At 41.6% G+C, this 61,185-nt stretch overlaps 2 protein-coding genes and 1 long non-coding RNA gene across 3 annotated transcripts; all 3 read right to left on the bottom strand.

The window, feature by feature from the left end:
• Positions 1 to 84: 84 nt before the first annotated feature.
• Positions 85 to 7,082, bottom strand: LOC119661515 (protein SCO1 homolog, mitochondrial). The gene is made up of 3 exons (XM_038070891.1): positions 6,363 to 7,082; positions 391 to 593; positions 85 to 332 (listed from the first exon to the last, which is right to left on the bottom strand). Exons 1-3 carry the CDS (start codon positions 6,766 to 6,768, stop codon positions 183 to 185), a joined length of 759 nt encoding a protein of 252 aa, XP_037926819.1. The 5' UTR covers positions 6,769 to 7,082; the 3' UTR covers positions 85 to 182.
• Positions 7,083 to 14,629: 7,547 nt separating this feature from the next.
• LOC119661483 lies at positions 14,630 to 15,523 on the bottom strand. Its single transcript, XM_038070851.1, has 4 exons — positions 15,077 to 15,523; positions 14,865 to 15,018; positions 14,753 to 14,805; positions 14,630 to 14,650 (listed from the first exon to the last, which is right to left on the bottom strand). The coding sequence occupies exons 1-4, from the start codon at positions 15,227 to 15,229 to the stop codon at positions 14,630 to 14,632; spliced, it is 381 nt and encodes a 126-aa protein (XP_037926779.1). The 5' UTR covers positions 15,230 to 15,523.
• A 20,921-nt stretch (positions 15,524 to 36,444) lies between these two features.
• LOC119646731 lies at positions 36,445 to 43,308 on the bottom strand. Its single transcript, XR_005248766.1, has 3 exons — positions 43,264 to 43,308; positions 36,647 to 36,744; positions 36,445 to 36,537 (listed from the first exon to the last, which is right to left on the bottom strand). It is a non-coding gene; the product is annotated as an uncharacterized LOC119646731 (long non-coding RNA).
• Positions 43,309 to 61,185: the final 17,877 nt, after the last annotated feature.

Genomic DNA, 61,185 nt, shown 5'->3' on the forward strand with positions numbered 1-61,185 from the left:
TCTTCAGCCTATTGTTAGACTGATCGCCCCTCGAACCGGTTAAGCGGAAAGAAGTAGATATTCTAAATACATAAAATCAAAAGGTTTCAGAAATATAAGATTTGGTTAATTTTATTATACGTTTCGTATTAATTCTACTAATTTAAATTACACTAAAAAGCTTTTCTCTTGTTGAATTTGTTTTATGAAAACCATGAATTCCGCGCACCGTTCCACTTGGTAATGTTGATGAGAATTGAACTGACGATCTGATCTGCTGTCCGATTTTGACCATAGTAATCCACAAATTCACCATCTGGATTGACTAAATACATAATAATTGTATGATCAACCTGAAAAAATTAACGTTTCGTTATCATCACATTTATGATTGCACAACTTTGCATTTACAATGTAGTCATTATCTTTATCTCTAGGTCCAGCACTGAAATACACACGAAATGCTTTACAAACTTTTTGCACTTGGTCCACAGATCCTGTTAACCCTAAAAGTTTTGATGAAAATTCCTTCACATAGTTTCCAACAACCTCTGGTGTATCTCGTTGAGGGTCAACAGTAATAAAAATGGGTTGGATTTGAACTTTTGACTTTTCTGGAAGAGAAACAGTCAAAATTTTGAAAAATCAAGTTATTATATACTTTTACATATTGTCGCGAAAAAATTTATAAAAAAATAAAATCCGGATATATGCCATATTCTTAAGGAAAATGAATGCCGAATTACCCAAAAATTAGCTGACAAAACAAATAAGATGTGCCTATCTAACTACATCCGACACTCTGCTCCACAATGATGGTAATATGGTCGACACAGTAGGATCCAGAGCGGAAACCTACCTGCTCTTTGTTTATCAAATATTCTGGGTGTTCTTAATGCAGCAGCTAATATTTATTTAATGGTACCAAACAAGGCATCATACATACTATACTTAGTACAAAAATATACAACATACATTTCGGTAACCTATGCGAAATCAGACATAAAATTCTGCATTTGTTTTCTCTATTAAACTTAAGCGAGTTGAGTTGAGCTGGTATACTAAGTAGAAGTTGAATGAACAGCATTTGTTTATGGGTTCGTTAGAACTAATCTCAACAGGCAAATAGGAATGACTTTCTTGATGAAATGGTCATTGCATTTAAAAGACTAGTCTGTATTTGTAAGATAGAAGGTTGTGAGCATCTAGTGGATCGTAAAAATCTCTCAAAGCGAAAAGCGTATTTGGTGACAAATATTTTTGAACTCTTTTGCGTGCCCCTTAATGAAACCGCTTGCCTATTAACCACGAATAACACTTTGTTATATTGCAAGTTAAAAAGGATTTTGTTGTCCAAAATTACACCATGGTCTTTGATATGGTCAATTCTATTCAGTTCTACTTCGTTAAGGTAGAAAAAATTTGCTGTAATTGTATTTTTACGCGCAAAGCTTTTTACCTGGCAGTTTTTAACATTGAAATATAGATTATTCTGATGAACAGTGGTATAGTTCAAGGGATTGGAGTTTGGATTAAAGAAATCCTGCATCTGAGTGAGTTTAGATGGTACGGTACAATTTTAAATCATCAACATGGAATAGATGAGGAATGTCTGTTAAACCCGCGATAGGGATGTAATGAATATATTAAAGAGAAGACTAAACGCATTGCTAGGAGTTACAAGCAGACTACTTACTAGAAAAGAACACTGGTGCTCTGAGGTGGCGGTGAGGAAGACGGGGCAGCAACCTTGTCGACTAAACCAAGTGACCGAGGAGAACCTCACTTTGGTTTGCTGACCGTGATGCAGTAGACGAATGCTAAAAAGGCCTATTAGGGCGATTAGACTCAAATCAGCACGGGGACTCATCTGAAGTGGAAATTGCCGGTAACATGGGGTTGTGGTGACCTCCAAGCGAACAGAGACCTTTGGGCCCCGGCGTTGTGTTGCGTTTAAACACGAGTGCCGTACTCCTTAGTTCGGTAGAGATTTAGGTGTCTTGCATCCACCAGTATTAATAAACTAAGCCATGCACCCAGGATAGACTGGTACCGTTGTGCTTGCCCCGGGGCTCTGATTGTGGTCACAAAATCAATCCGTGTCTTGAGAAGACCGTGGAGTTAAGTCCACGAGATGGATACTCACGTAAGAGTAAAACTGGTTGCGGAAGTATAGTAAGAATTAATGGGCAATATATCACGTCTATGCGGATTGCTCACCGATTTAGAGTTGACAGAAGCTTTTCCATCCAACATGCATAGTTCACATGACCGGCGCCGGTGGTGAAGTTACAGAAACCTATAAACCTTTGCAATTATTGCTACGGCCTCAAAGCTAATGTTACCGCGCCACATGGCTAACCAAATTATAGAAAGAGCACCAGTAACAGTAAGGAAACTATGAAAATATTTCTTGAAATATTAGTGCTTAGAAGTTGACATATCTGGCCTGAAAATATTTTCTTCGTCAGATTGTTATGAAAGAACGTGATGTGAGTCTAGCAGAGGATTGGAAACTTGTAAAAAGAAAATTACATTAATGCTGGTATTCCAGCTATTTGTAATTCTAGCCTTTGACAACAAAACTTCCATACAGTTCGCTCATCAAAACTTCATTCCAACAAGCACTTACAAACTACTCTGGTAACCGGTCCCCTTCTTGGACTAAGCACCCAAGTTCGTTTTATGAAGAAAACGCGACTTGCGGTTTTGTCTAGTGCAGAGGCGGAAAGTTATACACATTCGCAAACACAACAGGTGCGATCAACATGTAGGAACCACTTCGGTCACGCTGCCCCCAGCACAGGGGTGAAGCATTCTCTCATGAATAGCCTATTCCATGAGCGGAACCACAAGTCGTTTTTCTATTTTGGTTCAAAGTAAATTTCATATATTCCCATGAAATACCAGGCGGGCTAAAAACTGCGTAGGATAACATAGAAAAAATTTTTTTTTATAAAATTTGATTTTATTCTTCAATACACTCGAGGGCGATACACCGATTTTAGCGATCATATCATTTTTCGATCCGCTGTCAAAGGATAGTATAGGTCGAAGGGCAAAGCATAAATTGATATCCACAATAGAGCATAAAACCTGGAAGACGCCTGCTAAACCAACACCAACAGTTCTACTACCAAACCCTATCTCAACCTCCACGTGGTCATCGTTGGAAGTTCTTTCTTAACGAAAAACTGCAGGCAGAGAAGGGTGAAGGCGAGTCTCCCTCCCATAAAAACGGGACAAATAATAACAACGGGTCCTACAGTTTGAGGTTTGGGTAGAGCCGACAATCTTTCAAGGAAAACCAACGTTACGTTAAGTTTTGTGCATTTTTTCATGGAACGTGTATGGAGTAAATGTATGCCTCAATAATAATAATAATCGTTGGCACAACAATCCATATTGGATCAGGGCCTTGAAGTGTGTTAGAGCACTTCATTCAAGACCGTGACGGTATACTACAGTAGACTGTAGGAGACAATGTGGTCAGCATTGCGCTCGCCCGAGATTATTACCCTGATTTAACTCAGGTACTCATTCACAGCTGAGTCGACTGGTATCCGACGTCAAATCACGATACAAATCCCTCTGCCACCAGCGAGATTTGAACCGCGACTTTCCGTACGACAACCTTGTGCTCTAACCACTCAGCTATCCGGACGCCTCAATAACCGCAGCTAGTAGACGTCCTGGTGAAGAAGCATCAATAAATGATCTTCACAACCACTTGAAGAACGTTATCCTAAATACACAGACATACTTGGCCCCAGTCGCAGAAGGAGTCGGAACGGCTAATTCGACGATGAATATAAGCTAGCAACGGAACGGAATAATGCTGTATACCGAGTATGTTGCATTCTCAAAGAACACGGGCACACGCAGAGATTTATCATGAACTCCGTCGAGCGGAGAAGCGACTTCACAAAGGAAAAAGGAAGCCTATGAAAACCAACAAGTTTGTGAACTCGAAAAGGACAGAGAGCAACAGCATCACGCGCGCAAGTTTTACCAACAAATCAGCAGGATGAAGCCTTATACACCTCGATGCTCATCCTGCCGAGACAAAGAGGGAAATCTGATTTCCGACAAGATGGGCATATTGGGTTGAGTACTTTGATGAACTACTGAACAACCAGAATATAGGTGAGTTGAAGGTCCCGTCAACTGAAGACGACGGACAAATATTGCCACCACCAAGCATGCAAGAAACAGTCCGTGCAATTCATCGGCTTAAAAATCATAAGTCGCCGAATTTGTTAAATATGGAATTTGTTACTAGGCCGGATAGCCCCATACGCCCAGAAAATCATTGAGCGATACCAAAGTGGGTTCACTCCAGGCAAATCAGCAACTTAGATTTTCTCAATTGCACCATCTTTTCATCAACTTCAAGGCCGCCTATGACAACACAGCGAAGGTAAAACTGGCATGGCAAAACGGCCATGAGAAAATTCAATATACCGATGAAATTGATAAGATCGACTAGGCTGACCCTGACCAATTCGGTGGGCCAGATAAATGCAGCAGGACCACTCTCGAGACCATTCAACATTATCAACGGTCTAAGACAAGGGGATGCCCTATCAGGGGTCCTCTTTAACCTGGCCTTGGAGAAAGAGATTCCCGATGAAGATATCAATACTAGAAGCACCATCCACTTCAAATCCACCTAACAGCTGGCCTACGGTCACGATATTGACATTATAGGAAGAACAACCCGGCGCGAGATCTTGGACTGCGCATTAATGAAGGCAAGACGAAGTACATGGTGGCAATGTCCACGCCAAAGAAGGAACCAACAACATCGAATTGCATTGGTCAAACCAAAATAATAAAGATATGAGAGTACAACTTTGAGACCGTTGAAAATTTCTCCTATTCAGGGACGGAAATCACAACCGATAACAGCTATGATGATGAAATCCGCGCACGGTTGTTCCCTGCCAACAGAGATTATTTCAGATCTGGAGAATACGGTGGATGGGGAAGCATTTCGAAGCCCAATTCATGCAATTTTGCCACCGTTTTCATTAATTTGTGACATGGTGCATTGCCTTGATGAAACAGTACTTCCGTTTTCTTTAAATGGGGCCGTTTTTTCCACGATTTCATCCTTCAAACCCTCCAATAACGATATGTAATAGTCGCTGTTAATGGTTTTTCCCTTCTCAAGCGAGCCGATGAATATTAAAACATGCGCATCCCAAAATACTGATGCCATAGCTTTGCCAGCCCACTGTTACGTCTTTACACGATTTGGAGTCAGTCCACCACGTGTAGTCCAATCAGATGACGATCGTTTCGATTCTGGTGTAAAAAATGGTGCCATATTTCGTCCATTGCCATATATCGACTTATAAGTTCCGATTTTTTATGGAGGGTGGATTTCAAACACTGCTCCAAATCGTCAACTCCTTATTTTTCGTCGATTGTGAGCTCGTGCGGCACCCACTTTGAACAGTGCTTCCGCATACCCAAACATTCATTCACGATATGCTCATTTATGATATATATTTAAAAAAATACAGTTGTTTTTCAAAAACTCCCTTTGCGAGTTTTGCTAGATTGCATCAAAGAAATATTTTCCGTCATTAGTGATAATAAGGCAGGGAGTCTATTTTCTTTTTAGACATTTATAACACGAATTAAAAAGTTAATATTTCAAATATACACATATATAGCGATAATGACGAAGACGAGCTTCCTGTTTTCAATGCAACTCTCTCTAAATAAGGTCTTTTCCTTGCAAGGAATTTAGCTAATCATTTTGAACTAGATCCTGATAAAGAACGAGCTGCGAAATTTCAACGATCTAAAGTTGTTAATGGCATATTAGAAGGAACATTATAATGGATTATCACGAAATCAAACACAAACTTTCATAATGGATTTTGTTTTAAGAACTGCTGGATTATCAACAATGGGAAATTGAAACAATAGAGAGATAATTTCCCAAAAGGATGAGTAAAATAATTCTAATGATAGCAGTGATATTGCAGTCGTCCGCAAACGTATACGTTTGTTGTCAGAAAGCGACGATGAATGAAGTTATTACTTGCTTATTAATTATTTTCTGATGCTATTTTCTTTTATCCAATTCATATTTTTTTTATAATATATAATGCATTCAAATGTGTAAATAAATATTCAAGTGAACTCTAACAAGAATGTTTTAATATTGTTTAATTTAAAGTTGCTGTTTTGGGTCGGGAACCAATCCACTACTTTTCCGTTTAGTTAATATCGTTGTTACACGATTTTATTGCGATATACGTTCGTGTAAAAAGAGAATTAGGTATATTATCTATTACCTAATAATCATTCATTTTCGAACAAATTCATTGAAAATACAGATTGAATGAAAGTAATTTTCAATTTACCTAATCCATCTACAGCTGTTGCCATTTTCTCAAGTTCATCAGGGCAAATATCAGGACAATGTGTAAATCCGAAGTAAATCAGCAACCATTTGCCTCTGAATTCCTCTGACTTTCTCACTTTCCCATTCGAATCAACCAATTCCCACTCGCCGCCAATCGAGGCCTTCCCCAGCATACGCCGACGTTCTTTAATCCTCGCTGCCTCCTTCGCCTGCTTCAAGTAATACATGAACGCCCCTAGCCCAGCTCCGCCAACAGCAATCACGCCCAAACTCTTCCACGATATCGGCCCTTTCCCTTTTCCAGCATCTGTCGCCTGAAATCGTATCTGATGTGCAAATTGTCTCTTGTTGCCCATGACAATTGGGACAAGCGAATTTCGCAGCCGCGCGAAATGCCGCGACATTCTTAGGAAATAGCAATTGCCGGGATTATTTCGAAAACGATTGCTACCTCGTGTCTTTAAACGAAAGTACACTATATCTTAAATAGCTTTCGAAACTACTAGGTAATTTACGAAATCCATATACAGTAACCTGTATGTTTGTCAAGTTATACTTTCAGCACTGAACGAAAAATTCATCGCTTGCCATTTCAATATGAACCAACACTGTCATCCAACCGGCTTGTCTAAAACTAAGTTATTTGACTTTGAAATTATTCGAAAGCACACGTCCAGTCGAAGCCGGCAAGGTTCGACTTTGACAACTATCATTTCGAACGTCACTCTCATTAGCCGCGTACGGCTTAGGTACTCGCAATACCACCACCGCGGTGAACGCCGTTCCATTTGCTTGTCAGCTTCTTGATTCACATTTCAAATGGCCGGGCGGGGGGTTCAAGTGGGCGTTTAACTGTCATGGGATGTTTTTAGCGAACTCAACTAAGTGAGCTTCCGAGAGATTATGATCACTTCTATGATTTCGTCTTTCCCAAAACAACATAGCACCGAGTACCCGTTCAACACTTTTTTCCACTAAGTTTGGTAATCCTAAACACATGAGAGGACTGACGTTTTCCGGGGCACCCCAATTTAACGCGCAATGATCATTTATATCCTTATATCCAAAAAAAAAACGAAATAAATGTTTTTATTCGCTCCACCACTGATTATGGAATTGACAAAAAAAAATGTTCCCTCAACAAGCCAAGTTGAAGAGGAAGTCGGTTTCTATCAATGTGTGGGCGCGAGTCACAGCATTACGGTATGCAAATCAAATACAGAGGATAATGTACTAAGCAGGTGTTTATGGTGTGGTTATGGATGTGATTTATGTTTCCCATTTCATCGAACTCGAATCCTTAATCAATTCTCGATAATTCAAATAACTTTTGCCGTAGTCTTGAAAGATGCTAATCGACAACGCGTGTATACATTATAGAATCCAATAGCTTTATTTTTAGCAATAAAATTGGGTTTAATATTTTCCTATTACATTCCGTTCCAATTCATAGTTCGGCCTTCAGTATGTCGAAAAGCGTCATCTCGTTCGGTAAAGTGTAGAAGCCGATCGCCTGAAATTAACTCATTAAAATTTAGCCTTCCGTTACATTGGCGATTCTCTGCTCTGGACACTGATCGTTTTGTAACATTCTGAACTTCATCAATGTTGTCCCAAATAGACTTTAACGCGATTTTGCATCACACTCCCATTTGAGCTGAATACAAACACGCGAACAGTCCCTCTATGCCAAACCATACATCAACCATTCACCATTTCACCGCTTACACGCAAATCATGTTCTGCTTTTCACATTCAAAATGACTTTTCTTTGGACGGAGCTAACCATTCGGTCATCTGCTGGAAAGTAAAGAAGGAACATCAACGCGAACAGTTCTTTCGCGGCAATAGTAACAGCAAATAAATAAGGAGCATATTCCATTTCCCCACGGAAATTAAGCCTAAATTCTAAGATAACCAATAATAGTGATAATAATAAACTACACAACTAGAAATAATTATGAGTAAATTTATAACGATATTCCGCATGTCCACCAGGATAATCAGAATGTGTCCCCACAGTTACCATATCATAAGTCGCTTCATTACAAGCTAAATTGTTTCTCTTATATTTAGTGCAAAATTCTTTACTCAGGATGATCCAGTCTTTGCACTTATCGCTCGTGGAACTGTTTTTCATGTGATTGACACTGTCCTCGACATGGTGCTTTCATTCTCGACAGTGAATAGAGTCGCAGTAGATTTGGTGGACGTAGTTTTTACCGCTGATATTACAGCCTCTTCATCTTGCACCGCTACCGCCTCCTTACTGCTCGCTACAAGACGCTACTGAGGAACACCTCGACGTCTGCGCCACATACGACCGCTAAAAGGGTGGCTAACGTAACGTCCACAACGGCTTTCATGTTGAGTAAAAATCTTGAATTTAGTTTTTACTGAGGCTGAAATTCCCGTTTTTTTTTTTTATTGAGATTAGACACCTTTGTTCAAAACCGTAACGGTACACCACAGGAGGCAATGTGGTCAGCAATGCGCTCGCTCGAGATTATTACCCTAATTTGACTCAGGCACTCATTCGCTTTCCCTCTGTCACCAGTGAAATTTGAAATACCACTTTCAGCTGCAAGGGCCCAGCACTCTAACCACTTGAGACACGGATTGGGAATTGGTAAGAAATCGTAAAGCCGGCATCGCCTAAGATTGGGACTTATTTGCTACTTTTCAAAGTAACGCGTAAAGTAACAAGTGCGAGACTAATTTATTTGCCAGTGCAGCACAACTTATCAGAAATAATCGTAGATTACGTACAAAAATGATGATATTTGCTTTTGCACTCGATAGAAAAAATATGTCGGCACCTACATTTGTTAATTTTTTTCCCGGGGGAAAACCACTAAAATTTTGACAAGTTTCCACGTAAAAATGTCTACGGCACACTCCGAACTTAAACATTTCTCACACTTTTCCGAATTTCGCTAAGGAATTTTCTCTACCAACAATCAGACGCCTAGACTTGCGCCCGAACTAGCCAAGAACATTTAAATTGACTCCCAAACGTATCTATAGGTGAATATTGAAATATGTACCGGAATTGAACAACTCCTTTTGCCTACAAGACAAAGCACTCTCTCCTTCACCGATGAATAATCTCATTCCCGTCCGTTTGGTGTATCATTGCAACATCGATAAAATTCCGCTACCGCACACTAATTGCAAATTTCAAATTTGAATTTTCAAATTCCAGAAAAAATGAATCGATGATTGAGTTGCGCAAAACATCAGCTTAGTAGGTAATGCGATTTTATATTACTTTTTGAAAAAGGTGATATTAAAAAGTAATATCACAAACATAATCGTTTATTACCCTAACCATACATGATGTTATATCATCAACGTCAAAGATTAACACTCGGCCCCCGATAATACCAAATATTACTTATAACTAGAATAATTTGCCCTGCCCGGATGTAATAAAGTCCGTAACGTAAAATTTATAGCAGCGCCAAATAGGTGAACGAACGGCGAATATAAAAAAGAAGAAAAAAAAAGAAAACGTTCCAAAAGAATATAAGATAAATAGTACAGTAGTTCGCATGCAAACAACAGGGAATCATGATTCTTGCGAACAAACTTTACTTCACTTAGAATTTATCTAATGTTAGGTAATGTTGTAGTGTTTGGAGACGTTGTAATCGCGCTCGGTTATTGCAATGCGATATCACACTATTGTAATATTACATACATCACTTACCCATCTTTATCTCGTACTCTTTCAGAAGGATATCTGATTTACAACTTGGAAGCAATAAATGTAAAGCATTCCATAAGCATACAATTTGGCCGCCAACCAAAAAGCAGGCATGGTCCAAGTTGAAAACCTATGTGCAGGTTACCAGTGTTGCCAGAACCTGTTTGGCAACCAATTTGCACTGGTTACAGCATGTTTTACAACATTAGTATGGTAAAACAACGACAATCGCCCACAATCCGATCTCTATTCTTCAAAAACTAAGAATTTAACACTTTAAACAGCCCCTAGACCTGCATCACGATTGGCCACTAGACTGGAATGCCGTAAGAGCGAGATTGAAAGTCCCGTATCGTTTGTTAGTTTCAGTCTGTACAGTTGCGAAGTGGTAACCAATAACAATGTTTAAGTTTTGCCTGCGAGTACGAAGTATAATCGGATTTGAATAATTTTCATTAATGTTATTTAGAACGTCGTCCTGACCGTTAGACATATACGTAGACGTATTTAAGGGTAACTCTTGTTTGGGAGATGGAGTCCCGTTAGTTTGACAATTTATAATTATATAAATAATATATATTATTCTGAATATACATATCTAGACGTGCCACGTCCTTGAACAGACACAACAATCCGAAGATGTTAAGGGATTTAATACAGTTGTTTATACAGATGTTCGGGAAAATAGAAAATTCATATTCAGATTTTTTAAGTACATTATCTCAAGAAAATTCTCACCAAATTGTATAACGATCGGAGCATTTGGCCCGATTTATAACGCGTTACCCCGCTGCTCGAGTTTGTTATGTATGGGCTTTCGCACTTTGATCGCCATATATATTGCTTGTAGATGTAGCTATTATACAAAAGAAGCTAGAGTAGCTTATAGGCTGTATCGGATTGGTGTTTCGGAGTCTGTAAACTCTGCAATCGACGAATAAGTAAAAAAGTTAACTTTTAATATGATTAATTCAGAATGGTGTTTTTTGAAAGTATCTAGTATCTAGGACACAATTACAAAAAACTACTGGTCTACCCAATGCCAAATGTTTGCCTCCTATTTATTATAATAATAGCTAGTCGTTGAACGAAAGATTTACAATTCTTTTAAAATATTTTTTTTTTAAGTGAAGCAATCAAAATTTTAACGCCTTGAAAACTAAAACCGTCAGCATTTTTTTAAAATTTTGCACTTTTAGAATCCTCTGTAAAAAGACAAGGTAACACGGTATATTAACGATACTAATTGATTTACCACGTCCACGGCAAGCCATTCCTAAAAGGAACTCTTGGTAAACAGCTGTACATCTACCATTTTTTAACTTTTTACTTAAGAAACACTTTTACAAGTATCCCAATTTTTTAGTAAACATTTACTAAATTGTCGGAAGAAAATATTATATCACCAACAACTGATTGCAACCCCTTAAGGTTCGAACTAATGTCGAGTACAGAGTCACTATGGAGTCTCAGGTTCTCCTCGTATACTAATTCGGCAGGAATCACAGTAAGTTCTTCGCGATTGGCTTACCGGAAGATGAGTAGGACGAAAGTCAGGATTTGTGACCAATCAAGGTAAGCGTCCCGTGCCACCTTTCATGCATCCCAATGCACCGCGGAGCTGAGGAGTTTTCCTAACTCCAACTAGTATACAATTATTAACTTAATCTGAGTAGATACCGATATGGAGAGTAGTTTGAGGCCTGAGCACCGTACAGAGGCAGCTCCATTTTTCCATTTGATACCCTACATGACTATATACGGTGAAACAAAATTTTGCATGTATAAACACCTTCCTTAAATACATGGTAAAAAGACATAACTTACTGAGTATGTGGGCGTTCACAGTTCCCACTTTCTCACTAAATTTCGTGGCAATCGGTATAGCCGTTTTTGAGAAAAATGAGTGTGACAGACAGACGGAGATTGACCGGATTTTAATAAGGTTTGGTTTGTAAAACAAAACCTTAAGAAGGCAGGTCAGTGATTATGATTGCTGGTACACTGAAGCGTGGAATCCTCTCTCGACAGAGGTCCTCAGCATCAGATTATGCAGAAATGTGCTTTTGTCATATCGCCTCAGGCCACCACATAAATCAGTCAATAATTGTGGGGCAATGCCTGAAACCGTGCGAGTCTCGCAAAGGGTCGATTAAGCAGAGACGTGGGAATGGTAGACCGGAGGAACACGTCTACCTCTTTCCTAACATGTTTTGTAGTTTTGCTCGACTAACCGACTAGTTGTCCGGATGTTTAAGTGCGCTAAACCTTGAGCGGCATGAAATACCTCCTTACGGAAAAGTATTGCAATGTTTCGAGCATCGACGAACCCGGCTAAGGATGCATCTTGCTGAGGAAATGTCAAAAGTACAGCTTTCACCATTTGTTGCCTGGTGGTTTCAAACGCCTGGACAGCCTCTGAGGGCCACGCAATCAAGCCGATATCATCGCTCTAAAGGTTTTGTAGTACAGAGTGGATGGATCTCTGAAAAGTTTTCACCGGAATGCACAATCCGAAAGTAATCCTAGCGAACACGAATTCGGGCGCTGCTGGAATTTGATGAAATGCCTTAACTAAGTCCAAGATCGGAAAAATACGGCAGTCTGCGATAGAGTGGGCAAATAGGATCGTTTGACCATTTAGATGTCTGTATTCGCCACAAGGTCTCATTTCGCCATTGGGTTTGGGAACCATGCGCAGTCCAACAGCTGTCTGAAAGTCTGCAAATACTCTGTCTAAGAAGTTCTTCGAACTCTTTACACGCACAAGCAAAGATAAGGAGCCAGTAGTGTGGTGGTGCTGAACATCCTGCTCAACAGGCTCCGAGAAGCTACACTGAGTAGCGATGTTGCGGTTCTAAACTGATGTCTAGCTGCCTGTAGCTATACGTGCGTACCAACGAAAAATTTGTTGCCATTAGCGTTAAGGTTTGTGGTGTTAGCCGATGATTCCGGGATGTGTGCGGAACTGAGACTTCAGTGTCTATAGCGATCAGGTAATGATTCTAACTCAACCGATCGTAAATTGTTAGACTTCGTACAATTTTTTGTCGGGAAAGTGCAGGGATTGGTATATTTCGTGGCTTTTTCTGCAAACCTTCGGTGGTATCAGCATTTTACAGCACTTGTTCAAGGCTTCGACAACCTACTGCCTGCTACCAAGTCGCCCTCCTCAGGCGGCGGATCTGGACCGTGGTCTAGTCCAATTAGCCCCGCACGGTGGCTGTTAGTCTTGTCACCGTATGGGTCTGCTGCAGCTGACCAACCTGGTTTAACGTATCATGCAGTACTTCGCTAATCATGGATCGCACGTAAACCTAATAAATTTCATCAACGGTAGTGGCGATCGTGTCCAGAGGCTCCGAATCCAGAATGCCCTGCGTGACCTCTGGAAATCCCTGCAGCCACAAAGGCTGTATCAGTGGCGCCATTCTGTGTTGGGTTTGGGGGGGACATGAAAGAGGCGTCTACATTTTATTCCGGGATATGGTCATGAGGGGTATCAAATGAAAGGGCTCGATTAGTACTTTTTGAAAACCTTGGTACTTTTCAAGTTGAGTGAAAAGTAGAGGGGTGAGGGCTTAAAATGTGACCCCCGAAAAGTGGAGCAGGTCTCGGAATCTATCAAACCGAAAAAATTCAAAAAAAAAAAGTCACAGTGACATACAAAACCTAGGTCTCAAAATACATCCCGTTCCGATATCTGCAGCAAAGTAAATAAAAGTGTATTACCATTTTTAGAAATTTTCTCGAAAACGCCCCTTAAGTTCATTCTAGAGGTATAAAATTTAGTAACAGTATAAGTGATAATAAAGGCCATGATTTCTGAAAGTTTGAACGCAATCAGTCATTAGTCATTATTAACAAAGTTATTAAAAGTTAAATTACTGCATTTAACATAAATTTATTACACTCTAAGACGTGTATGACCTCATCATCATATAAAGTAAACTTATCTGAACGGCAGGTTCCATGGGGTCATTTTCAATCTTTTTTTAGCTGTTTTTAGTTATTTCAATGTCAGTATCAATTACTGGTGACAGGCATGTGTATGTACATATATGCATGTGCTAATGGAGTTTGCGAGTAGTGTTCAGTAATTTGGATATGTGTGTACGTATGTAACATATGCTTTCGTGCATAGAGCAGACTGGAAATGCATCAACCCACTAGGAAATGGAAGTAGTTCATAATCAATTGCGGAATCGATTCTCTGGAACCAAAAAGCAGTTCTAATTTGGCTTACTTAAATGCGTTTTGCGCATTACATTTAGCATTGCGTGTCATAGGCGGTAACCAATTGATCCAGCCTCGATTACCAAGAAGCCATTCCGTAATCGGTTACTACGAATCTAGTTTATCATCGATTTCTTATTAAATAATGTAACTAGTTCGGAAATTAATTCTTCAATTCATTACAGTTGGATATAATTGCACTAGACTTCTGTGATTCGAGTATTTTAGATCGGTTTTTTAACTTTTATTATCTTCAACCATCCTTAATGAGAAAAAAATCTCTTGAAACTTCATCAAAGGAAAAGAAATGAAAATTCTATTTAACTCCACGAAAATGCAAGCTGAAAAAACAAAATTATTTCAACAAACAAAACAGTAATTAATTCATAAAACAAAATTTATTTTCTTTTTAGGCATTCTTTTTTAAAAAAGTTATTTTTTGCCCTTTTAAATGGTTGTTTGATCAGTGAAGTATAATTTTCATCACCAACTGCCCCTGAAAGGAAATAACACTTTTATAGAATAATCCAGTACTGTATTTTTCGCATCATATACCTTCAAAAATGCCGTTAATTTTTAAATACTGGCAAAATGGCAATTTGCCGTGTGTTCCATTATAATTGTACTTCAGACAAATGTCTTCGGAAATCAGTTTGCTGAAATTTTTAATTAAACCGCCAGCTTTTATCTTCATTTTAACAGTTGCAACCTAGTAATATAAGATTATAATTATAAGGATTTCTATAGAAACTAGAAAATACTCTTACATAAAAAGGAATATCCTCCTCAGATATACCGTTATTCAGTTTCTCTAATTCTTCCACCGTTTTTATCGGGAAAACAGTTGACACTTCGGTGGGCATCGTTTCATTTTTATAGATTTTATTTAGCAATACTGAATGTGATGCCAAGACGTCCATAATTGCCTGATTTTGTTTTACGATTTTTTCTGAAACAAGATAGGTCTTGTTATCCAATAAAGACCTGCAAATATAGGGAAATCTTATATTCAAATCACTTTTCTTTCACTTAACAAACTTTCTTTCCTGCACTTGTCAGAACTTCAAATATGTTATTAAAGACGACGTTTGATTGTTAACTTGCAAAGCTCTGAAAAATAATAACGCGTGAAATGTAATTATTGCATCAGAAATGTTTCTAACGGAAAATAATTTCATAACACTTCCTGCACGCGCATGCAGCATATTCTAACATCGAACTCATTACCCACTGCATTACATGTAATGTAATTTCAATGCAAAATGGAAGTAATTACTAGCGCCTAGCAATGGAATTAATTCTAGCACTAGTCACCAATGTAATCCCTTGCCACTTTTCCTTGTGGGAAGATGCGATCGATCAACTAGATGAAATGTTTGTTTATTTAAGATGAACACAATATTTACATATACCTTTGATATGTATTATACATACATGTGTAGCTTGTAGTTTGGCGAAATATGAAGGAATATTTTATATTCTTAGAATGGAAAAACGTGCATAGAGAGTTGCTCACATAAGATAAACATAAAACCTTTTACCTGAAGTGCTGAGCTTTTGATGTTCGACTTGTTGTTTTTTAAGGGTATGAAGACCGTGTTTTTCGTTTTTCATTTAGCAATGTTTTGTGAAGATCTGGATAAGGAAACAAATACAAATTTTTCGCCATTTATTTATCAATACCTTGAGCAAGCGTAATAATTTTTCCAGCCCGAGCGCATGGTTAAGTTTTGAAATAAAGAGCAACTTACACATCCATCTCCAAAAAAGGTGTTTTTCTGCTGCCACGCTAGAGACCGCTACAATCATCTTAAAGAAAAAAGTAAACGGCATTTTAACGTGCGGACTTAACCATAGTTCGCAGACTTGGATTATTCAAAAATATTGAAAGATAAATTTTTGGCGCGTTGTTAAACTTTTTGATAAATTTTGGCTTCTTTAATGAATAAAAAAACTACCAAATTCTCCGTCTTCTTTTTTTTCAACCTTCCGTCCGTTCACAAGCGGGGTCGGCTCATGGTAATCGGTTTCGCCATTTGGCTCTATCGAATGCCTGATCTGGGTGCAATCTCCAGGCTTTTAAATCCCCATCCAGTGCATCAAACCACCGTTGTTTAGGCCTGCCTTTTGGTCGTTTACCATCGACTTCGATGTTCAGACCAATCTTGGCAAGTGAATTCTCGTTGGCACGAATTGCGTGACCATACCATCGAAAACGCCTCTCTCGCAACTTTTCCACGATCAGTGCAAGCCCATAACGATCGCGGATATCCTCATTTCGGATGTGATCAAAACGTGTCACGCCACTAATCCAGCGTAACATCTTCGTCTCCATTACCGCAGGACGCCGTTGATTGTCTTTTATAGTTGGCCAACACTCATAACCATAGAGAGCGACAGGATGGACAACATGGCAATAAATTTTAGACTGGAGACGTTCGTTGATACGTCGATCACAAAGAACACCAGTTGTGGAACGCCACTTCATCCAGGTTGCGTTAACACGTGAAGTAATTTCACAACCCAGTTCTCCATTGGCTGATAGCGTTGACCCGAGGTATTTAAATCGCTCAGTTCTGGGCAGATCACTACCGCTAGCAGTGATTGTGCCTGTTTCATGGGGATCGGTCGTCAAAAATTCAGTTTTGTTTAGATTAAATCTGAGACCGTGTTACATGAGGCGATCATTTATTTTTGAACAAGTTGCTCGAGATCATTTTTGCTATCAGATGCTAGGAAAACATCATTTGCATAAAGCATTCTGTAGGGAGCTGGACGTTGGATATCCCGTGTGACGGTGTCCATAACAAGAACAAAGAGGAGTGGTGAGAGGGCACTTCCTTGATGAATACCAACAGAGATACGAAGCGGTTTTGATACACCCGCCATACTTCGAACTTTAATAATAATAATAAAAATAATCGTTGGCGCAACAGTCCATGCTGGATCAGGGCCATGAAGTGTGTTAGAGCACTTCATTCAGGACTGTAACGGTACACTAGGAGGCAATGTAGTCAGCATTGCGCTCGCCCGAGATTGTTAACCCTGATTTGACAGGTAATCATTCACAGCTGAGTCGACTGATATCCGACGTCAAATCCCGATACAAATTCCACTGCCACCAGTGAGATTTGAACCGCGACCTTCCGTATGATAGCCTCGCGCTCTAATCACTCTGCTATCCGGACACTTCGAACTTTACTTTTCGATAAAGCATACCAGATGAAATTTCTCTATTTTCTTTTCAAAGAAATTTATCAATCATTGTGGTTATAGTAAAAATATTTACATTCTTTTTTGTATTGCTGTATATCACTTTAAATGTGTACTATTGAACTTTGAGTGTCCGGATAGCTGAATGGTTACAGCATAAGGCGGTCGTACGGAAGGCCGCGGTTCAAATCTCACCGATAGCAGTGGGATTTGTATCGTGATTTGACGTCGGATACCAGTCAACTCAGCTGTGAATGATTACCTGTCAAATTAGGGTTAATAATTCCCGGCTAGCGCAATGCTGACCACTTTGCTTCCTACAGTGTATTACTGCAGTGTACCGTTACGGTCTTGAATGAAGTGCTCTAACACACTTGAAAGCCCTGATCCAATATGGTTTGTTACGCTAACGATTATTATTATAATTGAGCTTCATATTTTGTATCTTAATAAAGGTAGATTTAACACACATTTCCTCCCAAAAGCGTTTCCATATCTGGAGGAGCACTTTCTCACAATATTATTTAATTGGACTTGTTTCGACCGTTTCAAACGGTCAATTCCGTATGAGTTATTTTCTTTGTCGTTATTTCACCAAGTGAAAAATTTGCATAAAAGAAAAACTTCCTAGATTTCTCTCATACAATTTGAAATATCAAAAATGCGCTGCTGTTTCCATTGAAATCTCATCTCTTCTTCGTTATACAGAACATATAATGATTAAAATTTTGTTGAAGAATCGAGGGATTGCTAAGTCCGCCATCCACTTAATGTAATATTTATTGCTGTTGACGTGGTTATTTTGAACTAATTTCTTTGAAAAAATAGGGACTAACAGTTTCGTCCAAGGCAGAGCCAACCCATCAGACGCTGCCTCACATCTGCCCTGGCAGCAGCGTGATCAAAAATGGCAACAGGTGGAAAACGCTCCTTTATATATTCCAAAAACACGACAAGGGTGCGAGTTATGTCCAAGTTAAACCAAGGTGGTTAAAGGGTAGTATAGGTCCCAGGGCAAAACTTGGATTGGTACCCACGATGGAGCATAAAATCTGTGAAATGCCTACTGAACCAACACCAACAGCTCTACCAACAAACCCTATCTCCAACTCATGGAACGTGCGCTCCCTGTACAGAGATGAAGCTGATAAGCAGCTAGCCGATACTCTGTTCCAATATAGGGCTGATGTAGCAGCGTTACAAGAGATGCGTTGGGCAGGGACCGGTTTCCTGGAGAAGAGCCATTACATCATATATTATAGTGGCCATCCAGTAAATCATTAGCTCGGAGTAGGTTTCTTAGTCAGCCAAAAAATGAAACCTGCTGTTGCCGGCTTTTAAAACGTAAGCGATTGGCAACGAGGCATTATCTGTCTCATACATAAAAAGGGAGATATCACACAGTGCAGCAATTATAGAGGTGTCACGTTGCTGAGTACCATCTATAAGATATTCTCCTCTATCTATCTCTGCTAGGCCGAGTAGCCCCATACGCCCAGATCATCATTGGCCCGTACCAAAGAGGCTTCACTCCGGGCAAATTAGCAACAGATCAGATTTTCTCTCTGCGGCAAGCGATGGAAAAACTGTTGGAATATGGACAACAGTTGCACCATCTATTCATCCGTGATCCGTGATGCTGAGGTAAATGCAAGGGGTAAGATCCTCTTTAAATCCACCCAACTACTGGCCTGTGCTGACGATATCGACATCATGGACAGAACCACCCGAGACGTACAAACTGCCTTCATTCAGATCAAGCAGGCGGCACGAGATCTTGGACTACACATCAATGAAGGCAAGACAAAATATACGGTGACAACGTCAGCACCGAAGACGAATCAACCAACAACATCAAACCGCACTGGTCAAACAGGAAGAATAAGGATAGGAGAATACAACTTTGAGACCGTTGATAATTTCTCCTATCTAGGGTCGAAAATCACAACTGATAACAGCTACGATGATAAAATCCGCGCACGGTTGTAGTCAGCCAACAGAGCCTATTTCAGCTTACAAAAACTGTTCCGCTCGAAACGTCTCACCATAGGGCCAAAGCTTTTACTGTACAAGACTATGATCTTGCCAGTCCTCATGTACTACTCCGAGACTTGGGTTCTTAGCAAGAAAAATTGCGAACTCTTGGCCGCGTGCGAGAGAAGAATCCTCCGTAGAATTTTTGGCCCCCTACATGAAGATGGACAATTCCGTAGCCTACACAATGACGAAATCTATGAGCGATATCATGACCGTCCGGTGGTGGATAAACCTCAATAGGCTCAATAGGTTACGGTGGGCGGGTCACTTAATCCGTATGGATGAGGATGATCCCACCCGGAAAGTCTATAAGGGCAACATCTTTGATAGAAAAAGAAGACGAGGCAGACCCTGCCTAAGATAGAGCGATGGCGTAGGTCAGGACGCCAGACAGCTTTTAGGGATATCGAATTGGTGAACCTCAGCGCAAAACCGGGATGTCAGGAGTTCCTTATTAAGGCAGGCCTAGACCGGATATATTTGGAGTCCTAGATTTCGTTGAGATGCACCATTGTGATTTTTTTCAGATTTTTCGGTTGGATAGGTTCTGAGAACGAAACTTTTACACCTTTTGTGTTTCACATTTTCAGCCCCACTCTCCTATGCTTCGCCCAATATCAAATATAGAACCAGTTTTGAAAAGTGCTAATTGAGACCTTTGATACCCCACATGCCCACATTTTCTGACATTTTGACATTTTCCTCCATTCACATGTATGGGGAGCCCCCCTTAAAAAATGGCGCCACTTACTGGTTGTAAAGGGGACAGCAGATCACACACACTTACCAATCTTCGTGACAATCGGTCAAGCCGTTTCGGAATAAATCGGGTGTGACAGACAGACAGGCAGACGGACTGATAGACGCCGTCTCGATTCTAATAAAGTTTTGTTTCACACAGAACCTTAAACAGAGCTGGGGATAATTAGATTCTTCTTGAATGGAATTTTAATATTTCACTGGAATGTCAATTATTCTCGTTATTTATGACGTCAGCATCTTATTTGTATGGTTTAGGATGCTGTTAATTCGCACGAAATTGATAAGTTTGAACTGCTATAACTTTGACAATAATCAGATTTTCATGAAACTTGGTATGTGTATGCGCGATACTGTCCTCTCTGTCGGTGCAAAATTTAGTACAGGATGAACTTAAGGAGAGTTTTTTAGTCAACTTCTAAAAGTTGATAATATACTATTAGTAAATTTATTTGAGCAAATACTGGAATGGGATTTCGAAGATTAGATATCACATAAGTGTTTTACACAATTATTTTCACATAAGTGTTTCACACAAACCTTAGAAAGAACTGCAGATAAGTAGATTCTTCATAAATGCGCTGTCAGCATCTTATTTGAATGGTTTTGGAAGTAGTTAATTCGCGGGAAATCGCTAAGTTTGAACTGCTATAACTTTGGCGTTAATGGCCGGATTTCCATGAAATTTAGCACGTATATACGAAATATTGTTCTCTATGCTGGTACAAAATTCGGAAGTCGTAAGATCAATTTCGATCAATTTAAAATTTTCCACGAAGCTCATTCGCAAAAACAGAAACAGTATTGGCGCGTGTACTTCCACCTAGCTTCCTACAGAGGAATTTTGAAGCATCATTCGCTCACAGATTCCATTAAGATCATTTGGGATTAATCCCAAATGAATCTTTAAGGGGGTCATCCCGTGTGTCGGATTCGCGGAATCGATTTTTTTTTTGCATCAATTGTATCTAGATATAGTGTAGAATATATGGGCAAAGTGATTTTTTGATATTCGGAATCGTTCAGAAATTATAGTGTTAAAAATCTAATTAGTCCTATGCCAGATTTATGCCGATCACCGTAATAAAGCGGGTATTTGTCGGTCCGAATGACGTTCGAATGACTTCGCTAAAAGAACATGAATTGAAGCCAAGGCTGTACATATGTTTCTTCAAGAAACTTAAGTTATATGGACTAGGTATAGCAAAATAAATGGTTAAGGTTTTATGGTTAAAAATCGCATTCTACTTTTAAAATACGATTTTCTCGAAACTGTTGAAAATCGGCTACCACCATAGCCCAAAATCTACCCAACCAAATTCTTTAAAATTTTCAGAACTTATTCAGAACATATTTCTACGGTCCGCAAACTAGGATAATTGCGATTCATTCAGTAGTTTTTTTTTTATTCATTGAAGAAGCCGTGAAAAAACACCAAAATTCGTGAAAAAAAAGTTTAACACGGCACCAAAAATTTAACTTTTAATATTTTTTAAAAACCCTATTTTGCAGACTGCAGTTAAGTCTGTAAGTTAAAATGCCGTTTAACGTTTTCTTTAAGATGATCGCAGCGCCCTCTAGCGTGGCAGCAGAAAAACACAATTTTTTGGAGATGGGTGTATAAATTGCTCTGTATTTCAATAACGAACTATGCGATCGGGCTGGAAAAATTACTATGCACGCTCAAGACATTAGCAAATCTATTGTGAAAAATTCATATTCGTCCAGTCCAGTTCTTCACAAAATAATTCTAAAGAAAGCCAAAAAAACAGCCATCACACGGGATGACCCCCTTAAGCTCTGCTTATGGTTCCCGCTGGGTAGCAGCAAGCGGTAAACATGTTGAGTTGGCTTAGTACTAGCCACATACGTGCAAGCAAGTTGTCATTGTATATTTGAACAAGTTGGGAAACCGGATGCTTGACGCTTCAGGTATAAAATGTTTTGTGTTTCCCTATGTAAGGAGCATAACGTAGTTCACCATTGGTTAATAGCCTTGACCCGAGATATTTAAATCGCTCAGTTCTGGGCAGCTTACTGCCATTGGCAAAACTGAGCGATTTAAATATGTCGAGGGATACTGCCATTGCCAGAACTCAGCGATTTAAATATCTCGAGTCAATGTTATCAGCCAATGGGCACCTGAAGTGGATGAAGTGGCGTTCCACAACTGATGTTCTTTGTGATCGACGTATCAGCGCACGTCTCAAATCTAGAATTTACCGCAATGTCATCCGTCTGCCGCTCTCTATAGTTCTGAGTATTAGCCGACTATAAAAGTCAATGAATGGCGTCTTGCAATAATGGAGACGAAGATGTTGCATTGCACTGGTGGCGTGGTCACGTCCGAAATGATTGATATGGGGTTGCACCGATCGTGGAAAAACTGCGAGTGAGGCGTTTTCGATCCACTTACCAATATTGGTTGAACAACGGTGGCTTGATTCGCTGGATGGGGATTCAAAAGCCTCGCGATTACATCATGATCAGGCATCTGATGAAATAAAATGGCGAAACCAATCACGACGAGCCGACCCCGCTTGTGAATGGGATAAAAGCTGAAGAAAAAGAAGAAGATGTGAGGAGCGTCGAGTGCTCGACAACCCTGTGTTACAAAGCTAAAAATTCCATTGCGCTCTATTTTTTGGAAAGCGATTTAAATAAATCATTTGATGGAAAGCCCTGTATTGATAATAGTGAACCTCATACACTTCACACTCTGAGTTTAATATTATTAGAAAATGCCAAGAATTTCACCTACATCAAATATAAACAAGTCGGGAAACCGCAAAGCTTGAAGCTTCAGGTATAAAAGGTTTTGTGTTTCCCTATGTGAGAAGTATAACGTAGTTCTCCGTTGGCTTATAGCATTGAACCGAGATATTGAAATCGCTCAGTTCTGGGCTACAAGTAATAGCACAATATGAATATTTAGGGTATACATATAGAATAAATATTATTGGGTGCAGGCATAATGTATTTTATATTGCCTGTACCATAGTTGTAGACATATTCTTATCTTAAGATAATAACAGGACCTTGTTCGAAGAACGCATCTTGTTTTGTAACATGTGTGAACGGGCCTGATAATAAAAATGGTACAAGCATAATGTTATTTATATTGCTTGTACCCTATTTCGTAAGAAATGTGTGTTCATTAATGAAGACACTTTGACCTGCGCATTGTAAAATGCAATATGGACATGTGCGCGACACATGATAAAGATAGGATAATGTTTACAAGATAGGTTACTTTGTAAGAAATATTGTAAGTAGTCTTTAGTCTAAATTTGGAATTTAAATAAAATGGTCATACGATCCTTCCCAAACGGACTCAAAGTGAATTTTATTTTAATTGGCGCCCAACGTGGTTTGAACCACAATCTTTAATCCTTGTATAAGGAGTCGGTATTAATTTCGTAAAAAAGTGTTTGAAAATTTAGTTATATAAATGTTCACGATCGTGCGAATTTAAAACGAAACAATAATCGAGTGAAGCGGCTGGCAGCGGAGTTTTCAGACGTACCTACATATTGCAACAAGTGACTGTGACTGGGTGAACGAGATATCTAATCAAAGCGAATCGAATCAACTGGTGGCGTGTGTCTAACTGGCAAACAGATATGAATATCTGTACGAGTATTATGTATGTACAATTAATTTAAAAACATCCTAACATATTAAATTGAGAAATTTAAGCTTAAAAAGGGCCGATTACAGGGTTAACCGAATCGACAGTTTAAATTTTTTAAATCTCTTAGAAAAAAAGTAATAGAAATGTCTCTATCTGCCGAAGCTATTTCGAATATGATTGAAAGGGTTAACCTTTCATTAGCTGTTCAGCTTAGGAAGGAATTTCAAGACGCAATTGCGGAATTGAAATCTCAGCCAGGTCCGTCAACTCAAGGGAGTGACATTCACAGTGTTGTTTCTCAGTTAAGGCAGGAATTTCATTCTACCATACAGGAACTGCGAGCGTCAGCACCACCTGTTGAAAATCAGAGTGATATTAATGTGGTTGTTTCGCAATTAAGGGAAGAATTTCAGTCTTCTTTGCAGCAACTGAAGACACCGGGTCCTTCTGTACAGAGGTATGAGGAAATTGCCATCACAAGTAGGGTTGTTGGTGGTAATATGAGGCTTGACTTACCAAAATCAATGCACGAGTTTAGCGGTGTTATGGATAAGTATCCATCATGGCGACAGTCAGCCAAAGCTGCAATAAAGCCGTATCAACCATATGTTGGTTCTGACATATATTATCAAGCTGTTGCTATTATCCGCAACAAAATTACTGGTTCTGCTGATATGGTTTTATCGTCGTTCAGTACACCACTGAATTTTGACGCTATATTGGCTAGATTGGACCATACGTATTCCGATAAGAGACCACTGTATTTACTCGAGCAGAAATTGTCTACTCTTAGACAAGGTCGTTTTTCTATTCCACAATTTTATGATATGGTAGAAAAACAATTGACTTTAATAACCAATAAAGCTATTATGCAATATGGCGATGAAAGCGTAGTTTTGAAATCCTTGAATGAAAAGTATAGAGACGACGCATTGCGTATTTTCATTTCTGGTATTAAAAGACCTATCGGTGATACTCTCTTTGCAAGTCAACCAAAGGATTTACCATCTGCCTTGGCTCTCGCACAGGAACTAGAGTCTAACAGACAACGCTATAATTTCGCCGCTGCTTTTGCTAATTCGAACTCTGATAGGGAACATACGAGTAATTTGGGTAAAAGTCCACATTATAAAGTGGTTAACAAAACTACCCGAGATGAAGCTCAATCTCCACCCGAACCAATGGATGTAGATCCATCAACGTCTCGATTTAGACAAAATTCGGGAAAAAATAATAATTTTCGTTCGAAATCATCAAACAATAATTTTTCAAAAAGACATCAATTGAACACATTCCGGGTAGAGAAATTAAAGGATAGTTCTGTTGTAGACATTTTACAATCAAAAGCATGTCTTCCATACGTTCAACACACTTTGTTAAACGGTGAGAAAATTAAACTTCTTTTGGACACAGGTGCCGAAAGAAACTATGTGAAAAATCTTCCATTTCTAGTTGGTGTATCTAAATTAAAAAACGATGAATTTGATGTACATTCCATTCATGGGGAAACACGTATCACCGCGAAATGTCAGATAAGCATTATGGGACGTACTTCTGATTTTTATGTATTGTCTGAAATAAATGATATGGATGGAATTATATTATAGGTTACAGATTTCTAAAGGAAATCAATGCAATGATTGATGTCACTGGTAGTAAACTTTATTCTATAGGTGGAATTCAAGAGGTTTTTCCTTCTAATAGCACACAAATAAATCTCCTACAGGATTTAGATTACAATTCTATTCCTAAGGAAGGTGTAGACGGGTTTAAGAAAATCGTTACGGAAAATCAAAAAGCATTTGCTGATCCAAATGAAGCATTGCCTTATAATACTAACATTGTGGCTACGATTAAAACTACCACTGACGAAGCAATATATTCAAGGAGTTACCCATACCAGATGACGGCAACTAAATTTGTAAAGTCTGAGGTTGAAACTATGCTACGTGATGGTATAATCAGAAAGAGTTCTTCTCCTTATAATAACCCAATTTGGGTAGTTAATAAAAAGGGTGTAGATGAAATGGGAAATCCTAAACTACGTCTGGTAATTGACTTTCGAAAACTCAATGCGAAAACTGTTTCGGATAAATATCCTATTCCAGATACTTCAGTTATATTGTCGAATTTAGGAAAATCCAAGTATTATTCTACTTTAGATTTAAAGTCAGGTTTTCATCAAATCTTGTTATCAGAAAAAGATCGTAAGAAAACGGCGTTTTCCGTTAATAATGGCAAATACGAATATTGTCGAATGCCATTTGGTCTGAAAAATGCTCCGAGTATCTTTCAGAGAGCGATCGATGATGTATTAAGGGACGACATAGGAGTCCGTTGCCACGTCTACATTGATGACGTTATAATTTTTTCTTCCGATATTCAGAGTCATTTAAAAGATATTGAAATAGTAATAAAAAAGCTTCGAGATGCGAATATGCGCATTTCATTGGGAAAATGTAATTTTTTCAAAACGCAACTCGAGTTCTTGGGTTTTGTTGTATCTGAAAATGGTTTAAAAACTGCAGATAGCAAAGTAAGTGCTATTCTTAATTTCAAAGAGCCAACTACTATTAAGGGCCTTAGATCCTTCTTAGGATTATCGGGTTACTATCGACGGTTTATACGTGATTATGCAAAAATTGCAAAACCTTTGACTCAATTATTGCGAGGAGAAAATGGTAATGTTAGTGCAAAAAAGTCAGAAAAAAAGAAAATTACATTGTTGAAGGATGCTCAAGATGCCTTCAACAAGTTAAAGCAGATTTTAGTATCAGAGGACGTTACTTTACGTTTTCCGAATTTCAGCAGACCATTCGAGCTCACAACTGATGCCTCATCGGTAGCAATTGGTGCTGTGTTATCTCAGGACAAACATCCGATTACTTTCGTATCACGAACGCTTAATGCGACTGAGCAAAACTATGCGACCAATGAGAGAGAAATGCTTGCCATAGTATGGGCAGTGCAGTCTCTTAGAAATTATCTCTATGGAGTAAACAATCTTCACATTTATACCGATCATCAACCACTAACATTCGCGATATCTGATCGAAATCCTAACACCAAGCTAAAGCGTTGGAAAAGCTTTATCGAAGAATTCACACCGACTTTTCATTATAAGCCTGGGTCTCAAAATGTTGTCGCAGACGCGCTATCTCGCCAGTATATTCAGAATCTTACTGGAAATGGTGAATCTAGCGGAAATTGCTATAACAGTGAGGTATCCCTGTCTCTGGTCATAAGGACAGTGTCAACGCCTATAAATTGCTTTAAAAGTCAGATTATTCTTTCGGTGGGCAAGGATTTAAAAGTAACAACAATTAGATTGTTTAATGGATACCTACGTCACGAAATTGATTTTTCGAACACCGAAAGTCTATATTCAAAGTTAAAGGAGATAGTTGACGCGAAGGTAGTTAATGGACTCCACTGTTCTTTGGAAATTCTTGGAAAAATACAGAATGATATTATCAATCTGTTTCCCTCGGTTCGTTTTAAGCATACCGAAAAGATTGTGATGGATTTAATAAATGAAAATGATCAGCTGGAAACTATTGCAATGGAACACAATAGAGCGCATCGTTCAGCGAAGGAGAACTATGCCCAAATTCTGGATACATACTTTTTTCCTGGACTTCGTAAGGAAATAAAAAAATTCGTTAGTAATTGTAAAATTTGCGTAGAGTCTAAATACCAAAGACATCCGAAAAGGCAAATTATGAAGCGTACGCCATTACCCAAATATCCTGGTGAAATCCTGCATATGGATATTTACAATACTCAGAATAACTACTTCCTTACGTGCATAGACAAATTTTCAAAATATGCTCTAGTGGAACAAATTGATTCACGTTCAATTGTAGATATTAAAATTCCTCTTACGAAAATAATTGGTTTCTTCAAAAATCCGAAAATATTAGTTACGGATAATGAGCCATCACTCTGTTCAAATGTTATACAATCCCTTATTAGGGACCACTTTGGTATGTCTCACTATAAAGTTCCAGCTATGCACAGTACAAGCAATGGACAAGTCGAGAGATTCCATTCAACTCTAGCAGAAATATCGGGAGCGATAAAAAAGGATATGCAACTTACAGATCTTAGTGAAATTATCCAATTAGCGTTAATAAAGTATAACAATTCTATACACTCTGTAACAAAAGCAAGACCTATTGACTTACTTTGGAACATTTCTGATTCAAATAAACTTAATACGGAAAAACTTTTGTTAAATGCCCAAAAAGCTCAAAATAATTATCACAACAAAAAAAGGGTCAATAGAAAATTTAGAAAGGGGCAAGAAATATTTGTCAAACGGAATAAACGTTGTGGGAATAAGCTTTCGAATAAGTATGATAGGAAAAATGTGCAGAAAGATTTAGGTACTGCGGTACTAGTAGATGGTAAAGAGGTGCACAAAGATAATATTCGTTAATGTTTCTCTTCCCAGATTAACATTGGTCACCACCGTCGCCGGTAAAATCTTTGACTATAGTTCATCTAATTATATATCATTACGAAAAGGCGACGTGGGACTGTACGAAGATTATGTATACCTTATCCATAATATAAATTTAACTGAATTTGAAAGTATAATAGGAGATATTAGCGATTTAAGAAAAATGTTTTCAATATCGGAACAGAAGGAATCACTGGACGCAGATGCGAATGAAATGTCTAGATTATTGTCGTCTCTAAAGCTTGGTGAACGCAGGCATAGACGATCAATCGACTTTCTTGTTTCTGCTATCAAATTTATTGCGGGTACACCTGATCACGATGACTTTGTTTTGTTAGGAGAACGACAGTCTAGGCTAGTAGGCGCACAAAATCAGCAGGTAGAAATTAATTCTGAGCTAACTGAGAAAATTAGTGAATTGACAGAGCGCATAAATTTAATAAAAAAAGAGTATTATGATATCAGCGAACCAAGATTTCCTGAGTTATTTCAAATTATTACCATTAGAAATCAAAGAGTAATATCCTTATTAACGAACGCTGTCTACTCGGTTACCCTTGCTCAATTAAACATTGTTAATCCTGTCATTTTAACAGACCAAGGGGTCCTCTCAATCGTAAAACAGGAAGAAATGCCCATTACTATGAGTGAATTGACTTCATTTTCTACTGTTAAAATATATATTAGTAATAATGTGTTTAAATATTTAGTTAAAGTACCAAATATAATTACTATTTGTTCTCTCATAGTTGTGTACCCTGTTATTCATAACAATACCATATTAGATTTAAGTAATAGGTATGTTGCCGAGTGCAAAAAAAAACACACTGCCACTGGTTAATTGTAAGGAAGGTAAGGGCAAAGCAGTCTGCAAGCACGATCGTTTTGATAAATGCCTTGCAATGATCTTCAATGGAAACGTCGCAACGTGTAAAACGGTCACTTCATATCACATCTCACCAATCGAAAGGGTTGATGATGATACATTGATCATTAATGATGCAACAGCCACAATAGTAGAGAAAAATCACTCGGTGACTGTTACGGGTACATTCCTCGTACAGTTTGAAGAGGATATTCTCGTCAACGACACACTGTACAAAGTTACAGGTAAGGTGTCATCAGTGGTTCCGCAAATTTCAAAGCAGTTCCAGCAAGATAATAACAGGACCTTGTTCGAAGAACGCATCTTATTTTGTAACATGTGTGAACGGGCCTGATAATAAAAATGGTACAAGCATAATGTTATTTATATTGCTTGTACCCTATTTCGTAAGAAATGTGTGTTCATTAATGAAGACACTTTGACCTGCGCATTGTAAAATGCAATATGGACATGTGCGCGACACATGATAACGATAGGATAATGTTTACAAGATAGGTTACTTTGTAAGAAATATTGTAAGTAGTCTTTAGTCTAAATTTGGAATTTAAATAAAATGGTCATACGATCCTTCCCAAACGGACTCAAATTAAATTTTATTTTAATTGATTCTTCATGGATGGAATTTCAATATTTTACTATCTATTTCATCATCACCTCAGCATCTTATTTGCACGGCTTAGAATGCAATTAATTCACACAAAATTGATAAGTTTGCTGATAACTGATAACTGCTATCACTTTGACACTAATAGCCTGATTTCCATGAAACTTTGCATTTGTATGCGCGATACTGTAATCTATGCCGGTGCAAATTTAGTATTCCTAGGATGAAGCTAAGGGGTTTTTTTGTTGATTTCTAAAAGCTGTTAATATACTATTAGTAAGTTTATTTGAGAATTCACTTGCCAAGACTGGTCTGAAGGTCGAAGTCGATGGTAAACGACCAAAAAGCAGGCCGAAACAATGGTGCCTCAATACGCTAGATGAGTAAACCCACGAGATTGCACCTAGACCACGCATTCGATAGAGTCAAATGGCGAAACGGATCACGACCCGCTTGTGAACGGGACAAAGACTGAAGAAGTTTATTTGAGCAGCTATAGGAAAGGGACATCCTTTGACGCCTGGAATTCACATATGGTAAGCGCACCTTCCTGATTTTTTTCAGATTTTTCGGTTGGGTGGTTTCCGAAAATGAGTTTTACCTCACTTTAAGGGTGTACATTTTGACTCTTTACTAGCACCCTTTACAATTCATGTCAAAACTCCAGACACTCCGGTTTTGCGCCGGGGTCCACTAATTCGATATTCCTAAAAGCTATTTCGCGTCCTGACCTACGTCGTCGCTCCATCTCAGGCAGGGTCTTCCTCGCCTTTTTTTTCTACCATAGACATTGCCCTTATAAACTTTCCTGGCTGGATCATCCTCATCCCTACGGATTAAGTAACCCGTCCACCGCAACTTGTTGAGCCGGATTTTATCCACAACCAGCCGGCCGTGGTATCGCTCATAGATTTCATCGTTATGTAGGCTACAGAATGGTCCATCCTCATGTCGGGCCCCAAAAATTCTACAGAGGATTCTCTCGAACGCGGTCAAGAGTTCGAAATTTTTGTTACTAAGAACCCAAGTTTCCGAGGAATACATGAGGACTGGCAAGATCATAGTCTAGTACAGTAAGAGCTTTGACCCAATGGTGAGACGTTTCGAGCGGAACAGTCTTTGTAAGCTGAAATAGGCTCTGTTGGCAGACAACAACCGTGCACGGATTTCATCATCGTAGCTGTTATCGGTTGTGATTTTCGACCCTAGATAGGAGAAATTATCAACCGTCTCAAACTTATATTCTCCTATCCTTATTCTTCTTCGTGTTTGAGTGGACTGGAAGAGGATCGTACCTCTTACATTTACCTCAGCATCATGGATCACTTTTTCCAGGGCCAGGTTAAAGAGGACGCATGATAGGGCATCCCCTTGTCGTAGACCATTTTTGATGTCGAATGGTCTTGAGAGTGATCCTGGTGCTTTTATCTGGCCTCGCACATTGGTCAGGGTCAGCCTAGCCAGTCAATTTCGTTGGGATACCGAATTCTTTCATCGCCGTGTACAGTTTTACCCTGGCTATGCTATCATAGGCGGCTTTAAAGTGGATGAATAGATAGTGCAACTGTTGTCCATATTCTAACAGTTTTTCCATCGCTTGCCGCAGAGAGAAAATCTGATCTGTTGCTAATTTGCCTGGAATGAAGCCTGGTATGTATGGGCCAATGATGTTCTGGGCGTATGGGGCTATCCGGCCTAGCAAGATATCGGAGAATATCCTATAGATGGTAAAATAGCTACTTACTCTCTTCCTCAGTACTTAAGCTTCCTAATTATGTTTGGGGACCATTTCCGCCCTTGGGTTTTAATTTTTTTTGCGGATTTACGCTCCTGATCGTTGAGGAAGGCCATTTCCGCTTTGGTGTTTTAATTTTTGCGGATTTACACTCCTGATCGTTGATGGAAGGCATTATCGCCCTTGATATTTTACGTTTTGCGGATTTACACTCCTAATTGTGTTTGAGGGGGGGGGGGGGGGTGCGAGTCTCATAAAGGGCCTACAATATCGAGGTGTATGGTGTGGAACCGCTTGGTAGTACGTGGAAATGAGCCCACTTCTTTCTTTACTTGCCTGGTGACCTTACACTTTTCGCATGCAATGCACTCTCTAGCTAGGAGTTTACGTCCTTATTCATGGAGGGCCAGAAATATTATTCGGTGATAAGCCGATTTGTTGTCCTGATGTCTGGATGCGCAAAGTCGTGAACCGCGTGGGACACTTCCTTGCGAAAGGTGGCCGGAATGTATGGCCGGGATCCCTTTTCCGAGTACTCACAGCAGAGAGAGAGGTTCGAGCCGAAGATGGGCAACTCCCGAAATTTGTATTTGGGGTTGGATTTGAGGCTCTGAAGCACTGCGTCATCCTCCTGCGCCCTGGCGATAGCTGAGAAGTCGAGTGAGGCGGGAATGTTTACCTCGGACGCGTGACAAAGCGTTAACAACTATGTTGTTCTTGCCGAGTGTCCTTTGTTTTGGGACCAGACAAGTATGCGTTCAAAACGGACTGGTGTTGGGCAGCCTTAGGCAGGAAACGACGATAGAAGTTTAGCATGTCCAAGAACCTCCGCAAATCCTGCACAGTTTTCGAATGCGGGAAGCTTGTGATCGTTTGCACCTTGTCTGGGTCGGGCTGTATTCCGTCAGGTGAAATGAAGTGGCCGAGGAATCTCACCTGTATCTAGAAAAACTTGCATTTATCAACGTTTAGGACTAAACCGGTCTCAAGGAGACGTTTGAAAATGCACACAAGATGGGCTAAATGCTCAGACTCTGAGGAAGAAGCGATGTGGCAGTTTGGGAGATGATGCGCAAAGTCGTTCTATAATCTCCACAGGGTCGCCATTCGTCGTTTGGGTTAGGGACCATATGGAATGGGGAAGACCAACAGCTATCTGAATGTCTGCAGATACCCTGTTGGATAAGTTGCTCGAATTCTTTCCGTGCAATAGCCAGCTTCTGGAGTGGTAGACGACGTACCTTTGAGAGTGGTGTTAATGTGGTGCTGCACATTGTGCTTCACTGATTTAGAGAGACTACATTCGGTAGTAATCTGGCTGAACTTTTGAAGGAATGCCCGAACACGAGAGTTAGTAATGTCCTCCGAAAGTACGGAAAGATTGTTGTTAGCAAGAGATGAGATTTGACCCGACGAAATAAGGTTGGTTGTGGAGTCTATAAGGGACCCGTTCTGCAAGTCCACCAACAACCCACAGTGACACAAGAAGTCTGCGCCTAAAATAGCTAAGCTTCATCCGCCAGGATGAATCACCACGGGAACGTCCTGCGCAAGCCAAGACTCACGTCCACTTGCCTGTAACCGTAGGTATTAATTAATTCGCCGCAAGTTTCAAAGGTTGTGGAAATAGCCGGTGGTACCGGGGTACAGAAAGAACCGAAACCTCCGCACCAGTATCAACAAGATATCTGTGCTGAGAGGGTCATAAATTGTTAGGCGACGTGGCGCTGCGTTCTGGGTGGCCGTAGTTTTTTGAGGTATGCGTGAATTTACGCGGGATCGTACATCTGGTGACTTTTTCGCCGAATCTGCCATGGTATCAACAAATGCTTCGGTCCGTACGTTGTCCTGACGACCTGCTACCCGATCGCCCTTTTTTGAGCAAAAGACCACGAGCGAGCTCGCGACCTGGCGCCCGAACGCTGCGCGTCCAGCGTCGCCCTCATGCCAGCCATACTGGCCACAAGCGCGGCCATCTCGCGCTTCAGTTCGCCAACTTGGTCAGAAGGCTACTGAACGGCCGCAGTTGCCAGCGCCTCCAAAGAACCGGAAATGCATGCGAGGACCGCCTGGGTACTCTCCGAAAGTCGTCGCAATTGCCTCCTTTCGCGAAGCAATTGGCTGGGAATTCGATCGCCAACGTCAATCCTGCCAGCAAGTGATCCAGCTTAGCTAGCTCACTTACCGACAGACGCTTGATCAACTCGGTTTTCAATACCGTGTAGGAGGCCGATTTTACTATGTCAGCCACCAGGAGGATGGACTCCTCATCCAGGCCCACAATCGCGTAATCAAACTTTTTCGCATCCGGCGTGAACCCTGACATCTGGAATTGCGCCTCCAGATGGACGAACCACAGACCCTACTTTACTACGGCAGACCGCACCCGCAAATGCCCGTACGACAGAAAAAGAAACATCACCGATGTACCCCGGAGCGGACGCCTGACGCGCAGACCAAAAATAAAAAACTTTTAAAAAGAATATCGTCGCCGTCCCTCGCGGCGGTACTACACTTATTGATGCTTTAACTAGAAATTCAGGGCACGGAAGGAATATGTCAAAATTTTTAAACTAAAAAAAAACTTTTTACCTGCGGCGGTTTGCCTTGACGGCATTTTTAGGGTTGGGTCTCCTGAACGTGCGGATGATCCTTGTCGGCTGCTCTGGCTCCCTGCGGTGACGTCGTCGAAGTCAGCTTCCGCTTCTTAGAGGTTGGCGGCTCAACGGACTGATCAATGATTTCATCACTAGACATCGGGGGCACAAAAAAACCAACGGAATTTGTCGCGTCTTGCAGTCGGCGCTGATACGGGACGTCCTCTACAGAATTCAACTACGTGGCGACCACGACCTCGCCAGCGGCGTTCCACGAAATGAATTCCTTACGATCGGTCATTCGAAGCCGCATTCGCGGCGCTGCGTCTGACTCCTTCTGGCGAACCGTTTAACCACTTTTCGCCGAGCGGCACACAAACAACAGCCCGAAACTGGCCCTGCGACGATGTCGGCTCTCGCTCAAGTCATGGCTGCGCTGCCTCGCGCTATCTGGGCACAATCGTCGCACAATTAAAAACTTTGCAGATTTTCCTCGTTCCAATCAATCGGGCGAGTTCTTCGGGGTCACCAGTTTAGTAGTAGTAGTAGTAATACATTTTATTTTACAATTTGTATTTACAATTACTTTAATTAGAACATTTTATTTTACAATTTGTATTTATAATTAATATTTTAGATAAAATACGAAATTAAAACGATCTGCCCGGTCAGTGGTTGGCAACTTAATACCTTCAATTATTTCTTTTTCATATTCAATTATTTTATTTACAATTCAAAGTTGGCAAAGCCTACTACGCCACGGAGGACACCGGTGGTGGGATTTGTCAGACGAATCAACAACATTCGCAATAAATTTCGAATGTTGTTAACCCTGCTGCGCCACACAGTAAAATACGTCATTCTAGGTTGAACCATATATGCAAAAGGGAGGTGTAAATTTTTTCTTCACCAAATGTAGTCAAATCAAAGGTTCAGTTCCAAAGCCGGTTTTTGTTTCGACATTTGTTGAAAAGATGGGGAGTGCGGCTGGTCGAAAATGATCCTTGTTTAACTCAGAAACTAAACCAAAAGATCTGAAAAAAATCAGGACGCTGCTATTATATGGTGCCTAGGCTCCGAAATATGCTTCTTACCGACATCTGATCAAATAAAGTTAATAATAGTATAGTAGTACAAATAAAGTTAATAATTTATAATTTTTAGTAATTGATTGCAAAAGCCCCCTTAGGATTATCCTTAAATCACCAAATTTTGGAGCAATATACGCTATATGATAGAGCACGACCCTAGCAATATCACCCGAGGGTGGATATTCTCACATAATATATGCATATATTACGGGCTAGATTCTAATGGGACAAATGTCCACTCAAATATGTTTACATAAGAAATACACAAATTGAAAGTCAGTATCAATTAGTGGTGGCAGACATGTGTATGTATGTATATGTATGTGCTAATGGTGTTCGCGCGTAATGTTCAATAAGTTGGATATGCGTGTGTACGTATATTACACATGCTTTCGTCCATAGAGTAATGTGGAAACGCGCCAAGTCGCGTTAGATCAATTAGCTGGAATATTTGTTCATTTAGGATGAACACAATATTTATATATAGTTTTGGTATGTATTGTACGTATATGTGTATCTTGTGGTGTGGCAAAATATAGAGGAATATTTTATATTCTTAACTATGTACGAATGGGAAAATGTGCATAGAGAGTTGCCCATACAAGATGAACACAAAACCTTCTACCTCGAGCGCCGAGTTTCCGGTATTCCGACTTGTTTGTATCTGTTGTAGGTTAACTTCGTCACATTTGTGATTGAAATATTGAACTCCTAATGTGAAGCCTATAAGATTGACTATTATCAATACAGTGCTTTCCGGATCAAATTATTTGTGTAAATGGCTTTTTAAAAAATAAAGAGCAATTGAATTTTCATCCACGCACACACGAAACTGTTATGCACTCATCGTTGGTCACATAAGGAAACATAAAACCTTTTATACCTGAAGCGTCTAGCTTCCGGTTTCCCGACTTTTTTTGTTGTCCTGACACTTCGACTTGCCTCCATTCTGTTTCACTAAAAGGTGCTCGTAGATATAGCGGCTTGAACAACGGATACTATACATTGAGCACAACGAAAAGAAACAAATAACCATTGCGTGGAATCTGGAAAAAGTAAGTAGTGTTCATTAGTTGCTTACTCAAGAGTTTATAAATAAATACAATTCAATCAACTTAAAGGTATGGCAAACCTTTGCGCTGATAATGTTGTGTGCATCATTTTCTTCGTTAGCATAGGTCTAACAAACTCCAAGAAGCAGTCGAATCTGCGAATAGGATTTCTATTACTAATAATAACTGTCAAATATTATTTTATATTTTATTGTATTGTATTGTTCGCAATACTTCTTCTACATGTAAAAAATAAACGATTACCCAAAAGCATTCAGCAAATTGTGTCCATCGGCAAATTCGTGACGCGACGAAATACATCGCAACGCACAAAGTTCGACTCGATTACTTCTTTGAAGCGTCTGCATATACAAAAAGAGACCATACAGTACGCAGCCAAGTAAATAGGTAATTTCGATGTCGTTGTCCCTTTCACCACTTTTTAAAATCTACGATTTTGAACCAATCGAGCTAACTTACATACATTCATACATATTATTGTAGTAGATCTGGAGGAACTTAAGGGTTTCCTGCCAATTACTAAAAATTATGGTAATGTGCTATTATTAAGTTTATTTGAACGGGTATCGGTACGGAGGGTATTTCGGAGCCACCATATAGTGGCAGCCTCCTGATTTTTTTCAGACTTTTCTGTTAGGTGGTTTCTGAGAATGGGTTCGTTAAAGAAATGATCACTTTCAACCCCCCCGCCCCACTCCCCAAAACTAAGACTGACTTCGAAAAGTACTAATCGAGATCTTTAATTTGTTACCCCACATGACTATATTTAACGAAAAAAAATGTACACTCCCCTTTTGCACATGAATGGGGATCCCCACCTCCCCCTTAAATTCAACGTAAAAGGATGTAACTCACTATATGCGTGAGCGTGCATAGTTCCCACCTTTCTACCAAATTTGGTGTCAACCGCTACAACCGTTTCCGAGAAAAATGCGAAAATGCGTGTGACCAACAGACAGACAGACAGTAAACCGATCTTAATAAGGTTAAACATAAAACCTTAAAAGCAAACACAAACGATTATCGAATTCGTTAATTATTAATTTTATAGCATCATCGGTCATTATCGGTAACAAAATGAAGTCAGTACAAGCCTCGCGCCGCGAATATAGGCCATAATTGCGAAAGAGGGGTGTAAAATTTTGTTCATCAAATATAGTCATGTGGGGTATTAAATTAAACGTCGGTCGGTCAGTACTTTTCGAAGCCGGTCTTACTATTGACATTTGTTGGAAAGGTGGGGAGTGCAGGGGGTTAAAGTGATCATTTCTTTAAGGGGGCCGTTCTCAGAAACTACACAACCAAAAAATCTGAAAATAATCAGGAGGCTGCCACTGCATGGTGCCTGGGCTCCGAAATATCTTCCACACCGATATCTCTTCAAATAAAGTTAATAATAGTGTGTTACTATAATTTTTTGTAATTGGCTTGGCTTGGCTGTAATTGGCCCCCCCCCCCCCCCCTTAAGTTCATCCTAGTACCACGAAATGTTGCAGTGATGTAGGTTATAATGTAGAGCATGAATGAATGTCAATATCGCCCGAAAGTGGATACTCTCTGTTTAGAATATAATCAGAATAAGTTGTTTTAAGAAATATAACACATTGTACACTATTTAACGCTTTATCCAGAGTATAATGTTAACTCACAATAATTTGCATGCAAGGTATTAGGCTTGATTGTAAACAACGATGGTAATGAACTCGCGGTAAAATGTATTGAACAAAATCAGCTAAAAATGCATTGCATGAGAAATTGGTTGACATAGCGTTTTTTGTTGTAATATTCGTACCTATGGTTTTTTAGTCAACTAAGAATTTTACCTGTAAACAAAAATTGTGTATATAATAAGTGTTCAAATGCAATAAAATTTCAATATGGTTCAAGCACACAAGCCTTTAATTTGTTTAAAGCTTAGGTGAGACTGCCTAAGCACTTGGCCATATTCAGTTTGATTTTTTAGAAAAGTCGACATTTTCTAGTCCGTCGAGTCGGATACTGAACGAGTTGGAGAAATTGTTCTCTACCGCAATCTTTGCGCTCAATATTTTCCACCGTGTAAATTGAACAAATCAATCTGGTGCAAAAGAGTGGCAAGATTCCGGTGCTAGAGAGCTTAAAAGTAACTATCCGTCAGTATCCTTGTAGATCCATGACGTGGCAAGATGACCAAGGAGGTGATCTTAGTACAGCGGGATAATTTCGCCAATCTGAACAGACTGAACCGAAATCATTTGAAGGACGACAGGGAGAGGCATTCCCTTGGCTATTTCCAAGCCAGAACACAATGACTGGAGGAACTGTGGCAGGCTAGCCAGGAACGACGTGGAGCAGTCCTGGATAACCTTTCAGGAGATTCCAGTAAACAGAAGTCCTACTTGGAAGAGTATGAGAGCGCCGAAGAAACGTATTTGGATTTACTCACTCGTTTCAAGTCGGGCTTGGCGGCATACCAGCCCATCATGCAACATACGAACAGCAGCGGTTCAGCGGCAACGAACCGGGTGCAATTTGAAAGATTGACTATCCCGAAGTTTGATGGGAAATACAGTCAGTGGCGCATGTTCAATGGCATGTTCAATTCTTTAATTCACTGCAACGAGACGCTGTCTGCGGTTGAAAAGATGCAGTACTTGAAAACGCATGTTCAAGGTGATGCTGCAAGAGTCATTCAACATCTCGATGTGAACAACGAAAATTACGAGGCAGCAAGGCACATGCTGCGAGAACGGTATGACAACAAGCGAGCCATGGCATGGAATTACTTGCATAAGTTTCACAACTGAACAATGGCAAAGGAAGATTCTGATTCTGATGAACGAGTAATGGGCGCCACCGTAGAGTTCACCGCTAATATGAACAGTATCGGTGTCAACACTGAACATTGGGACTTATTGGTCATTTTCGAAACAACTCAGCAATTGGACCAACAATCTCGACGATTATGGGAAGCATCACTGGGTGCTAACGCAGAGTTACCCACCTTGAAATCGTTTTTGGAGTTCCTGACGAGTCGGTTCAAGACACTCGAGGCATTGAACATTCCTCGGAAAACTTCTAAGGTTGACTCACTGACGACTACAACGACAAAGGCATGCAGCATTTTCACCAAGGACCACTACGTGAATCAGTGCGACAAGTTGAGAGAGATGGACGAGCAACAACGGAAAAATGAAGCAAGGAAACAAAACTTGTGCTTTAACTGCTTGAGGAAGGGACATGGCGTCAACGAATGTCCCTCGAGTGGCAGGTGCCGGACATGTTCGAAGAAGCACCATTCGTTACTACATAACAGTGAAATCACAAGCATTTCAAAAAAATTGACAGTTGATGCTAAACCGTTCATCCCGACTACCCAAGCGTTGTTGGCTGGGGATGGGACGCAGGATCAAACAGTACTACTCGGAACCGCTCGAATTGATGTACAGAGTGTTTCGGGCGAATTTAGTGACTTTGAGAGCTTTAATAGATTCTGGGTCGCAAAGGAGTTTCATCACAGAATCAGCGGTTCAATTGCTTGGTCTACGAAGGCGGTTCTCAAAGATACATATATGCGGAGTCGGAGCAGGTACAAGAATGCAGAGTAGAGGCAGTATGGATTTAGTGATCAAGGCAAATTATGGAGACTTCACAACCAACTTGTCAACTTTAGTACTTCCGACCATAACGAACTTGCATTCGTCAACCGAAACCCCAGTCAAACTACCAGCGGGACTATCAGTCAAAAAATCAGCTGATCCAAGAAACCAATATATAGCATTCATGAAGGAATACCTTGAGCTAGACCACATGGTGGAAGTGCTAGTCGCAGATAAGTTTGCAAAGTCACTTAACGATATCTTGCTCGTCGGTCCCAACATTCAGAATAGCATCACTCATGTATTGATGAGATCAAAGTACTACAAAAGGAAGGGTTTAAATTACGGAAATGGGCAGCAAATCACGATAGTTTAACTAAAATAGTCCATTTCTTTGCAAACCACAATTCTTAGGTACACCGGAACATAGACTAGGTTTTTTACAATCAATACTCGATAGATGAAATAATTTGAATTTATTAATTTTAATGAATCAGTAAGAGCAAACGACTATTTACACGTTAGAGGCAGAAGAGAATCATCTCGCTTCATGTGTTTCTTTCTGCCCCTAACTCATGGCACACTTTCCTCGCTAGTCTTCCACTCCCGTGGTGAGCTCTACAAAGTGGATAGTTCCGCGCCATCTATTTGTTCGCATTCGCAACATTCGAAATAAATTTCGAATTCTGCGAATCCTGCCGCGCCACAATAGTCTGTTGGAGTCAATTCCTGTTTCCGATAGAGAAGCGAATCCACCGTTAAGCGTCGACGAGGAAGAGCACATCAAGACGCTAGGACTACGATGGCATCCAGCAAGGGATTGCTTCTTCTTCAAGGTTACCTTAGAGGAGATCACAGGTACTGTGCTCACGAAATGACAATTGCTTTCTGAGGTAGCAAAATTATTTGATCCAATGGGATGGTTGCAGCCATGTATTGTCGTAGGGAAAATAATAATGCAGCAGCTGTGGTTACAACACAGAACCTGGGATGAACCAATCACAGAAGAACTTGATGCGAAATGACGAAACTTCCGTTCACAATTGCCGGTTCTCCAGGAAATTACTATTCCAAGCTGGCTACACTGTAGTGATACTGCATCTATTCAAGTCCATGGATTTTGTGACGCCTCAGAAGCAGCATATGCGGCAGTCATCTACGTACGCATTGAGGAACCTGACGGTTCCACAACTGTTCAACTCATAACGTCGAAGTCCAAAGTCGCACCGTTAAAGGTCCAGTCGATTCCACGGTTGGAGCTGTGCAGCGCTGCGCTCTTGTGTGACTGATGTCAACTACGTTAGAAGCCCACAGTTGGAAGGATGTCGTTCCCTATTATTGGATAGATTCGATGATCGTACTACAATGGCTCCAAAGTCCAGCAGCTAAATGGAAAGTGTTGATCGCCAATAGAGTCAGCCACATTCATTTCTCCTCCGATTCCAAACAATGGCGACATATAAATAGCAAAGCAAACCCGGCAGATGTCGTATCTCGTGGAATTTTCCCCAACTTTTTGAAGAATCATGTACTGTGGTGGAACGGCCCGGACTGGTTAAAGGAACATCAAGACAAATGGCCGAAATCCAGATTCATATGCAACAAAGCAGTCACAAATTTAGAAGTACGACAAAAGGCAGCATGCTTCACAACTAGAAAGGCAGAAGAAAAGGAGAATTTAACGCAACGATTCTCATCATTCACGAAACTCGTAAGAGTCATCGCTTACTGCGGAAGATGGAGGTCTAACTCTCACAACCCATTTTTAAAGTCAAATGAACTCCGACAAGCGGAAACCGCTCTCATAAGGATGATTCAGCGAGAAGCATTTGCAAATGATATCAATCTACTCAACGCCAACAAACCCTTGGGCAAAACTAGTTCGCTGATTAAGTTAATACCGTTCCTCGATTTAGACCAGATCTTGAGGGTTGGTGGAAGGATACAGCAGAGTGCTGTAAATTTCGATACAAAACACCCTATACTACTACCCCGAGGACATATGGCTAATCTGGTCATAAAACATTACCATCATCTAATGCTGCATGGTCCCGCTCAGCTAGTACACTCGACGATTCGTACGAAGTACTGGATCATTCACGGGCTCACGGCCGTGAAACAATTCGGGAGGAATGTACCCATTGTTTCAGAATGAACGCTAAACCGAGTCAACAACTGATGGGAATACTGCCTCAGGAACCAGTACGACCAGAAAAACCCTTTACTCGGACAGGCATTGATAACGCTGGGCCAATCACAATTAAATGGAGTAACGGTAGAGGGACCAAGACCACCAAAGCATACATAGCTGTGTTCGTATGTCTATCTACAAAGGCTGTACATCTTGAGCTCGCTAGCGAAAACATGTATTGCAGCAATCAGACGGTTCATTGCAAGGAGCGGTATGTGTCACACCTTGATAAGTGACAACGACCCCCCAAACTGTTGCGTGAGACGGAAGAATGTTCACGCTGTTAGCACAGATGGAAGCATGCATAAACTTGAGGCCCTTCACACCATTGAGCACTGATCCACATGACCTTACCGCTTTGACTCCTGGACACTTGTTGACGGGGGAACATCTGTTTGAACTGCCGGACGGAAATACAGAAGACAATGTGACAAAAAAGTAGCAACTAATGCAAAGGCTCAAACAACAGTTCTGGCATCGATAGAGTTTGGAGTATTTGACACAGTTGCAGCAACGAGCAAAGTGGTTTAGTGAGAATCGAAAAATAAACGTGGATGATCTAGTCCTCATTAAATGCGAAAATCAACCGTCCGGCCGATGGTCTCTAGAAAGAATTCTGGCAGTTCATCCTGGAAACATGGACTAACTAGAGTCACCCTGAAGACCGAAAATAATATAATTAAACGACCTATTTCGAAGATTTGTCCTTTGCCAAACAACAGGGAACGTACAGTAGAGCCAACGATAGCTGACATTGGTATCCACTCAAATCGGCAGAAAAGGAAACAAGAATCCACAGTCCAGTGGTACGACCACGATAAATAGAAGAACCAGTGGTTCTTGGCTGGGTAGAATGTTTAGAATATAATCAGAATAAGTTTTGTTTAAGAAACATAACACAGAAATATAACATATTTAACTTTATCTAGAGTATAATGTTAACACACAATAATTTGAATGCAAGGTATTAGGGTTGATTGTAAACAACGATGGTAATGAACTTGCGGTAAAATGTATTGAACAAAATCAGCTAAAAATGCATTGCATGAGAAATTGGTTGACATAGCGTTTTTTTTTTGTAATATTCGTACCTATGGTTTTTTAGTCTACTAAGAATTTTAGCTGTAAGCAAAAATTGTGTATATAATAAGTGTTCAAATGCAATAAAATTTCAATATGGTTCAAGCACACAAGCCTTTAATTTGTTTAAAGCTTAGGTGAGACTGTCTAAGCACTTGGCCATATTCAGTTTGATTTTTTAGAAAAGTCAACACTCTCACATAATATATGGATATATTACGTGCTACGTACTAAGAAATACACAAAACCTTTCGTACTTGAAGCGTCCAGCTTCCGGGTTCCCGACTTGTTCTATATGGATTGACTGCCAGGGCACTGGAACTTTTTATCAAGAACATTGACAAAAATGACAAATTTGAAATTATAAACCTACCGGCCGACAGGCTTAAAGTGCGCCTCATTTGCCTCAATATCCACAAGAAACTACTCCACCTGATCGAGATCACCAGACTGGAAGGTCATTCCTTCACGCTAAAAGAAGAGAGGAAGCCAACCCTTATCCTCAGAGAAATCTCCCCTCACGAATTCACTCCCGAAAACGTGGCTTCGGAAATTAAGGAGTTAACGCAGGTTACGCCTATCCGTGGATCTAGGCTTTCCTTCTCGTGGTCACGAGCTAATGACACCAATCTTCGCTTCTTCCGTGTGATCTTCAACTCTGAGGCAGATGCCAACTTAGTCACAAAACCAAATATCCTACTTTATCAGCGGATTAGCTGGGAGAAATCCAGAAAAAGAGGACGTCAATCAATGCTTTAACTGCCAACAATTTGGCCACGTTTCCTCAAACTGCGGATACGACCGAGATGCGTCAAGTGCGCGGGCTCACACGCCTCCAAGGACTGCTTCCGTTCGAATGTACAAGGCAACGCCGACAAGGAGTCGAAGGCGCCCCTCAAATGTGAGAATCGTGGTCAACTAGGTCACCCAGCCAACTTCTCCAAATACCCTCGTAGGCTGGAACCAACCCAGCGCAAATAGAGAGCCAAAAGCATCCCGCAATCCCGATCTGCACCGTTCTTCCCCCACTTTGAGAGCCTCTGCCTCATGCCAACTGGACCGCCACACCCTCACTGACCTCGTTTTTCGCTGCAGTGGCCAGGGGTCGAGCAAGACCTGAAGCCCTTAGCTTTTTATCGCCCCCACATTCCCAGTGGCTTCTTCATGGAAGCCAGGTCCCTATTCAATATGTCATTCTCCTCTCTGTGGAACACAATCTCTGACTTCTACCCCAACTATATCCGTCTCCCCCTTGAAGACAAACCCGTAGCGTACTTACAATTCCTCTTCAAATTGCTAGACAACCAAAATGAAGGCGCTCACACTCAACACTAATTCGTTCATTTCTAACGACAAACGTTTCGCTCTTCACAAGCTTCTTGTGGATTCCATTCCTAACCTCGCTCTTCTAAATGAATTAGACTGGGGGAAGTCCCCAACGTAAAGCTATATGCTCCCGTTGCTTTCCGCAACGACGCTGGCAGAATCACAGCCATACTAGTCAAAGCGGAACTTAGGGCAAATAGGCAATAGTCGTTAGCAGTTGTCAGACTTTTTGTTAACGGTAGAAGCGTCCTTCGAGTCCTAATTGGCACTCTCTACCTCCCGGGCTCCCATTCTGTTCGAACTCTCGGAAATTGCGGCCAGTTTCGATGCCTTCATCATCGGCGGTAACCTCAACGCGAGGCACGTATCTTGAGGCGACTCAGTTAACGACGAAAATGGCAAAGTGCTCTTCGTTTGGTTTCAATCGGGCCCATTCCTTAACGCGGACATCAATAACGCTGGAGCGCCATCTTTTCCTTGTGGGTCTTCTTTCCTAGACGGCCTTATAATCTCATCCAATCTCTCAGCATGTGTCACTAACAGCTTCTCTTTAGCAGCCCACTCCGACCATCATGCCCTCAGTCTCTCTGCATCTGCAGAAAATTCTCCCTTCACTCCACTATCCGCATAAATACAGATTCTTCAATCTGACTTGGACGATTTTCAACGCGGACACCAGTGGACTGGGTACTACTGGACAAATCGCGCATCCATTCTAATGTTGAGCTAAATACATACATCTCATACATCTGGAAAGTCATCTCTGCCTTCGAAACTACAATTGACAAAAACGCTCCAATTAAAGAACCTGGTTATTACAAATAGGAATGCCTTTCCCCTTCAACCCTCCTCTTAGTCCGCAATAGAAATAGACTACTGCAGCTCAGGAACCGATTATTTCACCAGTGCTCTTACCTTTGCCCTTTTTCCCCGAGCTGCCTGGCTAATATAGTCAGAATAAGCCCGTTCGCTTCCTTCTTTACCTCCCTAAAAGAAGTTGAACTTGCAATCTCCCGGTCGAACAATAAAAAACCTTTGGGCCCCGAGGGCATCTCTAAATTTGTTTTGCAGAAGTGTGCGCCTACAACAACTCCCTCCCCCTCTTCAACAACTCCCTGAACAGCAGACACTTCCCGGTTTCAGCCCTCCTTATACCTGTCTCTAAGATAGTGTGCTCGGGCGATCTCAAAGATATGAGGCCTATCAGTATTCTTTCCAATATTGGAAAAATCTTCGAACGTATCCTACTAAGTCACCTCAATAGACACTACTCCCTGTAGTCTGCGCCTCAGACCTCGAAAAGGCATTTGATTCAGTTTGGGAAGAGGGCTTGGCCTACAAATTATTTCAGTCCAACTGCCCCCTCCCCTTATTCAGAGTCCTCAGAGACTTCATCTCCAACAGAACTTGCCATTTGCGCTTCGATGGACTTCGCTCCATCAAATTTCCGGTAAACTTGGGAGTCCCTCAGGGATCCATTCTAGGCCCCAAACTTTTTAACATCTTCCTCCACGATATTCCCCTCCCTCCCGTAAAATTTTCCGCCCGCCAACGGCAACTCAGGCAGCCCCACACCCGCCCTCTTCCCCCCACAATAATGGTCCTCCCGCACCAGGAGGGATCCGTTTCGCTGATGACACCATTCTATGTGCGAGCGGACTCAGGCCCTCACTAGCCTCTCTCTCTCTCAAACTCTTAACCATTGGGGTCATCGCGCATTTCAACCAATGAGCCCTCACTGTTAATTCCATTAATTCTGTGGTTATTCGCTTCAGAAACCCCAGCGGGAAATGCCACTAGCGCACGGCCAAATACAGAAGGCCAAACCTAAAATTTCACAAAAATTCTCTTGGATGACCTTTTTGAGGTTTGCCCCATAATTCCGCATATGATCAAACTGTCACGCGTTAGACTAAAGAAGTGGCTGTACCACCCTAACCTACTGATAAAAAATCTCACTACGCGCAATTCCTCGTTACGCGAGCAGAGGTACAGGTGCAGGTACTCGGACAGTAATTCTCCTCTCAACAATCACGCCTCTCCTCCCTCCTTCATCCCCTCCTTTTATCAAAGCTCCTCCCCGGACTTTCACAGGGGCTAACCATATAGGGCCAACGTTCCGGAAGTCAATCACCGCGCAGGTGTAGATCACCTCTCATTATTTTTTTTTTACCTACCATAGGGTCAAAGCTCTTACTGCACAAAACAATGATCTTGCCAGTCCTCATGAATTCCTCGGAGACTTGGGTTCTTAGCAAGAAGTTTTAGTTTAGTTTTAAAATCATTTTTATTTTTAAGACATAGGCAACAATAGTATATAGATTGGAAAAATGAACAATAAAAACAATCTTTTAAAATAACAAAAAAAATAACTTAAATCTAATGGCCACTGTGGGCTCTCAAAGTTTTCGAATAACAATTTACAGGCAGAGAAGAGAAACAGTAAGAAATAAAAATCTAATTTTACAATAAGTTGTCGGGAAATGGTCAAAAACCCGACAGAATTCACTTGGCCTTAGTGGCAAATAAAGAAATATAAAAGTAATAATAAATATTTGATCGCTTCAAAAGATACTTTTAACTTAAATTATTGTTCTTAAAACTATCATAATTATATATTTTATATTATACATTTTTTCTTTTTTTTTACAATAACATCCATACAAAAAAAACAAAGAATAATAACGTATGTATTTATAAGTTACAACTGGAGACGAAATCAGCACCCGTTCAATATGTACATATTTACAAAGCCCCACCAAGAAACAAATGGCAGAACTGAGCACGGCCACCGCTAACCGGCATCCCGCAGCCACCAGTACCAAGATTTCTTTTTTTCATCCCACTTAATATCAATTGCTCTCGCTCTGGAGTATCTCCAGTCGAATCCCGGAGCCCCCATTGTCAAATTCGGGGGGTATTCTATCCTTTTGTCCGTGGCCCGTCTATGTATATGATACATAACCGGATCACCGGCAGAATCAAGAATTAGACCATTCCTGTCAAGATACACGAACGCTTCGGGAGGAATGAAGCCTGTCGTGAGAGTTTTCTCGAAATACCCATCATTTGGGTAGAACGGCTGCGAAACCCAAGGGTTCTCACCATGCGAAGCAGATCGTACTATATGATTCCAAATCAATCTGACGATAACTGTGTCGATTCTTGACGAATCCGTAGCCTACATAACGACGAAATCTATGAACGATACCATGACCGTCCAGTTGTGGATAAAATCCGGCCCAATAGGTAACGGTGGGCGGGTCACTTAATCCGCATGGATGATGATGATCCAGCCCGGAAAGTCTATAAGGGCAATATCTATGGTAGAAAAAGAAGAAGAGACAGACCCTGCCTAAGATGGAGCGATGGCGTAAGTCAGGACGCCAGACAACTTTTAGGGATATCGAATTGGTAGACCTCGGCGCAAAACCGGGATGTCTAGAGTTCGTTATTAAGGCAGGCCTAGACCGGATACCGGTTGTTGCGCCGTTGATGATGAATACATGCTCTGCAATCCCACAGTCCTCTTCATTACTCCGAACAGGCGCAAAGCAGACTCAGCATATTGATGCAACGGGTAAGCGGATGGATGACTACTCATGCTTTCGACCTTAGACTGGAAAAAAAACGAAGTAGTCATCCTGACTAAAAAGAGAATTCCGACCCTGCGTCCCATATCGTTCGGCGAGTCGATAATCGAGTCAAAATCAGCGGTAAAGTACCTCGGGTTGACTCTTGACTCAAAGATGAGCTTTTCTGAGCAAATCAAAGCAGCAGCGAACAAGGCTGCAGCTGGAGTCTCGGCGTTAAGTAGGCTAATGGCAAACATTGGGGGTCCTACGTCTAGCAGGCGACGTCTCTGATGAGTTCAACGCAGTCTGTCCTGCTCTACGGTGCAGAGGTATGGGCTGGCGCTCTTAACAAGGAGGTATATCGTAAACGCCTCGCGCAAGTACAGAGACGGGGAGCTTTGCGGGTGGCGTCTGCATACCGCACTGTCTCTGAACCGGCCATGATGGTGATCGCGAGAGTGATCCCCGTTGCCCTTCTTGCTAAGGAGCGTCAGGCTATATACAAGCGCAAGGGAGATGAGCCAAGGGAGGTGGTTGCTCGCGAAGAACGGCAACGCACTCTAGACGAGTGGCAGCTCTCGTGGCAAAAGAAACTAGAGGCAGATGGACTGCGCGGTTCATCGGCAACTTAGGTGCGTGGCTGAATCGGAAGCATGGTGAGCCTAACTATTTTCTTACCCAATTTTTAAGTGGGCATAGAAGTTTTCAGTCTTACCTGCGCAAGATTGGAAAAGCACGTTCTCCGGATTGTGTGTCTTGCAATGGAGTTGTGGACGATGCCCACCACACTTTTTTTTTCTTGTGGAAGGTGGGATGGGGTTCGTCAGCGGCTCTATTTAAACACAAAGGATCTCTCTCCAGACAACATTGTCGAAAAGATGCTGAGGACTGCCGACAGGTGGAGCCATGTTGCCCATTACGTTCGGGCCCTTCTCGTTGCTAAGAAGATAGAACTCGACCGGTGGAGGAGCCGGGTGGCAGGGGGTTCCTTGAACTGACAGTTCCCTTCCTCCTCTCCCCTCCTGTTGGTGAAAGGAATTCCCTGATTTGAACGCTCCGCAATGCGGGAGAGTTCGGGGACTAGCCCGAAGTAATGTGACAAACGGTTCCAGGCTAGCTCTCTGACGATGAGGAGGTGTTTAGTTGGTAGTCCGACGACGTACCGAATCGGGAGTCCAACACTGTGTGCGTAAATGCATTCACCTACCCTAACCCAAAAAAAACAAAAAAAAAACTCCCGCCTTTGGTCACTGTCCTTTCACAGGTCCAAATCAAGTAAAAGGTAGCCCTTTGTCAATTTGCTATCACCATCAAGAAATGACTGCGTTTTATTCAAAATCCGTCGCTCAATCCTGTCCACCGGTGCCTAAAAACTCCCATCTTTTCGTTTTCCAGTACGAAGTACTATTTTGTGTTGTTTTGTGTTAGGTTTGTTTAGTTGTAAGTTATAAATTATTTTTAGGTTTAGGCACATGCTATTTCAAATGAGCATTGGCATTCACCAACTTTTCACTTTATACCATGTTCCTACTACACTAAGGGTGTTCAAAAACACATGAAGATAGAAGCAGTGGATTGTAACTCTTCAAATGATATGCAGTCACAGACTTCGAATCCACACGTGGTTTGAGAAATCGGATCGTGGCGGTGGGACGGATTTGGGAAGAATCACCAGATTCATGTCCCCCCACGGAGGAATCTGGGGAAGACAGGCTCTCCACTTCAGTGGGAAACCTGTACCCGGTCTCCACGGCGCGGTTAGCCAGAAAGAATAGTAGAGCAGTTGCCTTAATGAGGGGAACTGGGAGCTCTACTACGGCAAGCCTGTCGGTGACACTGTTGTCTAACTCTCCTAGAAAACGGGAGAGACTTCAGCCGCAAGGGAAAAGGGACTACATGCTTGCCTGTCCGAACCCTCTCTTCCATTTCAACCAGGAAAAGCGGAAGAAAGGGAAACTGGTGACGTGGACGCAACTAGTCTAATTCCGATATGTGGTAACAGATCCATGCAGCCCGGACACCGTGAAGGTTGCAAAACTCTTTTAGCCGCTATGGAATTAAACTACTCTTATTTTCCTTATAAAATCTCGGGTCTTAATGTGTAAATATCATCATGTACAATGAACAATTTTATCATCTTCCTCTAAACAACAAATGCAACAATTATGCATGAATTAAAATAATTAAAAAGTTGTAGAATTATATTAAATTTTTCAAACCGTCGGGGTCGGTGGACGTGACTTGATCTCTTTTTTGTTGACTAACAACTGACATTCCTGACATTTATTCGCGGCCGCCGGCTCGTCGATGGCCTTCAGCCTCGACAAGGACACCCACTTGGGTCCGCCTTGGACGTCGAGTTTGAACGAGTGTTCGCCTCGTTCCAGAACTTTAAATGGGCCTTCGTATGGTGGTCGCAGCGGCTTCCGAGGGGGCGTGCACCCTGATGAGGACCTGGTCACACGTCTGTGTGGGTGTTGACCTTTAATGCCGGTGGAGACGGCCGCATCTTCGAAATCGCGTCCTTAAGCAGATGCAGAATTCCCGAGTCGTTTAACGCTGCTCTGATATCCAGAACAGGACCGGCGGGGAGGCATAGATTCTCCCCGTAAACTATCTCCGCTGGGCTCGGCGGAGGACGAAAGGCAAGCACCGCGACCACAACGGATCGTCGCGGGCCATTAGAGCGGCCTTCAGCGCCCGTTGCCAATGTTCCAACATACCATTGGACTGTGGATGGTATGCCGTTTGAAGCCAAGGAGCTTTCCTAACTCCGTGAAAAGAGTAGATTCGCGCGAAATCCGTTCTCCACAGAGGTCCTCGGCGTCGTAATGTCACACAGAGATATTGCTCCAGGCCACCTTGTAAACCTGTCGATGATTGTGAGGCAATACTTGAATCCCTGCGAATCTCGCAAAGGGCCGATGATGTCGAGATGGATGGTGTGAATGCGCATGGTTGACCGAGATAACATACTTAATTCTTTTCGAACGTGTTTGTTGATCTTGCACTTCTGGCACGCAAATTTATGTCCTTGTTCATGGACGGCCAGAAATATTTTTCAGTTACTAACCGGTTCGTGGTCCTGATGCCTGGGTGCGCAAGATCGTGAATCGCATGGAATACTTCCCTGCGAAAATCGGCTGGAATGAGTGGCCTCGGTATCTTATTTGAGGTCTCGCAGAGTAAGCAAGAGCGACCTAGAGGGAAGAGCTATCTCGGAAACCTAAAAAGTTGGCGAAATTGACAGTGAAGGTCCGCCCGCAAAGATTGAAACTCCATCAAAGTGTTCGGTCGACACGTTTTTACACTCCGCTGTGCTAGCTAGGCTCAGGAATGTGAGGGGTCCTTTAAGCGCTTTGATTCCTCACATGTCATTAATACAAAGTCAACGTATCTATACCGATGGGTGGGTCCGCACCGGATTTCAAAATAGACAACAACGAAGGAATTCGCGACGGCTTAACGAGAAAAAAGCCAGAACGGGAGCTGAAATTGAAAAATAAAAAAAAACGACTCGACCGCGCGCGTGGAACCGTAAGTCTCCGGACCTGCGTGCCGCAATCAAGAAGGAAGTTCCACGATGAATCGCAATCCCGATCTGCCTCAGATCGTGATTGAGGCGCGGCCCCCTTCTTTGACATCCTCAGGGTCTCAGGATGTCCTTATAAAGGTTTTGCGGGATCAAGGAGGAAGAGAGAGGAAGTCCTCAAATCAATAAAAATTATTCAAAATTCATTATACATTGCTCCACTCCAACAGAAAAAGAAAAAACAAATATAGAAAATGGAAAATGGAAAGAAAAAAATTAAATGAACAAAAAGAGGAAAAAAAAATGAAATCCACACAAAAGAAAAATTAACATTTACACATGGGATCACTCCAAGCTGGGAGTGGTGTGTACATATGATGATGATGATTTAAAAAATATTTAAAATAAAATATTTAAAGTATTTAAAACGTTACAATATGAATATGAAGTCATTTTCCTTTTCAATAAAAAAAACCCTTTTAGAGTTCGCGGTTGCTTCTGTGCTACGCACTGGAATTTTCTCAAGATCGGACTGCGAAAACGACAATTTTGTTTTGGATTGTGATATCACCGGAATAATTGTAACACCAGAATGTCTACCGATGGCCAGAATAACAACGGTATTCACATCAACTTTACATGGATCCGAAACGAATTTTCGAGCAAGGACAATATCCAAAATTGAAACACCGGAGGGACGACGGGGATAGTTCTTTCCTTTGGATTTTAGAACTTCTGTGGCAATTGATACACATGAGTTCACAAGATTTGTAATAATCACTTTTGGACAATTGTCCATAATGGCAGAAGTCAAATCGCGAGCGGTACTAGCATTGGTGTTGAACCAATCGCTTCGAGTCCTTCCAGGTTTACGTGGCACGCCCGGTGTGGTAACAACTCCATCGGCGCCTTTGAAACCATCCGCAACTTCCTCTGCTTCAACGTATCCTTTTACTCTCCTGCCCCTGTATCCGTCGGAAAAGATCCGCTTCACCAGCTGTTCCCCGCCAAAATTTTTCGAATCTCCTTCTTGTCTTCACAGCTGCCTCCCATACCAAATCAAAACTTTCTCCTTCACCAGACGCTCCCGCGCGAAAATTTTTCGAATCTCACTTCTCGTCTTCACAGCTGTTTCCGCCGCCAAATCCTAAGCTTCCTCCTTAATCTCACCCACCCGTCCAGCTGTTTTCCCCAAGAACTACTCGCCATGCCGCTACGTTGGCCTTGAACTCACTTGAGTTCATGTTGCAGCAACATGCGCGTGCGCCTGCGGCAAATCATTCCCCTCTGTCAAGATTAATTCGCCCGAATGCATTCTATAATGTGCAATCTGCGGCGAACATTAGGGTAATTGCACATTATGAAATCCATTATTTGGGCAAATTAATTCAGAACGAGGAGAATGAGATTCCACTCCCGTCGCGAAGCCTCAGTCACTACAGGCAGCTGGGTTTCCGAGACTCACTCGAGGAAAGACAGCTGAAGACCAGTGAGACAATCACTGCTAATAAGCGGCTCCAGACAGATCCAGACAGTGAGTTAGACCTTGAGGTCCAGGCCCAGGTTACGACCCTCCATGTCCTCCAACTCGTATTGAACCGTTCTGACTCTACCGATGACCTTCGCTTTCACGAACTTCCGATCCAATTCGGCATTGGACCGCTTTGCTGCACAGCTTAAGTTGAAGAGCCGCTTATACACGATATCTCCGGCTTGAAATTCACGAGCTCGGGATCGCAAGTTGTAACCCCTCTTGTGTCTCACTTGCTTGGAGGATGCTCCTCCGAACCTCTGCTCTCAGAATAGCAAGCTTATCCTGAGAACAGACCTTCAAGGTCGCATCACGCAAGGCGTTCAGTCGTCGTAAAAGGGCGTAGATACTCCCCTGGGTGACCATGCTCTGCCCAAAAACGACGTGAGAGGGGAAGTCCCTATCGAGAGGTATTTCGCTGAATGAAAGGCACAGTTGATGGATGACAGCTTGTTATCCCAATCTCTTTGATCAAGACCAATATAAGCGCGTATAGCAGCCAACAGTAAGCGATTTACTCTCTCCCAGGCGTTTGTCTGCGGGGAACATAAAGCAGTATAAATGTGTTGAATGCCATACTGGTTCAGAAGATCGTTGCAAGCCACGGGGCCCCCTAATGTATCCCATTTTCAGACATGATTGACTCAGGGATTCCAAACATATGAAAGATTCTCTTCTCCAAGTAGCAACTAGCTGGGGGTACGGTCGCCGAGCATCAGCTCATTCAGCTTTGCTTACTCACTCACTGAAAGGCGCCGAATCAGCTGCCCCTTCAAGCGGATGTACGAGCACTCCTCTAGCACGTCCTGGATGAGTCCTACGGTCTCCTCGTCGAGGCCGATAAGAGCGCGGTTGAACTTTGTGGCGTTCGCATGAATTAAAATAATTAAAAAGTTGTAGAATTATAAAAAAAAATTTCAAACCATTGGTGTCGGCGGAAGTGACTTGGCTACTTTTTGTTGACACAAAACTGAGTCTGATGCCAGTCCGTCAGCTGTTTCTGCGGCCATGGAGGGAAATTCATGCTGACGTCTAGGTTCGCGCCTCCGATGCGCACCGATGTGCCACACTCTCCTTATATATTTCTGGTTCAAGAGCCATAGGTTCGTTTTAACAAAATCTGTGATATTGGATCAATAAAGGGGACTAAGATCTTCGATGAGAGATGTTCAAGACCCAGAGCCTGCGCCTGATGTCAAAATTGTTAGAGGCAACCATATCGAGACAATTATATTGCTTGGACCCTATTGCGGTCAACTTACAATACCAGGTTAATGCCCCTACTTATTTACACTATGATTCTTTGTGTCCTCCGCCGACGCAAGAACCAAGGGATCTGATACTGTATGCAAAATAAAGTGAGCTTGGACTCTTAATAGGTTGTGAAGCGAATATTCAGCATGTTCACTCCTTGATGGGGTGTAGGGTGGTAAGATTGCGCTTGAGGAAAAGAGGGTTCAATTTCCCCATACCCGGACCCTATCCTGCAATTGGGGTGCCAGTAGCATTGGCTAATGCTGCTGTCAAAAACTGGGAGCAAACTTCCAGTAATGGCAGGTGGTAAAGCTTTGATGCTGCTAAACACACCAAACTTTTCCTATCAGAAGCAAACGTACGGCAGTCGAAAGCAGGAAGACTTGCGAAAGTATTGTGGGCATTCACTAGCTGGGCATATGTTCAGAATAGAAATTCAACAAGTGTCCATCCTATAATGAGGAAGCGTGTGAGTGCTTCGTTTATGGACGCATCACATCCCCTAATGCAAGTCCTGCGACACATAAATGAATCCGGGATATTCCATTAGACGGGAGAATAGAGTACGATGGAGCACTAGCGTCCGAGTGCTCAGAGGCTGTACCTTTCCCCCACCTGACACACATACCATGAGCCAGAAAATTCCCGAAAAATAAACTAGAAACTTTAACTGTTAACTATTATAAATGCAGTTAACATCTAAATCTTCACTCGATGATCATTTTCCCATAATTTTGTCATTTAGACCGACGCCAGACTGATGAAATACTGATCGTGTAAGATCAGTCATCGGCTGTGGCAGTGAGGGATGGACTGACGCCTATTGAGAGTAATCAGTAATATAATTACACGCGAATGTTTTTAATTGAAGATGTGGTTGGCGTAAGGGTAAATTAAAGGACTCATTCCGTGTGTCCGGATAGCTGAGTGCACAGTTAGATACTAACCAGCTACCACACTCCCCCTTGCCTCTCAAGGGGGGAAATCAGTGCGAGTACACACGATTTCAAATTGTTTTGCCCTTGAGCATGAGCGAGATGTAACGAAAATCCGATCAGCTGTGTTTGACATACCGCCCGGACTTGCCAAAGTATTGGTGAAATCGGCAAGTTTTTGCTTATGCATAAGTGAATACGTGAAAGAATTTTTTGCTAAATGGGTGAGCACCCCGTAGTACCAGAATAGCAAAAGCTCACCGATCTCTCTCTTGCCAATACGATTTGACGAAGATTATGCCTTTTCCTTGTTTAGCGTCTCTGATGTGTACAGATAAGCTTCTGCAAGCACATTCGCAAGTGGGGTCATTTTTGTAAGGGTACTGCCTATAGTAGATCTACTGTGGCTGAGTGGTTAGAGCATAAGGCTGTCGTACGGAAAGTCGCGGTTCAAATCTCACTGGTGACAGTGGGTTTTGTATCGTGATTTGACGTCGGATACCAGTCGATTCAGCTGTGAATGAGTACCTGAGTCAAATCAGGGTAATAATCTCGGGCGAGCGCAATGCTGACCACATTGCCTCCTACAGTGTGCTGTAGTAAAGTGCTCTAACACACTTCAAGGCCCTGATCCAATATTGATTGTTGCGCCAACGATTATTATTATTATATGCTAATGCAAGTGGATATCTTTAGAGTTGCAAAGGTTTGAATTATTATGTTATTTTTATGGAAAGATGAATTGTGGGGAAAAATAGGAACGGCTCCTTCTCGCCCTTATGTATTCCCCTATTTAATTATGGGGACTCTTGCATTAAAAAGTTATATATTTTTCTGAATTTTTTTCAACGCCTTAGCAAATGTTTAGTAAAGAATTGTTACCCAAAGGAATTAACACATATTGTCAGGTACATATAAAAGGTTTTTTAAAAAAAAAAACAAAGATTTAAAAATGGCGGATCTACAACTGTTTCCCCGAAGTGTGAATTGAGAATTCTCCATTAGGCGTCTAGCTATAATCATAATTAATTGTGAAGGTACTTTCAAAAAGATGCGATTCGGAGATAATCGGTTTTAAAATTCTTTATACTAAAACTTATTTGAATTTACATCGAGTCGTCGATTCCAGTCCTATATAGTATTCCCCACTATCAGAACCGTATATAACCCCTTTTTAAGGTTTTATGTGAAACAAAACCTTATTAAAATGAAATCAATGTCTGTCTGTCTGTCACACTCGATTGACTCAGAAGCGGCTGAATCAATTGTCACGAAATTTGATGTGAATCAGTTTACATTCAACGGGTTGCATCATTTTGCACGGGGTTTAAGGGTGAGGAAGTGGTTGCCCCAAAAAGTGAAACAGATCTCGTTCTCAGATCCTATCCAACCGAATTCTGAAGAAGCTTCCGGTGTTCCGACTTGTTTAAATCTTAAAAAGACGCTACTGCGCATGGGATTCTCACCCACTTAAAACACCTCCACTTCTCCGCCCATATCCCAGCGTATTACTTCACAGGGAGGACTCTGGTTTACATCAGCATTCAAGCCTCCGCCGCGTTTTCCGGATTTGATCCAATAACTGCAACTTTTCAAGTATCGCAGTTATTGCGGTGTATACCGCGCTCAAATTTGCCTCTGACCTCAACGTTTCCTATACGAGATTATGGGATCCGATAACCCCGTTGAGGGCGTCGATTACCTTCCGCTTTCGATCGCGAATTTCGGACAATGGAGCATAACGTGCTCCGGGTGCACAGGTGTAGCGGCACATTCAGGAAAGTTTGGGGTCTCGCCAAATCCGAAGCGATGCAAATACTTCCTATATCCATCGTGTCCCATAAGATACTGCGTTAGGCGGTAATTCAATTCTCCATGCTTTTGCTTAACCCACATCGCAATACATGGGATCAGTGTAGGGGCTAACAGCCTTTTCCGAATTATCCCATCGTTGCCGCCGTCTCCTGTACAGCTCCTTTGTAATGGCTTTTCGGAAGTCCGCAGTCACCTCGGGCGGATACGCTCATTCGCTAGAAGATTCGCGATGACACACACAAGGCAATAGGCCAGGATGCCGAGGTCTCCCTTTGCTAGGATAGGAGGAGCCACATATATCAGGATGGATTTCACGGCCACTGCAATAAGCAGACTAGATTTTAGCCCTTCCGTATTAGCCGTCATTCTTGCTAGAGATGAAGAGGCCTTTGCTGTTTTTCTGGCACATAGTCTCGAGGCCCCTTGAAGCTCAACTTAGCATAGATCATTACCCCTAGCTATCTAATGATCGATTTTGAAACGACCTCGTAATTACCAATCTGTACTTTAATAGTTTTGTTTTTGATATGATTGTTAATAAAGCGCCTCCGTCTTTTCGTCCGCCAGTTCGAATTTCATTTGTAACCATGCTTTACCACCAGGTCGACTGCAAAACTAATCAAGGTTGCCTCCATTGCGGAGGCTAAGCACTCCGTCGCACATTATATTACACTGCAGGTGCTCCAATACGGAACCTTGGGGAACACCTGTTGCCGCAGCATGTTGGTTCGGCCCATTACCCGTTTCGTACCAAAGAAGTTCCTACTGGAACTAACTTTCGATTATCCGAGTTAAGTAACCACGGATATCCAGCTTAACCAGGGTGCCTTTAATCCAACACCAGTTGGCCGAGTTAAAGGCATTCCTGGCGTCCAGTGTCCCCACTGCAAAGCACTTACTAAGGGCTGATGCCTCCCTCGAGCCAAATCCATGAACATTGGTATTGCAGAACGCACTCTTCGAAACCTATACTGCCGCTGCGATAGACCACCCGCCAGCTCGACGAACGGCGATACTGACTCCTGTCCTTTGGCAAAGCCTTCTCCCTTACAGACACGACAAGATATATCCCAGCAGCGCGTTTTCTGACATAGCTAGTTCACCTTTCCCAGCCGTTCCCTTCGGACCGTTACCTCTTTCTAAAGCCGTCAATAATGTCTCCTCCTCGAAACCTCCAATGAACCAACCATCTATACTGGTTTGTTCACTTCTGTTGCGCATTCGACTGTCACTCAGTCAGATCAACGATCGTGGCTACCCTTCGACCTCTGAAGATGGGCACTCATTAAACCTTGGCCAGTATGATGCCCAGTTTCGTGAAGGTTTCAAGCAGAATTTGTGTCCTGGTGTTCACCACTCGGCTTCCGCAGTCTAAGCCCTATGCGTTGAGGATTGGATATTCCAATTTAAAATTCAAAGTTGAAATTGTAATCTTCAGGCTTCGGCCACGGAAGCAGAACGGGTATGGTGTTCAATAGTGCATGTCGCCTGAGAGTCGTTTTTCGTTTATTATTTGCGTGTATATGAATTTGCTTCGAATAAATCGGATCGCTTTTCAGAACGTATAAACTTGTGCGATATTCAGAGGGGTCAAGTATCGATTTTCAACTGCTTTAATTTGCCGCTGCGGCAATTTGGACGAAGATAACCTAAAATGTCGGCTTGCCAATGGGTGAAATGGTGAACGGGGTTTTTTAGTTAATTCTATTTAAACAAAAAATAAGTCGGAATGCCGGAAGCGCGGCGCTGCAGGTAAAAATTTCTGTATTCATCTTGTGTGGCCAACTCTCTATGCACGTTTTTCCATTCGTGCATAGTTAAGAATATGAAATATTCCTTCATAATATGCCAAACCACAAGATACACATGTATGTACAATACATACCAAAAGTATATGTAAATAATGTGTTCATTCTAAATAAACAAACATTGCAACTAATTAATCTAACGCATTATTTTCGCTTTAATCTATGCACGAAAACATATGTTACATACGTACACACATGTCCAACTTATTGAACACTAACCGCAAACACCATTAACACATACATATACATACGCATGCCTGCCATCAGTAATTGTTACTGACATTCAAATAACTAAAAACACCTAAAAACAAGTCGGAATGCCGGAAGCTCGAGCTTCGGGTATAGAGGTTTTGTGTTATTACAGCCATAGATATTATACTCACCCTAAACAAACAAACTTGTACATTATGTTATCCCTTATTCCCATACTGAATTCTGTACTTCTGGGATGGGCATAAAAAGGGTTGACGGGTAAATTTCTAAAATGTGGAAATATGCTATTATTAACTTTATTTGTGCATATATCGGAACCGGATATATTTTGAGTCTAGGTTTGGTAGAGATGCGCCACTGTGATTTTTTTTTAGATTTTTGGGTTGGATAGGTTCTGAGAAGGAGACCTGTTACACTGTTTGTGGGTCATATTTTGAGCCCCCACTGCCCTACGTTTTACCCGATATCAAATATCGAACCAATTTCAAAAAGTACTAATTCGGCCGGAGCTGTACCCAAAATTCCCATAGGGCAAATGACTACTCGACATAAGATTGGAAAGGAACCCAGAGTCACCTTTTCAGCGCCTTCAGCCGATCCACTATTCAGCGGTGACGTAAAAACGCCCTCATCCTCAGTAAACATCAGACGTAGCCTACACTCAAACCCATCCTCTGCGCTGGTCCAGCATATTGAGTGACTAGAGGAGGGAATCCGGGAACTTAGATTCACACCGGAACACTGAATGGTTGCTCTTTAGCGACCATATCCAATGAGGACTCGCCCGGTCCCCGGTCGTGCCGGGATGTCTCTACTTCTCGTCCTGGAGCATCGCATTTGCCATCTGCGAGTTCGGGTCGAAGACCTGCTACCGACCTGAACAGATTCTCCAGAGGAGGCAATTACCCGGACGACCGCGTAAATAAGATAGTGCCCGCTTGGGGCCTGAATTTCTCGCGGGCCCTTGACTCGATGTCGATTGGCAGTTTCCTGGATCGGGTGACAATGCTGACGAAAAATACCCTGGGAGGGCAGTTTCAATCCTTGAGTCGGCATCTCCACTTGCTGTTAGCAGGATCTGCCCTATAATTGTACTGTCGTTGTGAGCGGAGGGCTCGTCCTCTGCTGTGGAATCGACGAACTGCTAGAACGGTCGCAAAATTTGTCATGGGCATCTCGGGGTCTCATGAAACCTACCTGTTAAAGCGCTCCACTCTCCGGTTCAGCGCCTACTAGGCTGCACGTCAGCAGTGTTAGCGGACAAGCCGAAGGGAGACTTACGACCATATGCGAATATCACCCTTTGAGGTAAGGATGTACTGGGCTTGGTAGACACCGGAGCGTCGGTGAGTTGCATTTCCACTAAATAGGCTAAGCAAGACCTACGTGAAAAATTAGGCCCCATCCGAAAATTGCAGCTCATTTTATAGACGGCATATGTGACTCCTCATTCCACGCTAGGAAAGGTTTCTGCTACGGTCATGTTTAGGTGTTGTATTTGGGAGCTGATTTTGTTCGCGCTTTTAATTTAACACCTGGCCTTTTTCTAACAAACGATATTCAGTCTTCACAGGGTTAGAGAGCTTTAAAGACTGTCGATGACACCTGTGGCCAGCGGCATGTTCTGTCGCTCGTGCAGAAGCTTCAGCTGCAAGCTACGATATCCATGTTTTCCTCTTTCATGAAGCAAGGACTGGGACGCACATTGTTGGTATCGCATCACATTGATGTAGGAGATGCCAAACCGATAAAACAGCGTCACTGTCCGATATCACCAACTGTAGAGAAACTTCTGTACACAGAGATAGATCGGCTGTTCGACATGGGGGCCGACTAGAAGTCGCAAAGCGTTAGGGATTCTCCGGTGGCGGTTGTCGTTAAACCAGGCAAGGTGAGAATGTGTCTCGATGCCCGTAAAGTCAATCTCTGCAGCTCATTGATGGG

This window comes from Hermetia illucens, chromosome 1 (assembly GCF_905115235.1).
Source record: "Hermetia illucens chromosome 1, iHerIll2.2.curated.20191125, whole genome shotgun sequence".
NCBI lineage: Eukaryota > Metazoa > Arthropoda > Insecta > Diptera > Stratiomyidae > Hermetia > Hermetia illucens.

Coding starts and splice junctions, on each gene's coding strand:
- LOC119661515 (XM_038070891.1), bottom strand. CDS start 6,768: ATGTCGCGGCATTTCGCGCGGCTGCGAAATTCGCTTGTCCCAATTGTC. Junction 594..6,362: donor AACAGCTGTAGATGGATTAG/GTAAATTGAAAA, acceptor TTTCTCTTCCAG/AAAAGTCAAAAGTTCAAATC. Junction 333..390: donor ATAAAGATAATGACTACATT/GTAAATGCAAAG, acceptor TAATTTTTTCAG/GTTGATCATACAATTATTAT.
- LOC119661483 (XM_038070851.1), bottom strand. CDS start 15,229: ATGGACGTCTTGGCATCACATTCAGTATTGCTAAATAAAATCTATAAA. Junction 15,019..15,076: donor AGGAGGATATTCCTTTTTAT/GTAAGAGTATTT, acceptor TTATATTACTAG/GTTGCAACTGTTAAAATGAA. Junction 14,651..14,752: donor TCAAACAACCATTTAAAAGG/GCAAAAAATAAC, acceptor TTGTTTTTTCAG/CTTGCATTTTCGTGGAGTTA.